Source organism: Bufo bufo, chromosome 7, assembly GCF_905171765.1.
Source record: "Bufo bufo chromosome 7, aBufBuf1.1, whole genome shotgun sequence".
Lineage (NCBI taxonomy): Eukaryota > Metazoa > Chordata > Amphibia > Anura > Bufonidae > Bufo > Bufo bufo.
Window position 1 is genome coordinate 48,970,908 of NC_053395.1, and position 72,089 is coordinate 49,042,996.

Sequence of the window (72,089 nt, forward strand, 5' to 3'; positions counted from 1 at the left end):
TGTCCTGTTGCAACACCCATCTTCTGTTGAGCTTCAGCTGGTAGACAGATGGCCTTAAGTTCTCCTGCAAAATGTCTTGATAAACTTGGGAATTTATTTTTCCTTCGATAATAGCAATCCGTCCAGGCCCTGACGCAGCAAAGCAGCCCCAAAGCATGATGCCCCCACCACCATACTTCACAGTTAGGATGAGGTTTTGATGTTGGTGTGCTGTGCCTCTTTTTCTCCTCACATAGCGTTGTGTGTTTCTTCCAAACAACTCAACTTTGGTTTCATCTGTCCACAGAATATTTTGCCAGTACTGCTATGGAACATCCAGGTGCTCTTGTGCAAACTATAAATGTGCAGCAATGTTTTTTTTGGACAGCAGTGGCTTCCTCTGTGGTATCCTCCCATGAAATCCATCCTTGTTTAGTGTTTTACGTATCATAGATTCGCTAACAGAGATGTTAGCATATGCCAGACACTTTTGTAAGTCTTTAGCTGACACTCTAGGATTCTTCTTCACCTCATTGAGCAGTCTGCACTGTGCTCTTGCAGTTATCTTTACAGGACGGCCACTCCTAGGGAGAGTAGCAGCAGTGCTGAACTTTCTCCATTTATAGACAATTTGTCTTATCTTGGACTGATGAACAGCAAGGCTTTTGGAGATATAACCAACACCTCCAATCTCATCTCATTGATTGGACTCCAGTTGGCTGACACCTCACTCCAATTAGCTCTTGGAGATGTCATTAGTCTAGGGGTTCACATACTTTTTCCACCTGCACTGTGAATGTTTTATATGGTGTGTTCAATAAAAACATGGTAACATTTAATTCTTTGTGTGTTATTAGTTTAAGCAGACTGTGATTGTCTATTGTTGTGACTTTGATGAAGATCAGATCACATTTTATGACCAATTTGTGCAGAAATCCATATCATTCCAAAGGGTTCACATACTTTTTGTTGCAACTGTATATACTGTACACATGTTTCAGCCATTCATCCATGTCATCACTGTGATATTCAGCAACAGAACTGCACTGATCAATCCTCTTGGATATTGAGTGGATGTGTCAATAAGGGTACTTTCACACTAGCGTTTTTCTTTTCCGGCACTGAGTTCCATCATAGTGGCTCAATACTGGAAAAGAACTGATCAGTTTTTTCCCATTCCCCATGCATTCTGAATGGAGAGAAATCCGTTCAGGATGCATCAGGATGTCTTCAGTTCAGTCACTGAACGGCGTTTTGGACAGAGTAAATACTGTAGCATGCTGCGGTATTATCTCTGTCCAAAATTCCGAATCAGTTGCCGGAATACCGGATTCGGCATTCATTTACATTGAAATGTTATAGTGCCGGATCCGGCATTAAAAATAACGCATTGCTGAAACCGTCCTTCCAGTCTGCGCATGCGCAGACCAGTAAAAATGTGAAAAAGATATATACAGTTGCAAGAAAAAGTATGTGAACCCTTTGGAATGATATGGATTTCTGCACAAATTGGTCATAAAATGTGATCTGATCTTCATCTAAGTCACAACAATAGACAATCACAGTCTGCTTAAACTAATAACAAACAAAGAATTAAATGTTACCATGTTTTTATTGAACACACCATGTAAACATTCAAAGTGCAGGTGGAAAAAGTATGTGAACCCCTAGACTAATGACATCTCCAAGAGCTAATTGGAGTGAGGTGTCAGCCAACTGGAGTCCAATCAATGAGATGAGATTGGCGGTGTTGGTTACAGCTGCCCTGCCCTATAAAAAACACACACCAGTTCTGGGTTTGCTTTTCACAAGAAGCATTGCCTGATGTAAATGATGCCTCGCACAAAAGAGTTCTCAGAAGACCTACGATTAAGAATTGTTGACTTGCATAAAGCTGGAAAGGGTTATAAAAGTATCTCCAAAAGCCTTGCTGTTCATCAGTCCACGGTAAGACAAATTGTCTATAAAAGGAGAAAGTTCAGCACTGCTGCTACTCTCCCTAGAAGTGACCATCCTGTAAAGATGACTGCAAGAGCACAGCGCAGACTGCTCAATGAGGTGAAGAAGAATCCTAGAGGTCAGCTAAAGACTTACAAAAGTCTCTGGCATATGCTAACATCCCTGAATGGATTTCATGGGCGTATACCACAGAGGAAGCCACTGCTGTCAAAAAAAACCATTGCTGCACGTTTACAGTTTGCACAAGAGCACCTGGGTGTTTCACAGCAGTACTGGCAAAATATTCTGTGGACAGATGAAACCAAAGTTGAGTTGTTTGGAAGAAACACACAACACTATGGGTGGAGAAAAAGAGGCACAGCACACCAACATCAAAACCTCATCCCAACTGTGAAGTATGGTGGTGGGGGCATCATGCTTTGGGGCTGCTTTGCTGCGTCAGGGCCTGGACGGATTGCTATCATCGAAGGAAAAATGAATTCCCAAGTTTATCAAGACATTTTGTAGGAGAACTTAAGGCCATCTGTCCACCAGCTGAAGCTCAACAGAATTCAACAACAGAATGGATTAAACAGAAGAAAATACGCCTTCTGGAGTGGCCCAGTCAGAGTCCTGACCTCAACCCGATTGAGATGCTGTGGCATGACCTCAGGAAAGCGATTTACACCAGACATCCCAAGAATATTGCTGTTGTATAAAGAGGAATGATCAAGAATTACTCCTGACCGTTGTGCACGTCTGATCTGCAACTACATGAAACGTTTGGTTGAGGGTTCACATACCTTTTCCACCTGCACTGTGAATGTTTACATGGTGTGTTCAGTAAAAACATGGTAACATTTAATTCTTTGTGTGTTATTAGTTTAAGCAGACTGTGATTGTCTATTGTTGTGACTTAGATGAAGATCAGATCACATTTTATGACCAATTTGTGCAGAAATCCATATCATTCCAAAGGGTTCACATACTTTTTCTTGCAACTGTATATATACTGTATATATATATATTAGATAATTTTTAGATAATTTTAGCAATACAGTATGGTATTTGGGTACTGCATAGCAGTTACTTGGGCACTGTAAGGTTGTCATACTTGGTTGTTGTACTAGTTATTGTTATGATTTTGCTACTGGTTGTTACTAGAGATGAGTGAATTTCATATTTTAAAATTCGTTCACACTTCGTTTGGTGGTAAAAAGGGAATTGCGTTATGGATTCCGTTACCACGGGCCATAACGCAATTCTATGACGGAATGCATAACGGAATGCCTTTAGAGGCATTCCGTTATTCATTCCATCATAATAAAAGCCTATAGGCTGCAAAACGGATCCATCCCATTTCCGGGAGTCCTCCCCTGCATAACGTAAATGGGATGGATCCGTTTTGCAGCCCATAGACTTTTATTATGATGGAATGAATAACGGAATGCCTCTAAAGGCATTCCGTTATGGATCCCCTTATAGAATTGTGTTATGGTCCGTGGTAACGGAATCCATAACGCAATTCACCTTTTACCAGTAAACGAAGCGTGACCAAATTTCATAACCGGAAATTCGCTCATCTCTAATAGCTATCTTTCTAGGCAAAAAGCTCAGAAAATTTGCTACTAGTAAATGATTATATATCAGAGATATACGACATATATAAACAGTAGAGATTCAAGAAGGGGCCATTCTGCCCTCATTGAATATTTCCAGCCTTCATACCTCTATCGACCATGAGAGGGGGTTGAGAGCAGTTCAAAGGGCTTCGGTTGGATCAGATATCAGTAGACAATTTATAATGGAGTTGTCGAAGTTGACATTGGGAGAAAAATAACGACTTCAGATTTGGCAGCACATTTTATTTGCAGTTAAAAAGGCGTGGCGATGGGCTCAAACGTCGTGCCTACATATGGAAAAAAAATTGTGGCCCAATTAGAGGAGCAGTTTGTCTATGTATATCCCCATTTCAGTCATGTACTGGAGGTAGGTACACGTCATTTTTCTAATTTGGAAAGACACAACAGATGCATTGTGCTCTCCCACCATTGCCAGACTAATATGTAAACACTGGCCAATTATGAAAAAAAAAATTCCGAGAAATCCTCAATTTGCCAAGTTCCACTCATGTCATATCGCAGGGCAAGAAATATTAGAGAAAGGTTAGTAAAAACTGAAGATAAAAAAACAAAAGGGGAAATACAACTTTTTCCCATAAAAGATGGATGAGCAGTTTTCCCTTTTTGGGTTGTATCAACTACAAATTAGGACGGGTTCACATTGGTGTTAGGGAATTTCATTATAGGTTCCGTTAGAACAGAGATATAATGGAATATAATGGAATTTTAAGACGGAAAGCAAAATGGAAGCTTTTAAGAGGCATTTGTTTTGCTCTGCCCTAATACAAGTCTACGGGGCCAAGTAATGGTTCTGTTTGTTTCCGTTATACATGACAATTTTTTTCCATCATATAACGGAACCAAACATAACCGTAATTTGGCTCCATTGACATATGTTATACATGATGGAAAAAATAGTCCTGCCCAGGGACTAATCCAGGGCCCCCTGCTTTACTATGAAAACGAACCACCCGGCAGTGAAAAGAACTGCCGGGCGGGTGCGCCCCCCCAGCCTCTGTGCCCGAGGAACGTGCCCCGCCACCTCCGCACCTTGCTACACCCCTGCAGTCATGGTGTGGTCATATTAACCAGTCATGGTATGGTGGTATCATCCAGTCATGGAATGGTATACTGTATTGGGATGTTATATATTCATGGTATGGTATTATCTATTCACGGTGTGGTGGTATTATCCAGTCATGGATATGGTGATATTATCCAGCCTTGGTATTATCCACTCACTGTATTGTGATGTTATGTAGTCATGGTGTGGTATCATCCAGTCATGATATTGTGAGATTATCTACTCATGGTGTGGTCATATTATCCAGTCACGGTATGGTGGTATTATCCAATCATGGTATGGTGTATTGTGATGTTATATAGTCATGGTATGGTATTATTTATTCACGGTGGGGTGGTATTATCCAGTCATGGTATGGCAGTATCATTCACTCATGGTATGGTGATATTATCCAGTCATGGTATGGTTTATGGTGCTATTATACAGTCACGGTACTGTGGTATTATCCAGTCATGGGTATGGCAATGTTATCCAGTCATTGTATAGTAGTATTGTCTAGTCATGAGTATAGTGATGTTATTCAGCCATGGTATATGGGTATCATCCAGACACAATATGGTGTAGGAGAAAGTGTATTCTCACCACAAGACACTATCCCATACAATGCAAAACCCTTATGCAATAAAACATCTTTTATTATCACAACTTTAAAAATAGAATAGATATAGTGCTCCAAAAGCAACAGATAATCCAATGATACCAATCAGAATAGCAGGTGTATAAAGATCACCTCCCAAATACAGAATATACAATAGAACACAGCGTCCACAGTTTAATCACAGCAATAGAGATGTTATCTTAATCCTGGTACGAAGATTAAGCCAAGGGTACTCATAGAGCATGGAGAAACTGGATGTTTAGCAATCTTTCCCTGGAACATCCCTCCAAGAAGTCCTTCCTGAAAGCAGAGCCGCCCCCCTTAGAAGGGCATCCACACTTGGCATCCACAATGACTCGTGCTGTTAATTGTGATAGAAGCAATTTGTCTCTTCATTTGCGTATTTTATGATAAGAAACAATAGATTTTTTTTTGTTCTCTTTTGTTAAAACTCATCCATTATCATTACAATTTTTCCTAAACTAGGAAATCATGAGGATAATTGTAAATGAGCATTTACTGGGGACATATTCAGGCTCGAAGGCTAGGTCAGAGTGAGCTATAAATATTGCCGTGGGTTTGAGTGAGATATTCTCCTGCACATTGGCCTCAGGGACAGTTATAGACTTTCCTTGTCTGTGCAGTAGTTACTGGAAAAAACAAACCTTGCCAGTCTGTGGGTTGGGCGAAGTATTTGGCCCTGAGGCCAGTATACACTGTGTTAGGCTAGTGAGTACTTTGACCATATCAACATTTGTATGCATATTTTCCAATTCCAGGCTGTATAAGCTTGAATGCTTATTAGTCAACTTTCACACTCAAGTTTTGGTTTGTGAGATCCGTTCAGGGCACTCACAAGCTGTCCAAAACAGATCAGTTTGCATTCTAATGCATTCTGAATGGAAAAGGATCCGCTCAGAATGCATCAGTTTGTACCAGATCAGTCTCCATTCCGCTTTGGAGATGGACACCAAAACGCAGCTTGCAGCGTTTTGGTGTCCGTCTGATGAAACTGAGCCAAACGGATCCGTCCTGACACACAATCTAAGTCAATGGGGACCGATCCGTTTTCACTGACACAATCTGGCACAAGAGAAAACTGATCCGTACTCCATTAACTTTCAATGGTGTTCAAGACGGTCTTGGTTACGTTAAAGATAATACATCCGCACAAAACGCGAGTGTGAAAGTAGCCTTAGTTTGAAGCATATCAGGTGATGTGTATCTGTGTAATGAGAGAGGGTGTGGCCTAAGGAAATCAAGATCCTTTATCAAGGTGGGCATAATTATTAGGTAGGTTGTTATTATTATTTTTGAAGACAGATTTTTGGACTGATGAGATGAGACTGACTCTTGACGGACCAGATGGATGGGCCTGTGGCTGGATCAGTAACGGGCACAGAGCTCCACTTTGACTGTTACGCCAACAAGGAGGAGCGCAGGTCCTCCTCAAACAGTTGATCAGTGGGTGTCCCAGATGTCAGACCACCCCCCGATCAGATGCTGATGACTAGACATGAGTGAAGTTTTAAAAAATTTGATTCGGTCACTTTGCCAAATTTTTTAAAAATATTTGCTTCGATCCGAATTAATTCATCATGAAGTGCATTAAATCAGGTCTATCCCAGCCTGCATTTCAACTTTAGGGAGAAACTATTCCAGTAGCTGAGCAGATTGTGAAATACTCAGACCAGCCCGTCTGGCACCAACAACCATGCCACGCTCAAAATTGCTTAAATCACCTTTCTTTCCCATTCTGACATTCAGTTTGGAGTTCAGGAGATTGTCTTGACCAGGACCACCCCCCTAAATGCATTGAAGCAACTGCCATGTGATTGGTTGACTAGATAATTGCATTAATGAGAAATAGAACAGGTGTTCCTAATAATTCTTTAGGTGAGTGTATCTCATTGTAACTGAAACAGATAAAATAAATCTGTGTAGCCCTAAAATAGCTCCAGTATTATTGCTAGTCAGTACATGCAATATACAGTCTATCAAAGGAGCAGTTGTGAAATCCAGAGGAAAATGAGCGCTGTCAGAAGACGACATGAAGGAGGACCTCCTGAAAAAGAGCAAGATAGAAGCCAATTACTGCACCTCCAGTCAATAGACACAGGATGCATAGTGGGTAAAAATTAGCACAAAACACAAAATATAAACTTACTCAGACCAAGTGACAACTGGAAAAAATCTGTAAAAGAAAAACATAAGAAGTTATATTAAAAAAATAAGACGGATGACTGACATCATCAGCTTACATCTTTTGCTGTCAAATTGGCTGAAAACTAAAAGGAAGACTGACTAACCCCACTATAACCCAATATAACCCTACTGAAAACCCAATATAACCCCCCTATAACCCCACTATAAGTCAATGGGGGGCTGCCGGGCGTCCTCTGCTCCATGCTACAAGAACGTTGAGGCTACCATTATGAGTGTGGTACAGTGCGATGGAGCCTTACCCATTATGAATAAAAACTTCCTACCTAAAGTTAGAACTCTCTCTTTCTTTCTCACACTGTCTCTCTAACTCTCACTCTCTCTCGCGCGCTCTCTCTCTCTCTCTCTCATACACACTCTCTCCCTCCCTTTCTTATCACACACAATTCTAATTATGAGAATCAGAAATTTTTTAAAAATGTGTGTCAATTTTCCAAATTTTAGATCTGGTCACTCATCTCAGCCAAATGTTTGAGTGCTAATTTCTACCAAGCAGAGCATTTCTTCTGGCGGTGAGGCTTGAGCACATGGGCAACTTTTCCCAGCACTACATTCATTGACAGAGAGACCATTAATATGTATGGGATGACTGTGACTATAGAGACAAGACGTGCCCAAGAGGGGTTGGAGGTCAACAGAAGGGAAAAGGGTGTAAACTCAAGCAGTCTTTTCCTCTGTTCTCCTCCTATTTGTATTCACAGTATAACCACAAAATCCTTACCCCATATCCCTATACCTCTGTCTCCCTGATAAAGTTCAATTTGTATGAGTTTACCATTACAAACTATAGGTCCGAACTCCAGAACAAAAACCCCATCGTCATGTAGAGCTCTTCGGGACTGTGGTCCAGAGCAGGACTGTAAAAGAAAATATAAAAGAGTTGGGATTGCAGTTGTTGTTAAATTGCAATTAACAAATATAAATACATATTTAACGGGTATTTCTGAGCTTCAGATATTGATGACCTATCCTCAGGATAGATCATCAATATCAGGCGAGGGGCTGACTCCCAGTATTCCCACTGATCGACTGTTCTCTGCAGCCACCAGAATTTGAATGCAGCCATCAGCACAGCTCCAATAAAAGTGTAGTGGTCATGCCTAGTTACTGCAGCTCAGCTCGCATTCAACTGAGCTGCAGAACCCAACACAATCACTACACTTTGAATGGAGGTGTGCTTTCGATTCTGGTTAAAGCAGTAGTGTAACAGAGCCCCTGTATTGATGATTCATCCTGAGGACAGAGATGCTGTTTGCATCTGCTCTTTGCCCAAGCTAATAGAGGGTGTGTAAAGGACGCCCACTCCATGATGCCCATATGAGGAAGTCTTAGTACCTTGTTCACAAAGAGAATTTGTCCTGACTCCAGAATCTGCTGGCAAAACCATTCCCTTACCTCTAGTGGTTGGGTTCATCTGATGAGTCTGACAGTGTCTCGCTGCCATGTGTTTGCTTTGATGGCATCTTATTTGGTAAAATGTGACTTACACCTAGAGATCGGACTCACCGGTCTGCACATTTGTTTCATGGAGTCACAGAGGTTGCTTTCACAATGTAAGTACACTAGGTTATGCTCTACAACAAATCGGAAAATCTGCAGAGAAAAACGTCCTTGTAAGGAGACTCCATTTTTCAGCACCTTGATGCTGGCATCTTCTTTATTAGGACATCTAGAAGAAATGGAAGATCCTGAGTTGCTGTATCTGGATGCTTTCTTCTGAAAACATAACCTACTTCTGATTGGCAATTCACTTGTGGATATATATATCTATACAGTACATGGATATGGTCAGAGGTAAATACAGAGAACCAGTTCTGGGCAAATATTTACATTATGTAAAGGGAAGAAACATCAAATGATGGTGGGTAGCAGTGATATCATGAAGTAAACTGGAATTTAGTGCCTATGCCGGGTTCTGGATGCATAGGTGACCATAGGAGTATAGATTACCAAATTACATGGCTAGGGCCACTATTGTTACATTAAGAATGACCTTCTTTTGGATATCTGATGGTCCTGGTCAGGATCAGGATAGGTGATGAGTCTAATCAGTTGATGTTCAACCGCTGGTCCCCCACTGATCGCAAAAACAGGGCTCATCCCATTTGAATGGAGTGGCCGGTGAGTATGCACTGACAACTCATTCAGAGTCTATGGGACTGCCGAAGGTGGCTAAGTTTAGGTCTTGGCTATCTCCTGTAGTCCCACCCATAGACTATGAATGGAGAAGCAGTATGCATGAACCGCTGGGACACAGGACCCATGATCATTTTAGATCTCAATACTTCAAACTCCATCAATCACCTGTTCTTTGGATAGGTGATAAAATTTATTTTTGGGACAACCCCCTTAACAGTAAAGTTTACTATTAAAGGGGTTTTGCAGGTGTTTATTACTGATAACCTATGCTCAGGATAGGTCATCAGCATCTAATCACTGGGTGTTCAACTGACCTGAGCGGCACTATACAGAAAAAATTGTAGAAGCCACAGTAATTATCTAGCAATGAAGCCCCTTCAGTTTAAGAAACCCGTGGGTCACAGCAATTGTGCCCCCCACTGATCAGGAAGTGATGGCATATCCTAGCAATATGACATCACTTCTGCTGAGACATCCCTTTAAATAAGATCTTGTTACCATGAAGCAATGTTTTTAAGCAGGAAAATGTATTTCCCTTCTCCCACACCAAATACCCATGGGTGAAGGGTGTAGACCTTTAGCTGTCATGTGGACTACTACAGTATAAGATGGAGTTATAGAGATTACTAGGGCTTATGTCTTCCATTGATCTATACATTCCTCACCTCTCCTTGATGATGTAATATTTGATAGGATCATCTATATGTGTTCCCGGGGTAGCATAGCAATTCTTCATCACTGTGACATAATGAGACGAATTAAGATCCTGTAGGGAAACCTCCACATACAGAGTTGATGACGTTGACAGAACCACCTCCTTGTCTTCATACATGGACACATAGCTTTGGTCCTTATACACTGACATGTGTGCTATGAACTCTCCTGCACCCTCAATGTGGAAGGACAAGGAACTGTAATGAAATAATATGCAACAACTGAAAAAGCGTATTGGGAAATCGCATAACATGGAACAGAAGAAATAGCAGTATTACGTTACAGTAAATATCTGATAGAATCTTTTAGTTTTCAGCTAAAATATAAGGGCAAACATGCCTACATTTAATTATTTCCCTGGAAGCCCCTGCTGCAAGAAGATTATAAAATATCATAAAAGACACATTACAATCATCACATAGTCTATCGATGCACTGGGAGATGCTATTTCTCCTTATGGAGAACACCTAGCAGGCAGGAGGATCTTCTCTGGAACAAATGTATGCAAATTAGCTCTGTTTCCAAAAGAGAAAAGAAAGTTGTGTGCCTCTGGTACCACCAGTTAGAAAGTAGCTAATGTTTGACCTTTTAAACAGGCCTTGATACATAACTTATAGCCAAGCCAGTACCTAATCTGCATACAGTTGTTTTAGGGTGATTGCACCTCATCAGTGCAGCGCAGAAATAACTAAGTAGGTTATAGGCCATGCAACGCTCATTTGGGAAAAGATATACTTATTACAGTAACTCTGTTTCCAAAAGAGAAAAGAAAGCTGTGCTTCTGGTGCCACCAATTGGAAGGTAGCTATGCTAAGACAATGGTCGGCCTTTTAAACAGGCCTTTAGACATAACCTAGAACTATAGCTAAGCCAGTACCTCATCTGCAGGCAGCTACTGGTGAGGGGAAATGACCTCTGAAACAGCTTTCTGTAGATGAGGTACTAACTTGTCTACAATAATCCTAAATTATGTTGTAAGGTCTCAACATTGGCTTATCGGACAGCCACTTTCCAAATAGAGGCACAGATTCCTTTTGGAAAGAGAACTAATTTGCATAGCTATTGATGCAAAAAAGCCACCTGAAATGTGATCTCTCTTTCCCCTATACTGATGGCCATCAACAATAAATTAGAGCATTGCACTGAAGGCCACAAGGCGCCCAAATATCATAGAAGGAGGTTCCCTGTATGGGACCTTCCTTCTGTCAGCCAGAACAAAGAGCCCCATTTTAAAGAGGGCCTGTGACCAGTCTTGGTCTGTTTTAGTAAGTACTTTTGTTTCCTATGTAATAAAAATTCGGGAGCATCTTTTCTTATTGTATATCTCTGTGATGTGCAGTTCTTCTCTTACTCCTGCTAGATGTTTATAGATAAAGGTGAAGATGGGCTTTACCCATTGGGGTGTGTCCCTGCTCAGTCTGCCACTGGCAGCACTGACTGTAAAATGTCAAACTGCAGGAACACATTCCCAACTAATAACATCCATTGGTGCCTTTGTCCATAAACTTCTAACAAGAATAATAAACGAAAGGCACAACATAAATATGAAAGTATCAGATATGTAATTTTACAGACATGCAGAAGTGGCGACAGGTCCTCCTTAAGACCTGGCAAAATCAGATGTTTGCCAGAGATGTTGAGACCTGGACCATGGTGATCCGAATGGTGGCTCCAAACTGAAAGGGTGATCTGTCTTTCTCTCCATTAATTTCACTAATATTGGAGCTAAAGTACTTCTAAAGCACCCATTATTTTCAGCCAGTGACTACTTGTATTGTTGTAGTACATGTAAGGGAACACCAGCATGTACTGGCAGCTAAAGGGAAAGTCTAGAGAAAAGAGGAAGCGACGTACTCATTGAGTAGGACCCGCTGGTGTCGGTGGTGGGGGGCAGAGAAAGAGGCTTAAAGGGGTTCTGCCAATCAGCTGTTTGAGAAGGCAGCGGCGCTCCAGCAGCGGCGCTCTAGCAGCGGCGCGGCCCTTTCACTGTTTACCGCTGGCCCAGTGACGTCACGACTAGTATCAACTGGCCTGGGCGCGGCTAAGCTCCATTCAAGTGAACACAGCTTAGCCCCGCCCAGGCAAGTTGATACTAGTCGTGACGTCACTGGGCCGGTGGTTAACAGTGAGAAGGCCGCGGTGCTGCTGGAGCGCCGCTGCCTTCTCAAACAGCTGATCGGCGGGGGTCCCAGGTGTCGGACCCCCGCTGATCAGATGCTGATGATCTATCCAGAGGATAGATCGTCAGTTTAAACAAAGTGCAGAACCCCTTTAACTCTATATGTTGTGCGATCAGAGGCACAACACTCAGAAGAGCATGGGTGCAGTCGGCAGCACGTCCCAATTGGGTCCAGGTTAAGACCGGTCTTCAAATGCAGTATCACAGGAAGGTAAGAAGAAAAAAAGGTTGTGTGCTACTCTTCTTTTGTTTATTCTTTATTAATGGGGATGATAAGGCGACGAGTTTCGGAGCTATTCCAGCTCCTTCATCAGATCACATCCGTATGGGTATAATACACACTGACATTTTTAAAAGGCTTTTGGAGCGCACTAAGGGGCAGGGAAGGTTGGGGCGCTTTCAAGCACTTGAATTGCTAAACACACTATGAATTAAAATAATTTAAGATTTATTTCCAACTCTGAGGAACAAAGGAACCACCAAAACCTTTGATTCTACAAGCATGATTGCTGTCCCATCTTTCCCAGCACCATCAGCCTCACAGACCAAAGGGCACCCATCTCCCACCAAGCCCCCTCCTCAGAACTCATCAACTTCAGTACCATCTTTTTCATTTATGACGGCTCCCCTCCTAGATCTCCTAAACCAAGTGCAAAAATCCATATTTTAGATAGCATCAATGCAGGATTCAAACTTTCTGATACTTTTTTAAACGGTGTTCAGAACTCAGACCTGTCCCCAGTGACGGCACAACCAACAGAACCCCAGGATGGGATCTGCGACAAAGCAGGTACCACACTTTCACAGGTACAAAGGAAACAGAACCAGGAACTCATCACCTAACACTTTCCAATGGTGACCTCACTGAAAAGGAAACTATGGGATGACATAAGAAAAGAAGGAGAGGATGTAGAGGAGGAGGAGGGAAGAACCCTGAAAAAGGCAAATTGGAACAAAGGCTGTCAAATGTGCAGTTGGGGTTCTAGGCCCGAACTCCACCAGCCAGGGTTCGGACAAGATTTTCGATGTCTCATCTTGAACCCTTCAATGCACACAAGATGACCATCCTTTCATTCCGTCCATTTAACAAATCCAATTCCTTTCAACTGTATATTGATCTTTAAAGGTTTATACACAACTGCCACTTCTCTATCAATGGGAACAAGGAGAACAATTACTCTATTGGATTTAAAGGTGAAGAACTCCATGGTGAACCTCTTCCTGTACCCTCGGGCAGGGCCGATGCAAGGATTTTTGCCAACACAAGCAAAGCTAAATTTTGGCGCTCCTCAATGTCACTCACATTTCTCCCCCTCCATGTCACATCACCCCTTCCTTTTTACATCACCCCCTTCGTGTCACATCACATCACCCCCTTTGTGTCTGTTACAGTTGTTACAGTTACACTCTGGCTGATACTTTGTTGCAACCATGTATTTCGGTTATTTAAGACATAAAAGCCGGGTCGTTTGGTACTTGCCCGATTTGAACAGTGATAACCCAGATTGCTATGCCATGGAGCCCATTCGGATAACGAAAGACTATGTGAAAGTAAAGACTTTGGCTCCATGGCGATTCTACTGTATTCGTGTAATCTGAGTGCCATTTACCTAATAATATACACTCAGACCGGAGCTATCTGGGGATGTGTTACATGTCTATGTTTACTGTAATGGTTGTGACATTGTATGTTGTAGTAGTGATTTCTGTCCTATTGTCTCCACGTGTGTTTTGGCAATCTCCCTTTGTCCTGAATAACTCCTCGGTTGTCTCCGGGGCAGAGAGGAGAAAACCAGAATGCATTGTGGGGATGTATTGTGTCTGTGTGTCCTAAACTGTTGTTTCTCTGTCCTGTGTCACAGTCTTCCATCTGGTCCCCTAGGGGAGTGTCCACCAGATGGGGACCTGCATAAATACGAGCGGGTAGCCCTCAGTAAAGAGAGATTCTGCTTCTTACCCTCAATTCGTGCTTTGACTCGTTTTGTAGAGCATCACTAATCACTAGCCGTTGTAAGAGCTCTCTGGATTTCATCTACACCTACAGGCGCATGTATGACTGCTAAAAGAAACCTAACAGCGCTCTCTAGAATTCGGGACAAGGACATCTAAGCGGTCCAACCCTCAGCCAGCCTGAGGCAACCGTAAAAGTGTCACATTTCTCCCCCCCCATGGCACATAATCCCCCCATGTCACATTTCTCCCCACCATGTCACATTCCCCCCCCATGTGACATCATCCCCTCCATGTCACATTTCTCCCCCTCCATGGCACATTTCCCCCCTCCCATGTAACCCCCCCATTAATGTTGTGTAAAAAACATTATGCTCACCCACGGCAGTCTGTCTGGCTGTGTGAGTCACCAACTGCCTGCTGCCGCCCGCCGCCGAGGTGCCAGTCACACCTCCCCGACCCCGTGTGCTGCTATGTGAGTGAGGGTCGGGGCCGCACGGCACACGCAGCACACAACACAGCTGTCAGAGCGCCCGCCCGCAGCTGGGCAGGCGGGTGGCCGGCCGCGCAAGTGATTTATAAAAATAAAAAAAATTAAGTTTCAGTTTCATTTTTCCGCCCCTTCCCCCCTTGGCTCGGCGTCTCTTCGCCCTAAGGCAGCCGCTTGGTCTGCCTTATTATAGCATCGGGCCTACCCTCGGGACTTAAGGCCCCATCTAGGTTCTAGCCCCTTGAAAGCCAGGGTCACCTCCTACAGTCCCTCAGAGATGGTAGCTGCTGATTTTAGTAGAATTGCCTCCAAAGAAGACACCAAAAGGAATCTCACTCCTCAGGAAAAAGAAGCTCTGAAGAAATTGCAAAGCTACAAAGACATTGTCTACTGCCCCACGGAGCCTTTATTATTCACTACTACAACGATTACCAGGATAAAGCCCAAAAAATTCTGCATAACACTAAATATTATGAACGTATCATTATGGATCCATTCCTGGAAGTTTCTAGAAAAGTGGGAATCCTCCTTGATAATGCCCAACAGAATCAAATAATAAATAAGGAAGAAAACAAAATTTTATACACTCCATTTCCAGCCATGCCATATTTTTACCATCTGCCTAAAATACATAAGGATCAACGAAACCCACCCGGCAGACAAATTGTGGCCACAACAACCAATTCAGCAACTAGCAATCTGTTGCACTACCTGGATATTTACCTGCAGAAGTATGTGGTACAAATACAAAGCTATCTGAAGGATTCCACCCAAATCATTAATGAAATCATGGATATCAAGAGCTACTGCTTGTGACCATGCATGTGTCAGCCTTATATTCAAATATTGAGCATTCCAATGGAATCGGGTTGTAGCGAGCGATTTTTAGATCTGGATAAAGAGATTCCACCCTCTCAAAAACGGTTCCTGTATGAAAGTCTGGAATTCATACTGAACAACAATTACTTCCAGTACAATAAACAGATTTAAATTCAAACTAATGAGACCGCTATGGGAAGTAAGTTAGCTCCTTCATACGCAAATCTCTTTATGGGCATCTTTGAGGAGATGACCATCCTGCGTGTAGAAGAAAGGGTACCCTCCCTCACTTATCAAGGAAGCTTACCACAGAACAAGAATACTCACACAGTCCCAATGTTTACAACAAGGAGTGGGAATAATACTACTACCAAGAAATCTCAGAGAAGAAGTTTTCTTACAACCTATTCGATATCACATATGAGATCAGGGGCATCCTCTCTAAACATTGGCCACTACTCCCCAAGGACCCGCATTTCAGCAGAATACTACCCACAAGGCCCTCCATTACTTTCAGACATGCACCCACAATAAAAAATATACACATCCTGGCCCCCAGCAGATTATATATAAGGGGAAGAATGACACCTCTCCGACCAACCCCATGGGGAGCTATTGTTGTGGATCAAATCGGTGCTTTTGCTGCTCCTCCATAGCTTACAGGACAACTGTTTTTCGCTCCACTATCGCTAAGGAGGAATTCCCAATTAAACATTTTACCTGCAAGACAAATTTTGCTATTTATTTGATTGAATGCCAGTGTGGGCTACAGTACGTGGGTCGTACCACCCAGCGACTGCACGACAGATTGAACCAACATCGCCACAATATAGGAAGAAATCTACCAAACATGGGGTGAGCAGACACTATACTATGAAACATGAAGGGGGGCCTTTATCAATAAAGATGACACTTATTGATCACATTTCATCTATAACTGACCATAGATTTGATGTTTTGAGAAGAAAGGAAGTATTCTGGACTTACAAACTCCAAACTATCAACTCTTTAGGCCTAAACGAAATCACTGAAACAATCTTACAAATACTTACAGGTTTACCAGTTCTATATGGCACACAGATACAGTCACCGTCCACCACTTTTTACCATTATTTATGGCGTATTTATTTATTCTTCAATTATTTATTACCTATATATATATATATTTTACTAACACAAACTCATTCTGGACATATATATATATATATATATTTCAGTTAAATGGCACCATCTAGTGTTTGGTTTCACGAATTTTATCTTATCTTTCAAATAGTTAAACATGAGTAATTCTATAATGAAAATAGGACCAGGCACGCAGATATGGAATCAGATGAGATATCTATTTAATGTCCTATTTTCATTATTATATTTCTTGCTTTTTGTGACTGGGTGGGTCACAAAGACCAAGAGCACCTTATCCTGATTACTCAGCTGTAGTGTAGTTATTTTGTTTGTGAGTAATTCTATGTTGTTTTGTTTTTCTGCTACTATGTTACAGTTACCACTAACCTGACTAATTATGGTTCAACCTTTGTTTTAATTAATCGTGTGTTTACCAATTCAAATGATTGGACATGCCCCCCTTGACACCCCCCTTCCTTCGTGTCCCTTGGCGCGCTCCAAAAGCCATTTGAAATTGTCAGTGTGTTTTATGCCCTTACAAATGAGATCTGATGTAGAAGCTAGTACAGCTCTGAAACGCGTCAACTTATCATCCCTATTAATAAAGAATAAACAAAAGAAGAGTAGCACATGGACAAAGGGAAAATCTAAAGACTTAAAGAGGACCTGTCACCTCTCTTGTCATTTATTGACTTTTATTAACTACTTGCATTCCCCATGTAATAACGATTTTGGATCATCTATTCTTATGATGCCATTCCTTTATTATTCCTTCTAGAAGTTATTAATGGATTACTAGCAGTTTTCAATGAAGGACCAGATGGGTGTTACCAGTTGGGGGCGTATCCCTGCACAGTCTGACACTATCCAATCAGTGCTACCAGTGTAAGACTGTGTAGGTACACCCTCAACTGGTAACAACCATATGGACCTTCATTGCACACTGCTAGTAATGCATTGATAGCTTCTAGCAGGAATAATAAAGGAATGGCATAACATAGAGTCATAAGAATAGATGATCCAGAATCGTTATTACATGAGGAATGCAAGCAGTTACTAAAACAGACATGTCAGGAGAGGTGACAGGTCTTCCTTAAAGGGGTTTCCAGGATTTAAAAATAAAAAAAGAATCTACTTCTACATAAACACCGTGACTATTGCTGAGGGGTTGTCACTGGTATTACATCGCATCCCCTTTCAAGTGAAAGGATCTAAGCTGCAATACCAGATACAACCCATGGACACGTGTGGCGCTGTTTCTAATAAATTTTTTTTTTTTTTTTTTTTTCGCTTATCATGAAGAAACCTTTTAAAGAGCAGGCAGGAACAATTTGATTTGTTGGGTTATTTCTTCCATACAGCCTCAAAGCTGGCACATTACCTTAGGACGGGTTTTACAGATGTCTTACTAACAAGATCCAGAGGATATGCACAAGAAAAATTGAGCTGAAGTTCAGAATTCCTCACAATTATTTTACTTGGTTCCAGCTCCATGTACATGGTATTCCAGTAGATGGCATGTGTCCCATTGTTCTGTAGGAGGCAAAGTTAGTTTTTTTTATTTATAAGAAAATGATCTATTTAATGTGGAAAGAAAACTTGAAACTGAAAGCTTAGTAGAAGTCACCAAATTGCAAGAACTTTCTGAATTGCTAGGGAGGAGTATAGACAGGACAACACCATTCCTCTAACTGCTAGATATTGGAGAGAAAAGACATCCCTGCTAGTCCTCACAGTGGGTCAGTGAATACAATGATTCAGATTTTCAAATCCCGTGCACAGATACAGAATTAAACAAAAGTCTGCTGTCACGAGGGTATCAAGAGCCACGTCTGACTCCGTTATACCCGGGGTCAGGAAGTCGCAGCGGGTGGCTGCGCGCTCTATATCTAAAGATCACGTTGTTTCTTAGTGATTGTGTTCTGTGTTTGCCTTGCTATCCTTTTTGTCTCACTCAGGGATCCGTAGCTTCTCCTCCTCAGCTGTTTCTTGTCTGCCACTCCCAACCTCCTTATATTCTCCCCTCACACTTCTCTAGTTGCCAGTTATAGAGCTTCCTGCCTGGACATCTATACTGACCCACTGGAGTTGTGAATCCTGGTTGTCGTTCCAGAGTGCTACCCTCCGGATCCCTGTTGGGCTTCTTGTTGTCTCCTGTTGTCGCCCACCTGGGATTATATGTTGAGTCTGTATTGTCTGTCTTCCCCTTGGTGTTTTCCTTTAGAGCTAGTGGTGCGGACTAGTGTTCCCACCGCCCTGTTCACTATCTAGGGCTCAGCTTAGGGAAAGCCAGGGCTTTAGGCACGTGATCGGCGTACGGGTGAGGAACCCGTCTAGGGACGTCAGGGCAGCCAGGTGCCAGCCGCCAGGTGAGTCAGGGGTCACCACCTTCCCTCTCACTTGGGCAGGGCCTTCCTCGTTCCCTCCCTCTGTGTCACGTATGTGATAGTCACGCCGAACGTGATATTATAACTGGCCCTTACTTTTTGAGAAAAAAATAAATAAATAAAAAAAAATTATTTGTTGTTTTTTTTTCTCTACTTAGATTCCAATATGGATCCTATTGCTGCCTTGGCAAAACAGCTTCAAGGCCTGTCTTTGGAGGTGGCAGGATTGAAGGCGTCTGTCCTCCAACAACAGCAGCAAATGCAGCAAACCGCAAGCCCAGCGGTTGCTATGGGTAACCAGGTTGTTACAGAACCCAAGGTTGTTCTTCCTGACAGATTCTCTGGGGGAAGGGACAAATTTGCGACGTTCCGTGAGGCCTGCAAATTATATTTTAAGTTGCGCCCTTACTCCTCAGGTAATGAAGAACAGCGGGTAGGGATTGTCATTTCCCTGCTTCAGGGGGACCCGCAATCCTGGGCGTTCTCGTTACCCCCTGGTTCCCAGGCTCTCCGGTCAGTGGAGGGATTTTTTGGGGCTTTGGGTCTCATATATGATGACCCTGACCGAGTCGCCCTGGCTGAGTCGAAGTTACGGAGACTCCTACAGGGAGATCGGTCAGCAGAGGAATATTGCTCAGAGTTCCGTAGGTGGGCTACGGATACTCAGTGGAACGACCCGGCTCTCAGGAGTCAGTTCTGCTCTGGGTTATCTGAAAGGGTTAAGGATGCACTGGCGCTGTATGAGACCCCCCTTTCCCTTGATGCTGTTATGTCCCTCTCTATCAGAATAGATAGACGTCTTAGGGAGAGATCGAAAATTCCGGAGCAATTGGTTACCTCTCCCAAGCAACAGTCAGCCTGCACTGACTTAGATGAGCCTATGCAGCTAGGCGGAACTTCTCGTCAGGTCCGTCCTCCCGAGATTCGCCGTAGGGGGGAAAGCTTGTTTTTTCTGTGGGGGGAGGGGTCATTTCATTAATGTCTGTCCCTCCTTTCTCAAAAACAAAAGACCGTCGGAAAACTACTAACCCCAGGCTGTGCGGAGGATGTCAGCCGGGGGGTATACGTTTCCTCCATACGAACATCTCAATTTGTGTTACCAGCGGTTATTGTTTTTGGTGTTAAGACGGAGTCTATTTCTTTTTTTCTAGACAGTGGAGCAGGGGTAAATTTAATAGATGGCCATTTTGCCCGCACTATGGGTTTGTCTCTCTGTACGCTGCAGAGACCTATTCCCGTATTCGCTATAGATTCTGCTCCTCTGTCTCAGAGAAACCTCACCCACATTGTTCATAATTTACACCTTCGGGTAGGGGACCACCATAATGAGTGTCTTTCATGATACGTTCTGGAGGGCCTTCCCTCTCCTGTGGTATTGGGTCTTCCCTGGTTGGTAGCGCACAATCCAGTGGTGGATTGGCAGGCCAGGGAGATATTGGAGTGGAGTGAGCATTGCAGAGAGAATTGCTTAAATAACAATTGCTTAATCGCCTCCATAACTTCCCTACCTACATTTATTTCGGACTTTGAGGACGTTTTTTCTGAAAAGGGTTGTCAGAAGCTACCACCTCATCGTCCTTATGATTGCCCGGTTAACCTGATTCCCGGTGCAAAATTACCCAAGTCCAGGTTTTATAATCTTTCGGGTCCCGAGAGACAGGCCATGAAAGATTATATCTCCGAGAGTCTGGCTAAGGGACACATCAGACCCTCTTCTTCACCCGTGGCTGCAGGGTTTTTCTTTGTTAAAAAGAAAGATGGGGGCCTGCGTCCTTGCCTAGATTTCCGTGAGCTAAACCGGATAACCATCCGAGACCCATACCCTCTTCCTCTCATTCCTGACCTTTTTAATCAGATTGCGGGTGCTAGGTGGTTCTCCAAACTTGATCTTAGGGGGGCCTACAATCTGATTCGTATCAAGGAAGGGGATGAGTGGAAGACAGCTTTTAACACCCCTGAGGGGCATTATGAAAATCTAGTTATGCCTTTCGGTCTGACCAATGCCCCTGCTGTCTTCCAACATTTCGTTAATGATATTTTTAGTCATCTCACCGGCAGGTTTGCAGTCATATACCTGGATGATATCTTAATTTATTCGGCGGATCTGAAAACACATGAGGTGCATGTCAGGCAAGTACTGCAGGTCCTACGGACGAATAAATTATATGCGAAAATTGAGAAATGTGTCTTCGCCGTTCAGGAAATACAGTTCCTGGGATATCTATTATCTGCTTCAGGTTTCCGTATGGATCCTGGGAAGGTCCAGGCAATTTTAGATTGGGATCTTCCTGAGAACCTTAAAGCCCTACAACGGTTTTTGGGTTTCGCAAATTTCTATAGAAAATTCATTAAAAATTATTCAGTGATCGTTAAACCCCTTACTGACATGACTAGGAAGGGGACTAATTTTTCCAAATGGTCTGACGCCGCTAAAGATGCATTTTCCTCTCTAAAAGAGAGGTTTACCTCGGCACCTGTTCTAATTCAACCTGATGTCTCCCAGCCTTTTATTGTTGAGGTAGATGCGTCAGAGGTGGGAGTGGGGGCTGTATTGTCTCAGGGTCCGTCTCCTGGCAAATGGCGTCCTTGCGCTTTCTTTTCCAAAAAATTATCTTCTGCAGAGAAGAACTATGATATTGGAAATAGGGAACTGTTGGCGATTAAACTGGCGCTTGAAGAGTGGCGTCACTTCTTAGAGGGAGCAATCCACCCCGTCACGGTGATTACGGATCACAAAAACCTTCTGTACCTAGAATCGGCTAAGCGTCTCACCCCTAGACAAGCTAGGTGGTCGCTATTCTTTACCAGATTTAACTTTGTAATCACCTATCGTCCTGGGGCAAAAAATACCAAGGCAGACGCATTATCTCGTAGTTTCCCTGGAGGGGGTAATGTTAGTGATCCGGTGCCTATTTTACAAAGAGGAGTGGTTGTCTCTGCTGTACACTCTGTTCTAGAGGGAAAGGTGTTAGAGGCCCAGGGGGACGCCCCGGCCTCTTGCCCCTCAGAGAAATTGTTTGTACCGTTAAACCTGCGTCTTGAATTATTAAAAGAACATCATAATTCGGCACTTGCTGGGCACCCGGGTAGTAAAGCAACCTTGGAGCTATTATCTCGTCGTTTTTGGTGGCCAAGGTTGCGTCAGGATGTAATGGATTTCGTGTCTACTTGCTCTACTTGTGCACGCGCGAAAGTCTCTCATACACGTCCAGCAGGGTCTTTATTGCCACTTTTCATCCCCAATAGGCCATGGACACATCTGTCAATGGATTTCATCACTGACTTACCGTTGTCTACGGGTAAAACAGTTATCTTGGTAGTAGTAGACAGGTTTAGCAAAATGGTACACTTTATTGCGCTACCCGCACTTCCTAATGCTAAAACTCTTGCCCAGGTGTTTATCAGTGAAATCGTGAAGCTTCACGGGGTCCCTTCCGATGTGGTTTCGGATCGGGGAACCCAGTTTATTTCTAAGTTTTGGAAAGCTTTTTGTTCCCGTTTGGGGGTACACTTGTCCTTTTCCTCAGCTTTCCATCCTCAGTCGAATGGACAGACTGAGCGTACCAACCAAAACCTAGAAACATATTTAAGGTGTTTTGTGTCTGAAAACCAAGAGTTGTGGTCATCATATTTACCATTAGCTGAGTTTGCCATAAATAATCATTATCAGGAGTCCACTGGCAAGTCACCATTCCTTGGTGCATACGGTTTTCATCCCCAATTTTGTACTTTCAAAGAGGGGGGGTCTTCTGGGGTTCCCGAAGAGGAAAGGTTTTCTTCATCTCTTTCATCGGTATGGCAGAAGGTGCAAGTTAACTTGAAAAAGATGAGTGGTAAATACAAATGCATGGCCGATAAGAAACGGTCGCCAGGTCCGGACCTAGGAGTGAATGACTATGTGTGGTTGTCTACTAGGAATATTAAGTTGAAGGTTTCCTCTTGGAAACTGGGCCCTAGGTTCATTGGTCCTTATAAAATAGTAGCCGTCATTAACCCTGTGGCTTTTCACCTGGAGCTACCTCAGACTTTTAAGATCCATAACGTCTTCCATAAATCGTTACTCAAGAAGTATGTTCCACCTCTAGACCCATCACCGCTGCCACCTCCTCCTGTTATTGTGGATGGTAATCTGGAGTTTCAAATAGCCAGAATTGTTGATTCTCGTCGGGTCCGCCGCTCTCTTCAGTATCTGGTGCATTGGAAGGGTTACGGTCCCGAGGAAAGAATGTGGGTTCCAGCGTCAGAGGTAAACGCCAACAGGTTAATTCAGACTTTCCATGCCTCTCATCCGGAGAGACCTGGTCCTGAGTGTCCGGAGGCCCCTCGTGAAAGGGGGGGTACTGTAACGAGGGTATCAAGAGCCACGTCTGACTCCGTTATACCCGGGGTCAGGAAGTCGCAGCGGGTGGCTGCGCGCTCTATATCTAAAGATCACGTTGTTTCTTAGTGATTGTGTTCTGTGTTTGCCTTGCTATCCTTTTTGTCTCACTCAGGGATCCGTAGCTTCTCCTCCTCAGCTGTTTCTTGTCTGCCACTCCCAACCTCCTTATATTCTCCCCTCACACTTCTCTAGTTGCCAGTTATAGAGCTTCCTGCCTGGACATCTATACTGACCCACTGGAGTTGTGAATCCTGGTTGTCGTTCCAGAGTGCTACCCTCCGGATCCCTGTTGGGCTTCTTGTTGTCGCCCACCTGGGATTATATGTTGAGTCTGTATTGTCTGTCCTCCCCTTGGTGTTTTCCTTTAGAGCTAGTGGTGCGGACTAGTGTTCCCACCGCCCTGTTCACTATCTAGGGCTCAGCTTAGGGAAAGCCAGGGCTTTAGGCACGTGATCGGCGTACGGGTGAGGAACCCGTCTAGGGACGTCAGGGCAGCCAGGTGCCAGCCGCCAGGTGAGTCAGGGGTCACCACCTTCCCTCTCACTTGGGCAGGGCCTTCCTCGTTCCCTCCCTCTGTGTCACGTATGTGATAGTCACGCCGACCGTGATATCTGCCTGCAGCCACTACTAGAGGGATCTTACTGTATACTGTTTAAATGTATAAGCAGCTGCTAAATAGAGATGAGCAAATTTCTTTAAATAAGCGAATTTCTTTAAATTGGCGAATTTCTTTAAATTAGCGAATTTCTTTAAATTCGTTTTATATCTGATTCGGCAAATAAAAAAAAATTGGATTAGTTGTCAAATCAATTCCACAGAAACAAAAAGAGCTCTAATTGTCCTGAATTGGTATATAAGGAGAAAGAAAGAAAGATTAGATATATTATTTTTCCCCATACCTCACACAGGTTAAAACGCCCTCATTCTGCATACTACACCCCACACCAGTGGTACATGGCATATTTTCCCCATAGATTACTAGAAAGTTGAACAGATAGATATTTTCGGTATGTACTTACATATTGGCGAGCTCCACACCTTTCACCTTCAAGAGGAGACATAATGGAAATCATGCTCGTCTTCTCTCGGTTTGTGACTCCGATGCAATGATCGTCTGAGAAGTGAATATTCTTAACATTTAAACTTTTCAGTTGACAGGATCTTAATGACGCTTCCATATTGTGTGTGTTACATTGTAATTGAAGATCCAAGTCTTCTAAACCTAGGAAAATGTGACACGGGATACATTTTACCAAAAGAAGAATAGGTTTTATTATCAAAGAAACTCTGTTACATGTTTTCGTCAGTAGGTGAGGTGCAGGGCCTTATTATTGGTTGAAGCGTAGGACCCTATTATTGGTTGAGGTGCAGGACCCTAAAATTGGTTGAGGTGCAGGACCCTATTATTGGTTGGGTTGCAGGACCCTACTATTAGTTGAGGTGCAGGACCCTACTATTAGCTGAGGTGCAGGACACTATTATTGGTTGAGGCGTAGGACCCTATTATTGGTTGAGGTGCAGGACCCTATAATTGGTTGAGGTGCAGGACCCTACTATTAGCTGAGGTGCAGGACACTATTATTGGTTGAGGCGTAGGACCCTATTATTGGTTGAGGTGCAGGACCCTATTATTGGTTGGGTTGAAGGACCCTACTATTAGTTGAGGTGCAGGATTCTACTATTAGCTGAGGTGCAGGACACTATTATTGGTTGAGGCATAGGACCCTATTATTGGTTGAGGTGCAGGACCCTATTATTGGTTGGGGTGCAGGACCCTATTATTGGTTGGGGTGCAGGACCCTATTATTGGTTGGGGTGCAGGACCCTATTATTGGTTGGGGTGCAGGACCCTATTATTGGTTGGGGTGCAGGACCCTACTATTGGCTGAGGTGCAGGACACTATTATTGGTTGAGGTGCTGGACCGTATTATTAGTTGAGGTGCAGGACCCTATTATTAGTTGAGGTACAGGACCCTATTATTGGTTGAGGTGCAGGACCCTATTATTGGTTCATGTGCAGGACCATATTATTGGTTGAGGTGTCGGACCCTATTATTGGTTTAGGTGCAGGACCTTATAATTAGTTGAGGTGCAGGATCCTATTAGTTGAGGTGCAGGACCCTATTATTGGTTAGGTGTAGGACCCTATTTTTGGTTGAGGTGCAGGACCCTATTATTGGTTGAGTTGCAGGACCCTATTATTGGTTGAGGTGCAGGACCCGATTTCAGCACTCTGGACAAGGGTAACCCTTTTCTATAATTCGAAGGTGGCCATACAGGTTAGGTCAAAGTATGGTTGAAAATTATTAAAACTAGACAGTAGCTCTGTGGCTATATACCATGATCACATTCTGTACAACAAAAATATACAATAACTGTAAATTTAAACAGGCTGATGTAAATAATAATGTAAATAATAATGATGTGGTACCAGTGAATGGAAACAATATTTATTTGGACACTCCTAGTCCTGTTGGCACAGGGGCATTAATATTTTACTTACGATGAACATCTCGCCCATCTTTGCAGTAGCAGCCATCAACTCCATTCACTTTTTTGCATTCTTCCTCTTCTGCACAGGAGCATGGGTTATTTCCAAAAGTTGGATCTAATGTCAGATGAATATAATATAATGACAAACAAATACAAACATTTATTAAGTGTTAGGAAACCATGTAATTATAATAGTGATTACAACTTTGGGTTATTTTAGAATAAGGCTATATGTACAGCAAAGTTGTGGTTGCGAAGCCAGCCCCACAATACTTGAAGTATAGGTGATACGTTTCTGATTGCTTGGGGTATTACCACTGGGACCCCCACAATTACAAGAATTGGTGACCCATTCCCCTAATTTGAATGGAGTGGTGGTGGTTGATCATCATCTTTGAGACTGATGGGGGTAGCTGAGAACAGGGCTTGGCTAGTAGTAAGCATGTACAACCACTCTTCCTTTCAAAAGTTCATGGGACCGTCTTGTCGTAATCAGTGGAATTACCAGTTTGTGAGAAGATTGCTTTATATTTTTGACAATTCCAAATTACACATTCATTGGCCCGGATTTACTAATTTGTCTGCACCTAGAACTGGCTAAAAATTGGCTCAAGTTGGTACAACTAGGGTTCTACAACATTTTATGAGTCACTCAAACAGCTTAGCTTAGTAGGAAAGAGTCATGCCCCACCTAAATTGGGCAAGTCTGGCATAAAATTGTGTCTCAAACTAAGCCAACCAATCATTGGTAGAGAGACAGACTAAAGTGTCTAGCCCTGAGCCCCTGTGATAAATTTGGTACAGGTCTAGACAACCTGTCTAGATTATGCCGTTTGTGGGTTTAGAAAATCTGCCCCATTATTTACAATCATCAAAGTGATATGTACTATGTCATTACCTGTACAATAAGCTGCTGGACATTTGGGCGTTCCATGTAATTTGTATACATGATATCCATCTAGACAGGCTTTGACCTGCACCATGCTCGACCAATAGCAGCAGTTACCATCCCACTGAGCACAGGCAGTATAGGTGACAATTCCTTCATTGGGTAATGGATGTGAGGCATTTAACCACATCGAGGCTTCAGTGCCACATTTATTTTCGGGCACGCAATTTTCTGGAACTCGAATTCCTCCACTCCCTGAGAATCTATACCATCCAGTTTTTGTTCTGTCACAGTTGTCACCATGTGATATGTGGGTGCTTCTCCAAGGCTCATCGAGGGTGGTATAGCTAGAACATGGATCAGAACATCTGTAGGATCCTCTTTCATTGAGACATTCTAGATCTTGGTCACATAGACTTGTTGCACATTCTTCCTTCTCACAATGGATCCCTTCTCCTGACTTACAAGAGCAAGAATCACCCTTGTTTTTTGAGCAATTAGCCAGAGATTGACAGCGGTAGAGTGCAGGGTCTAAACATTCATCAATATCAACACAGTGGTTATCCATAGATTTAGTGTATCCAGTTGGGCATTCACATATGTAGGAACCAAGTGTGTTGACACAGATATCAGAACAATTATTAGACCAAGGGTAGGCACATTCATTAATGTCAGAACATGCAAAGCCATCACCGATAAACCCTTCATTGCATGAACATTCTTTAATGCCAAAATATTCTTCACATATAGCATCAGGGTGACATTCATAACACTGTTCAGTATCTGGGCAAAAAATAAAAAATAATTTCAGTAAATGTCAACTATTACACAATACAAAATAGAATGTAAAAATATGTATAAGTAAAAGATTCTGGACTGAGGGTGTTTTCATTTTACAAGCATGTAAATTACGGTTAAAGGGGTTATCCGATGTTTAAAGAGGTATTCCGAGATTTCAGTACTGTTGACCTATCCACAGGATAAGTCATCAGTATCTAATTGGTGGAGGTCTGACACCTGGGACCCCCGCCAATCAGCTGTCTGAGAAGGCAGTGGCGCTCCTGTGAGCACCACAACCTTCTCGCTGCTTTCCTTAGGTCAGTGATGACACATTCATTGGTCAGGTGGCCAAGGCGGAACTCAGCCCCATTGAAAATAATAGGGCTGAGCGTCATATCAGGAGCGCTGGTGCCTTCTCAAACAGCTGATCGGCAGGGTTCCCAGATGTGAGATCCCCACCGATCAGATATTGATGACCTATCCAGAGGTTAGGTCATGAGCAGTAAAATCATAAAAAAGCATTTTAACTAATGACATCCTCTGGATAGGTCTTCACCATCTAATGTATGGGAGTCAAATACTCGGGACCCCCACTAATCAGCTGTTTGAGAAGGCCCCCAGCACTCCTGTGAGCGCCACGAAATTCTCCCTGCTTACCTTAGGCCAGTGACATCATGATGATTGGTCACATGGCCTATGCACCAGGGCCTTTTCAAAAAGCTGACTGGCAGAGGTCTCACCGATCAGATGCTGAGGATAGGTTATCAGTTACAAAGAGTTGGATAACCCCTTTAAAGATAATTTCTTGGAGTGGGGAGGATTATTTTAAAAAGAAGCAATACTCAGCCTCACTGATCCCCCACCAATGCTGTGTTGATGCTGCTCCAGTCCTCGCTGCTCTCCACTTCCTGGTGCCGATCCGACACACAGGAAATGCCTGGAGATATGGCCTTAAAGGGCTTCTGTCACCCCACAAAACTCTTTTTTTTTTTTTGGGATAGTTACATTCCTTATAGCGCGATATAGGAGAATATAATCTTATCACTTACTTTCATGCGGCCGTTTCTTTAGAAAATGAAGTTTTATAATATGTAAATCCGGTCTCTACCAGCAAGTAGGGCGTCTACTTGCTGGTAGCCGCAGCAGAAAACCGCCCCCTCGCCGTGTTGATTGACAGGGCCAGCCGTGATCTCCTCCTCCGGCCGGCCCTGTCAGTATTTCAAAAATCGCACGCCTCTGTTCATTCGGCGCAGGCGCTCTGAGATGAGGAGGCTCGTCTCCTCAGAACTCCCTCAGTGCGCCTGCGCCGATGACATCACCGAAAGAGAAGACGTCATCGGCGCAGGCGCACTGAGGGAGTTCTGAGGAGACGAGCCTCCTCATCTCAGAGCGCCTGCGCCGAATAAACAGAGGCGCGCGATTTTTGAAATACTGACAGGGCCGGCCGGAGGAGGAGATCACGGCTGGCCCTGTCAATCAACACGGCGAGGGGGCGGTTTTCTGCTGCGGCTACCAGCAAGTAGACGCCCTACTTGCTGGTAGAGACCGGATTTACATATTATAAAACTTCGTTTTCTAAAGAAACGGCCGCATGAAAGTAAGTGATAAGATTATATTCTCCTATATCGCACTATGAGGAATCTAACTATCCAAAAAAAAAAAAAAGAGTTTTGTGGGGTGACAGAAGCCCTTTAACAGTGACCCACCTTAGCCAGTGATTGGCTGAACGGGCATTTCCAGGCGCTCTCTGTGTGTCGAGCTGGGACCTGGATGTGAGAGGTAATGGGGAATCAGTGAGGGTGAGGGATTCTTCTTTTTTAGCATTTTTAACCCTTTATGACACTTTTTAAAGAAAATCCCCTCCCCTAGGTAAAGCCCTCAAGTAGCTGCTATGAAATAAAGCGTATTACAACATTCTATCCAAGACTAGAAAAAAATCTTATTTTTCCATTTTTTTTTTTTCTTCACTTGAATGAAGATGAACTGCAATGCTAGACATTGTCCAGTACAAGGCAGTGATTTTTTTCTGGAAACATACTGACATGCACCCTTTATTCTAACCTTGGACAATTCCTTTAAATTAAACACTCAAACCACGAGGTAGGGACACAAGGATTGTCAAGGAGTAGAAAAACATGGCTGCTTTCTTTTCAAAACAGCACCACCCCTGTCCATGGGTTGTGCATGGTATTGCAGTTCAGCCCCATACACTTTAATAAACTGTAATACCAGATACAACCCATGGATTGGTGACTGCCATGTTTTTGAAAAAATGGACAACCCCTTTAATTTCACGATAGGTAAAATAAATGGGAGTGGACTGAATAAAAGCATTTTACAGATTTTATTTAGCAGTAGGTCATTATTAGAATGCAGAGTAGTATTAGTAGTATTAGTAGAATTAAGTGTTATTCCTGTATGATAAAGTAATTGCATAGCGCTAGGATAAGTCATCACTTTATACTGATAGGGTCATGCAGCGCAGGGAACATAAAACACAAAAACATCATCATGAGGTCAGCATTCTCCCCATATCATGTTGTCGGATTCCTAGGTAACTCCCTCCCTTGCAAACTTGTATGATGACTTACATGATATGTTCCTTACTGAAAGACAAAAGCAAAATGAGAATGAGATAAACGTCAATACATTTAAAAGTCAAGTAAATCTGCAGTTTTAGTAAAAACTTGGAGCATACCTTTAAATCCTTCTACACGTATAGCATAATGCCCATGTCCATGGAGAAAAAGGGTCCAAGCTCCAATGACTGGATTCTCAACGACGTACATGGATCCCCAGGGCTCAGACATCTTTGGTTTAGGGTTTATTTTGGTACCTATGATAATTGTAGTTATAAAGATAAGAATATAATTTCTTTGCATGAATCATTAAAGGGGGTTGGTTGGACTTGAATATTGAGGCCTTATCCTTCAAAATTAGCAAAGTTCTCCAAAATTCGATTTGGCTGTTTCGCCAAATTTTACAATTACAAAGTACAAATTACATTGTCACAAAGTGATGTTTTTGTAATAAGCTGGTGCAATGGCCATTGCGCCGCCACCATCATTGAACCCCTCCGAGATCAATATTAAAGCATTTTAAGGGTTGCTCCTAAAAAAAATAATGTATGTACTTACCGTACCTCATCCATTTGAGCAAGAAGAGGCCAGCTCAGCCATCTTGCTTGAAGATCCAGCTCGAAATCTTGCACAGTGCGTGGTGACGTCATCAAGTTGCCTGGTGTAGTTACGTGATACGTCAATACACACGAGATTCTGTGCTGGATATTCAAGAAAAGAAGCCGTGGCAGCCTCTTCGAGCTCAAATGAATGAGGTAAGTATGATTTTTTAAAATTTTTACCGCCATTTCAGGGAAAATCGATTAGTTACCACGAAGCACAAGGAAATTCGGCTTCGCTGCAAACCAAATTTTTCCTGAAATTTGGATCAAAGTCCACTTCGTTAACTTTAATTCACTCAACACTAACTATCCTTCAAACAGAATATCAATATCAAGCAGGTGGTGGTCCAACTCTTGGCATCCGCATGAAGTGTGGGGCACCATGGACACTTCAGTCAACTGATCACTGGGGGATCCTGGAGTCGGACCTGGTAATGGTGACTTATATTACAACCACTTCCTGGTTTCTACGTCAGCAAAGTGTAGCTCATGAAGGAAGTCCCATGTGGTGAGCTGGCTTGTTGGGTATATAAGGTGTGTGATAGGCTGTCTGCACACATATCCCTTGTTACTGTCATGGGTAAAAGGGCAATTTATCAGAGTTGCAAAAAGGGAGGGTTATTGGCTTTCAGATCAAGGGTGGCGGTATTTCTGAAACTGCGCAGTGTGAACTGTTCTCGTGCTGCTGCGGGAAAGAAAGAAGAATGTGTCAACTGAGCAGTTTTTTTTTTTTTAGGACAACTTGTAGCTTTAATTGGCATCAATTTTAAACACTTTTAATTCCTTTATGTGATGTGAAATGGACAAAAAAAGAGCAATTATTTCAGCGTTTATTTTATCATACTGGGCATTCTGAACGCCACAATACCATTTATGTACAATATAGGTTTTTACCTTTCTTTATTACAATTTTTTTACAACTTCTTTCACTTAGGAGATTAGACGTTCAAGTGCCCTAGTTGGACTAAAATACTAATTGTTTTTATACTGTAATACACTTCAATACATCTATATGGGTTATGATTAGGGGTGGGCGATATAGGCGATATAGGCGATATGCGATATAAATTTGGGCCACGATATGGATTTTCGCCATATCGCCGGACCGCGATATGATCGCGCTCTCTGCCCGCACCATTTTCTCCTGAGCCGGCCGGCACAGTGGAGGGAGAAGGAGGGAGAGGGAGGGAGTCCCTCCCTCCCCACTGTGTGCGGCTGCCGCTGAACACCAATGAGGACAGAGTAGGAGGAGGAGGGGAGGGACTGTGGCCACTGCGCCACCAATGAATGTGCCGGCCATATCCCACAGGGTCCCCCCCCATCATTGGTGGCAGTGGGCAGTTCCGATCGGAATCCCAGCAGTGTTATGCTGGGGCTCCGATCGGTTACCATGGCAGCCAGGAGTCACGCTACTGAAGTCCTGGCTGCGATGGTATGTTAGTGAGCAGCATTATACTCACGTGCGCCGTGGCCGCCGGTCACTCCTTCTTCTGTCTGTGCGGCGGATTGCTAATGCTTATAGCATTAGCAATGCGCCGCACAGACCTATGAGAAGAAGGAGCGACCGGCGGCCACGGCGCACGTGAGTATAATGCTGCTCACTAACATACCATCGCAGCCAGGACTTCAGTAGCGTCCTGGCTGCCATGGTAACCGATCGGAGCCCCAGCATTACACTGCTGGGACTCCGATCGGAACTGCCAACTGCCACCAATGATGGGGGGGGGAGGAGGGGGACCCTGTGGCCACTGCCACCAATGATTAATACTGGGAAGGGGGGGTGGGTGGGTTTGAGTTACCATAGGGGGCGGATCAGAGGCTGGGGGAGCAGATCAGAGGCTGGGGGGGGCAGATCAGAGGCTGGGGGGGCAGATCAGAGGCTGGGGGGGCAGATCAGAGGCTGGGGGTCAGATCAGAGGCTGGGGGGGCAGATCAGAGGCTGGGGGGGGCAGATCAGAGGCTGGGGGGGCAGATCAGAGGCTGGGGGGGCAGATCAGAGGCTGGGGGGCAGATCAGAGGCTGGGGGGGCAGATCAAAGGCTGGGGGGCACATGAGACGCTGGCTGCCATGGTCAGCTCCCTGCTGTTGTGTGCACAAAGCACAGGGCAGCAGGGAGAATGTAAAGTCCTATTCACCCTAATAGAGCTCTATTAGGGTGAATATGACAAGGGTTCTAGCCCTTAAGGAGGCTAATAGTTATTAAATAAAAAGTAAAAAAAAAAAAAAAGTTTAAACCCCCCCCCCCCCAATATAGAAAACAATATATCGCAATATATAGCCAGTGCTCGGCTATTTTTGGCAGCCCCATAGAAATAAATGGAGGGCGGGTGCGCATGATTGGATAGTATCAGACTGTGAATGGACACACCCCCAACTAGTAAAACATAGTCGTACCTTTGTTCATAAACCTCTAGCAGTAATAATAGAGGAATGACTCTGGAATTGTTAGTGTATGCAGAATACAATTATTTACTCAAAGAGACATGTCAGGAGAGGCGACAGGTCCACTTTGACTACTTACAGCAACACTAAACTGTATAATATATTCTATCCTCCCTCTAGGGTGACTGCCAGACTGACACTTAAAATGAATGTGAATGTCTCAGATGACAAGATTAGCATCAGAAAAATTAAGCTATATGTAAAAATAGTTACAAAGTTGGACTTAGAAATTAAGTAGCACAGAATTTTGGATGTGAAAACACCATGCAGACAAAAGATTCCCTTTAAAGGGGTTGTCCTAACTAAAAATATTCTACAGTTTTCAAACTGACATCTGGACCCGAGTTCTTTTGTAATTGCATGTAATTAAAAATGTATTATAGCTACTGAGTTATCCGATAAAATGCATCTGTATAGCGCCACCTGCTGTTTGTTTTTTCCCCTATTTCTTTGTCCTGTTTACTGAGATGGCCACACATGCTCAGTTTCATCCTTCAACTACCTCTTGAGCTGTGATAGGAAGAGAGCTATGGAGAGAAAGACACTCCCCCTGAGAAATGATACTCCCCTTGATCTGCCGACTTAATATAAATGTAGCAGAATAATTTGAGAAATGCATGTGGAGTAGTGTTGGTCGAGCACCAAAGTGCTCGTGTGCTCAAGTAGAACACTTGCCGATGCTCCGGTGGTCTACAGAGCACCCGAGCACAATGGGAGTTAAAGGGAGAACCCGAGCATTAAACCAGGCACCCTCTGCTCTGAAGAGGGGAGGGTGTTTGGACTCTAGTTTGGCTTAGGAGTCCCTGCTCTGACTCCATATATAGCTATGTCCATATATGGAGTCAGTGCTTAGGGACACCCAGTGTATTTAAATCTAATTTAGCCTCTATTTCTGAAAAGTTTCTGGCAGGATTCAAACTCACAACCTTCTACATTACAGCCAAGAAGCTTAACCACTACACTATAGAGCTGCATGACCAGTTACTTTAGGGGGAAAAAAATAAATAAATATATATATATATATATATAAATATATATAACCTCTGCTGTATAGGAATACTTACTAGCAGTAAGTATTCCTATACAGCAAAAGTCTCTTTTTTTTTTTTTTGTGTTATTGGTAATTGTAATGCAGCTCTATAGTGTAGTGGTTAACATTCTGGGTTGAAATGTTGAAGGTTGTGAGTTTGAATCCTGTCAAAAACATTTCAGAAATAGAGGCTTAATTTAAACATATATATAAGTTTTTAGCCATAATATATTTACATATATGTAAATATATTATGGCTAAAACATCATTAGTAGTTTCCCACATATTATGCATTCATATATATCAGAAGTATGATTTTGTCTATATATATTTACAATTACTAAAAAAAAAAATACATTTAATTCAGCCTCTATTTCTGAAAAGTTTCTGATGGGATTCGAACTCACAAGCTTCTACAAAACAGCCCAGAATGTTAACCACTACACCAGTGATGCCAAATGCGGCCCGCGAAGCCGTGTCATGCGGCCCGCGCAGTGCTGCCTGTGCCTGCAATCTCCCCGCCCAGCGCCGCCTCCTAGCTAATTTATTCACTGCACTTGCCTCTGTGAAATTGAAGAGAAGCGCCACAATCTCGCACAGGCGCACTGGCAGAGGCATCGAAGTGCGCATGCACCATCTTCCTGGCCTCTACCAGTGCGCCTGTGCGAAATTACGACGCTTCTCTTCAATTTCACAGAGGCAAGTGCAGTGAATAAATTAGCTAGGAAGCGGCTCTGGGTGGGGGGGGATATCTGTCGATGACACTGAGGGGGGGGGATATCTGTGGATGACACTGAGGGGGGATATCTGTGGATGACACTGAGAGGGGGGGTCTGTGGATGACACTGAGGGGGGATCTGTGGATGACACTGAGGGGGGGATCTGTGGATGACACTGAGGGGGGGATCTGTGGATGACACTGAGGGGGGGATCTGTGGATGACACTGAGGGGGGGATCTGTGGATGACACTGAGGGGGGGATCTGTGGATGACACTGAGGGGGGACCTGTGGATGACACTGAGGGGGGATCTGTGGATGACACTGAGGGGGGTCTGTGGATGACACTGAGGGGGGGATCTGTGGATGACACTGAGTGGGGATCTGTGGATGACACTGAGGGGATCTAGGGAGGGGTGTGGGGATGTTGGGGTGGGAGCTCTGGAAGGGCTGGGAGGTCTGATAGGTATGTGGGGGTGGGAGTAGTGATGAGCGGCAGGGGTCATATTCGAATTCGTGATATTTCTCGAAAATTTTGTAGAATATTCGTCGAATATTCGCAAATTTGAAAATTCACGATTTTTTTTTACTCGAAAAATCGGAAAGGTAATGATTGTGTAATATGCGAATTTTCATAATTCGAATTTTCGGATTCTAATTTTTTATTGTGAATTTTTCAACTTACAACTATTAGACAAAGAAGATTATAGCACTATATTAGCTAAATTGCTCTATATTCGATTTTTTTCGAATATTCTCTATATTACTATAACTTAGTTTTTTTGAATATTCGTAATATTCTAAAACAAGAATATATAGCAATATAGCGAATATTCGAAAAAAAACGAATATAGAGCAATTTAGCTAATATAGTGCTATAATCTTTTTTTTTATAGTTGTAATTTTTTTCCAATCTGAACTTCAGATGAGAAAAAAATTACAACTATTAGACAAAGAAGATTATAGAGGAAAATAATAAATAGTTTATTAATTCATATAATAAAACGGGAAACTGAATATCACATCTGTGACTATTAGGCTTCCAGACTCAGGTGAGGTGGTGTAGGAGTGGGATTAGATCCACACCACAACCTAAGCGTCCGGACTAGATCCCTATCCAGCTAGCACGTAGGTGCTAATTATATGCTGGCAAGGGGAACAGGACACGGTTCATATAATTAAACCAGGCACAAGTTTAAGTTCAGGGTATTGTCATGCCAAAAAGATCCATACGCGGTGGAGATATAGATACACCATTGCTTCAAAAAGAGGCGATGTGGATCTTCAGATTGCAAACCATCCAGCCTAATGGGTTAAATGAAGCAATTTCGTACTCATGCTTCATTTGAGTCATAGGCATCCAATAATTTGGATGCTTCTTTTGCCCTTGCGTGCATATATATGTTGATTGGAATGGGCACCCTGTAAGCTATAATGCTTCTTGCATTTCTATGATTTTTCCTTTTGTATGGAAATGCTTGACAAATTGAGGGGGGCTATTTTAGGGTAACATTTTGTCCAACTGTCTTGGACTATGATTTTGCCCTTTTGCCCATGTCCCTATATGTGTCACTGTCTTTTGTTTATGCTTTTCTTGTGTACGGTTCTCATATGGATGCACATATATACCGTTATGTCACCAACTTTGGATCCTTTGTTATGCTGACATCAGAACGAGGCGTTTAGGTGGCATACAATAAGCTGCGATTTTCGATTCCCCCTTTTTATACAAGCACTTGTTGTGTTATTTTGGAGGCGTGTGCTATGACGAGAGCGCTGGGCGGATCAGGGGTGAACGTCAGATGACGCGCCTCTCTCTGATTGGCCGAGTGCTAACACACGCCCCCACTGTAGGGGGGGGTTGATCTGATATCTTTTCGGCGTTCAAGCGGCCGCGTACGGCCATCACAGCGCCGAATGCCTTGACACGCAAAAGTGTGAGGCTGTTCTGCTTTACAGGCAAACAATGTTAAATAGAGATTCTCGCTCCTGATGAATTTTTTTTCGAATATTCGCTATATTGCTATAACTTCGTTTTTTAGAATATTCGTAATATTCTAAAACAAGAATATATAGCAATATAGCGAATATTCGATAAAAAATGAATATAGAGCAAAATTCGCAAACACTACTACTCCTAAAGTCAAGTATATTGCAGCCTTCTTATTGGCCCACAAGCTAGAAGCAGTGAGGGATCATGTGTACTGATAAAAAAAAAAAAAAACGAACTATATTCGAAATATTCGCGAATTTTCGAAGTACCTATATTCGCGATAAAAATTCGAAATTCGAATATTCGTGATCAACACTAGGTGGGAGATCCGGGAGGGGGGGGGCCCATACATTTTTTTGCTATGGGGCCCAGTCATTTCTAGCTATGCCCCTGATTGGTAAGATTGGGCGGGCACTGGAGCGATAGAGCGCCCTGCTGTAGGAGAAGTCGGCGGGAGATGAAAGGAGGAGGGGCCAGCTCCTGGTCGTGTCGAGCACACGGCACAAGCATGGCGGTGGAGGATCTGACTGAAGCCTAAAGACCAGACATCAAGGTAGTCCTGCAGAAGAAGGTGACAGCGCAGTATGTGATGTATACATGTGTGTAATGTATGTAGTGCAGTGTGTGATCATCACATACTGCACTACATACATTACACACATGTATACATCACATGCCCCCTCCCAGTAATAATGCCAAGATATGTGCCCTCTTCACAGACATAATGCTCACACATGCCCCCTCACAGTAGTTATGCCCAGATATGTGCCCCCTCACAGTAATAATGCCAAGATATGTGCCCTGTTCACAGTAGTAATGCTCTCTCGTGCCCCCTCACAGTAGTTATGCCCTGATATGTGCCCTCCTCACAGTAGTTATACCCTGATATGTGCGCCCTCACAGTAGTTATGCCCAGATATGTGCCCCCTCACAGTAATAATGCCAAGATATGTGCCCTCTTCACAGATGTAATGCTCGCACATGCCCCCTCACAGTAGTTATGCCCAGATATGTGCCCTCTTCACAGTAGTTATGCCCTGATATGTGCCCTCCTCACAGTAGTTATGCCCTGATATGTGCCCTCCTCACAGTAGTTATGCCCTGATATGTGCCCTCCTCACAGTAGTTATGCCCTGATATGTGCCCCCTCACAGTAGTTATGCCCTGATATGTGCCCCTTCACAGTAGTTATGCCCAGATATGTGCCCTCTTCACAGTAGTAATGCTCACACGTGCCCCCTCACAGTGTTTGCATTTCTTTCTGGCAAAGCTATCTGGTTCCGGCCAGCGAAATTTATACCAAGTCTAGTGCGGCCCTCAGACGAAAAATGGTTGGGCACCACTGCACTACACTATAGAGCTGTATGGCCAGTTACAAAAAAAAATAAAAAAATATGAGACTTTTTTTAAGTAACTGACCATGCAGCTCTATAGTGTAGTGGTTAACATTCTGGGTTGTAATGCAGAAGGTTGTGAGTTCGAATCCCATCAGAAATAGAGGCTAAATTAAATTTAAATTGAAACTGACTCGAGCACACTTGATATTCGGCCGAGCATAGCGATGCTCGCCCAACACTAATGTGGAGATCTCTAGATTCATGTGAGGTACAGGGCTGGTTAGCTTTGTTAGAAAGATATTGTCATGTACTATAGGATGTCTGATTTCATTTTTTACATTCGTCATGGGATAACCCCTTTAGGTCTGCAGCACAATACAGAGTCAATACTCTCGCAGTATCAGTGAGACCAAAGAGGTTTTAGAAATGAGGCACACTCAAAGTTTTAGTACACACTTAGTATCCAGCATCAGTATCAGCATACATTCGTGCACTTACCATATGGGTCAGTCACTACTAATGATCGTATCTCCCCGTCTGTGGTCATTATCAATGCAGTATAGTTATCCGCCACTGAGAAGCTGACAGAATTGTCTTCTCCGTAATAGTCCCTAGAGAGTAGTCGGCTGGAGCTGTTAATGGGTCTTGATAGAGTGAAGTCCAGATAGTAGAAGACCTTTACATTGTAAAAAAAAAAAAAAAGAAAGACTAAATTAATAAAAACACATTATATTAAATGTTCCTATTAGAAAAATAGGATGAGAATATATGGTCTTTACTGACTATTCACCCATCCTAGACTTTTATGGTACATCAACAGAGTTGGACCTATTAATGGAGATACAAGAAAATTGGACCCTTCGATCTTCTGCTCATGTCCACTGCTGCAACAAATCTGTGGTCACATGCGAACAATACACCCACCAAGATACGTCATCCATGGTGACGTTGTGTCCAGCAGTTATGTGATTACACCCTACACTAGACATGCACTATACCATTAGACATACATATGCGTACTGTGCCACTACAGATGACCACCACCTGCACTTCACAGAGAGTCAATAGTTCAACAGTACTTACCTTGTTAAGTTTTGAGAGACTGACATCAAACACATGTCCAAAGCTCAAGGAGGCGATGTCCCTGTAAATGAGGTATTTGGGGTCTGTTCTGCCAGCACATAGGCCAGTGATCAGAAAAAATACCTGGAGACAATAATTAAGAATAGATTACTAATATAAATCTGTTCACTGTGAATAAATGGAGACTAATAATACTCTGTAATCTAGATTTCTGTATTTCTGCAAAACAAAATGTTCCCACTTTTACAATTTCTCCTCTATTTTTGAATTGAATGTGGCTCAAAAGGTATAAAAAGTTGAGGACCTCATGTACACTCTTAGGGAATATAGCGGTGATTAGTGTTGAGCGCGAATATTCTAATCACAAATTTTTATTGTGAATATCGGCACTTTGAGAATTCGCGAAGATCTAGAATATAGTGCTATATCTTCGTTATCGCGAATACTCTAGATTTTTTGTTATCACTAGATAAACCTATAATATTTTTTCACTTTTTGTATATAGCTTCTCTTTAATCTTGTTATGCTATGAATCATCTATACCTTTTTTACAGCTATTATTTTACCCATCATTAATAATTTAGTTTTACAGATGCTATATTATTATATTTTTAAAATAAATCATTACCTGTAAGATACAATTGACAACATACAATCACACAAAGGCTGTATGTCAAAAGCAGGGTATGTGCAAACCAACAACCTATCTATGAGACAGGTACAGTCAACATACCTTACAATGGCAACCTTGTGCACAATGAGACCAGCTCTCATCTGACTGAGAACCAGTAAGCCTCAAAGTTACTTGCGTTTTGTTGGATGGCTTGGGGAACCTGCGCACCTAGATCATTATCATTAGGGTGACAAAAATAGCAATTTTTTTTTTTGATGCCAGCTAACTCTTCTCTCACTGCTTAGGAGGGCTGCATAAAAAAATACAGTTTTCTAATTGCCCTAACATTTATATTCAATAACCTTTCTATATTGTTTTGTCATGTAAGCTCATTTGCATAAACATGGGCATATGGGAAAGACATGCAAATAGTGTTTCAGCTGAGAAACAAGGCAGATTCAGCTAATTTGCATGTCTTTCCCATAGAGAGCTGCAGGGATAAGGACATGCCCCCATAGAAAGGACATACCCCCTGAGCTGCCAGCTTGATGTAAATCTAGCACAGCAATTGGAGCAATAAATGGGGAGATCTCTGGATCCAGGTGAGGCACAGGGCTGGTTCTAGCTTTGTTAGAAAGAGATTGGCATATATTATGTGAGGAATCATTTTCATTTTTACATCACTTATGGGATAGCCTTTTTAATGGCTTATTTAGCACTGTAGACATGGAAGGTGTGCTTTCTTTAGATGGCAATATCCAGCAACAGAAAAACTACTGGAAGCTTGTTAGTAATGGTACTTCAACTAGTTAAGTGAGGTTGCCAATTGAGCATATTTGAATCATACATTTAATTGTGGAATTGTATGTTGTATGTCAAGGTGATAGCTTCCCACTGTGTCCACACAATCAGCAGAAGTTCCATTGAACAGTAATACTCAAGAGCAACTGCTTGAAATCTGAGAACACTTAGGGCCACTCACTCCACTTTCACATATGGCTAAAGTCAGTTTTAGCCAAGTCAGATTTATGATCGGCCCTTTAAGACTGTAATAAATGTGGTTTGACGGTAGCAGTTTATCCGTCAGTAAGCAGCTTTACAAAAGTCGCACATCTTTACGAAAAAGTCGCACGTTTTTATGAAAAAGTCGCATGTTCTATTAAAAAGTCTCATAAGATAAGCATGGTCCTCACTGGAGTGAAATTGCGACTTTTTTGCGACTTTTTAAATAGTCCCAATAGTAAATCTGTCTAGAGATTCATTTACATAAGAAAACACGCCCACTTTCAGAAAACTGGCGAGCATAGTGCAGAGCAGAAAAAAATAACAAATTTGTGCGCAGTTTTAGCGTTTGGGACTTTTTTGGGGACTTTTTCACTCCATTATTCTGACCTGAGCTAATGATAAATCTGGCCCTTAGATTCCAATTAAACTATAGAGTGTTGAGATCAGATCAATGCAAGATAGCATTGCTGGTTAAAGTGACAAGTGGTGTTGTCATGGAGGCAGACAAAGACCTGAAAAGGGTACCTAAAACTGTTAAAACAAAACATTTATTGCAGTCCTAGAGGGTTTAGTATATAGCAGAGTCATAACTTTTACAGGAATTGTTGTGATTGTGAATAGCCATTAATTATGGCACTGTTTTCAATACTTACTCCTCTAAAACATAATTTCACCCCCTTATACTTAGGATACGAAGTACAAGACTACAGGGAGTGCAGAATTATTAGGCAAATGAGTATTTTGACCACATCATCCTCTTTATGCATGTTGTCTTACTCCAAGCTGTATAGGCTCGAAAGCCTACTACCAATTAAGCATATTAGGTGATGTGCATCTCTGTAATGAGAAGGGGTGTGGTCTAATGACATCAACACCCTATATTAGGTGTGCATAATTATTAGGCAACTTCCTTTCCTTTGGCAAAATGGGTCAAAAGAAGGACTTGACAGGCTCAGAAAAGTCAAAAATAGTGAGATATCTTGCAGAGGGATGCAGCACTCTTAAAATTGCAAAGCTTCTGAAGCGTGATCATCGAACAATCAAGCGTTTCATTCAAAATAGTCAACAGGGTCGCAAGAAGCGTGTGGAAAAACCAAGGCGCAAAATAACTGCCCATGAACTGAGAAAAGTCAAGCGTGCAGCTGCCAAGATGCCACTTGCCAACAGTTTGGCCATATTTCAGAGCTGCAACATCACTGGAGTGCCCAAAAGCACAAGGTGTGCAATACTCAGAGACATGGCCAAGGTAAGAAAGGCTGAAAGACGACCACCACTGAACAAGACACACAAGCTGAAACGTCAAGACTGGGCCAAGAAATATCTCAAGACTGATTTTTCTAAGGTTTTATGGACTGATGAAATGAGAGTGAGTCTTGATGGGCCAGATGGATGGGCCCGTGGCTGGATTGGTAAAGGGCAGAGAGCTCCAGTCCGACTCAGACGCCAGCAAGGTGGAGGTGGAGTACTGGTTTGGGCTGGTATTATCAAAGATGAGCTTGTGGGGCCTTTTCGGGTTGAGGATGGAGTCAAGCTCAACTCCCAGTCCTACTGCCAGTTTCTGGAAGACACCTTCTTTTCAAGCAGTGGTACAGGAAGAAGTCTGCATCCTTCAAGAAAAACATGATTTTCATGCAGGACAATGCTCCATCACACGCGTCCAAGTACTCCACAGCGTGGCTGGCAAGAAAGGGTATAAAAGAAGAAAATCTAATGACATGGCCTCCTTGTTCACCTGATCTGAACCCCATTGAGAACCTGTGGTCCATCATCAAATGTGAGATTTACAAGGAGGGAAAACAGTACACCTCTCTGAACAGTGTCTGGGAGGCTGTGGTTGCTGCTGCACGCAATGTTGATGGTGAACAGATCAAAACACTGACAGAATCCATGGATGGCAGGCTTTTGAGTGTCCTTGCAAAGAAAGGTGGCTATATTGGTCACTGATTTGTTTTGTTTTTGAATGTCAGAAATGTATATTTGTGAATGTTGAGATGTTATATAGGTTTCACTGGTAAAAATAAATAATTGAAATGGGTATATATTTGTTTTTTGTTAAGTTGCCTAATAATTATGCACAGTAATAGTCACCTGCACACACAGATATCCCCCTAAAATAGCTAAAACTAAAAACAAACTAAAAACTACTTCCAAAAATATTCAGCTTTGATATTAATGAGTTTTTTGGGTTCATTGAGAACATGGTTGTTGTTCAATAATAAAATTAATCCTCAAAAATACAACTTGCCTAATAATTCTGCACTCCCTGTATAATCATCTCAAATATTATTTTTTCCAGGACATTTTAACTTACCTTCGATTGTGTTTTGTTGATGAGAGAATATACATCTCTTTTCAAGATTTCATCATTATAATCCTTTGCAGATGCATCAGTTAGGACTAAAATAAATGAATTATTTGGAGACTCCTCCAAAGCAACCTTAAGGCCTGTAATGACCATTTCGGGACAGTCCCCACCACCTCGTACTGTGAGATTATTGAAGAAAGTATCAAATATACTTATGGAGTTTGTTGTCAGCACTGGTCCAATTTCTGGAAGAGGAGAATATTACAGTTATTATATTTGTCCTCACAATACAAAACCAAGTCATCTTTACTTGAGTCCAATCACAACTCTGTGCACTGCACAGAAGCAGTTGGTGTATGTAACATTCTGTGCAAGAAGGCATCTGCTTGGTAACAACTATTATGGATAAATCTTGCAGGGTCTCTGTGGGACTTAAAGGGGCTGTCCTCTTTTTTTAATATTGATGATCCACCGATCAACTGTTTAAAAAGAAGGCTGCACTCTTAAAAAAGCAGTCAACCCCTTTAATCTAACATTGATTAAAAATAATGACTTTAACCAAAATGAGCATTCATCAAGCGACACTTATGGAAAAAAGTTGGTCGTTTTAAGGGGAACCTTGACCACGTAAAACTGCTGGTAATGCTAATGGGGCTGGAGAGAGCAAGACAAGCAAATTTGTGGAGAATCATGTGCAGTGTGAATATGAAGTTTTATTCTGCCAGGTTCTGCTCCTGCAAGCGCCCAGGGGGCACTGCTTCACTGCGAAGTGAACTGTGAAGTTCTTTCCGCTCTGAGCTGCTTCACAGCTCTCCCCTCTGAGAGTGGTAGTGGTCTACAGTAGTTGAATGTGATAGCTGTCACGCAGAGGAGAGGGATTTTTGAGCAGGTCAATACAGAAAGAAGAGAACACTTCGTAGTGAAGTACCACCTCCAGAGCACTTACATGAGAAGAACCAGGCAGAATAAAACTTCATATTCACACTATTCCTGATAGAAAAACATCAGCATAAGATATCTGTACTGCTTTTGCTGGTCCCCTATCTAGCACTTTTAGCAGTTTGCATGGTCAAAACTGCTGACAGACTACCTTTAAACTTTTCAGCCAATAGTCCTAATCCAGGAGCGATCTTTCTGCAAAAGAATATTCCCAGAAACATTGTTAGCCGTTTGCCCAGTGTCATTGAATATATATAGCCAGTTTGAACACATGTAATGGAGATCATGAGGAGACATGAAGTACAGGGAGGACGGACAGGACAGACTGAGGTAATAGAGACTGCATACAAGTGCTGCTGCTCATTACCCCCACACTCTTCTCTGTACTGCATGTCTCCTCATGATCTTCATTCCTACAGAGATTCATTTTATCAGCCGTATTCAGGATCATAATCCCTGACAAGAGGAGTAGAGGAGGATGAGGCAGCTCTTTACCTCAGTGTTGTGAAGTAACTTGTCCTTCTGTGTGATTAGGACAGGTTTTGGGTGTACTAATAGGACGGCGGCCATTTTATTTCTTCTAATGATTGCTCCCCAGGCAAAAGGAGGCATTATAAATAATGAAAGGTATTTGGGAGTATATTTATAATAAAGTAATTAGGAATGAGCGAATCGACTTCGGATGAAACATCCGAAGTCGATTTGCATAAAACTTTGTTCTAATACTGTACGGAGCAGGAGTTTCGTACAGTATTAGAATGTATTGGCTCCGATGAGCTGAAGTTATTGCTTCATAAATTAATTTGTACTGTAAAAAAACATTTTCTGAACTCGGGTTCGGTTTCAAGGTACCACTTGGAACCGAACCTGAGTTCGGTAAATGTTTTTTTACAGTACAAATTAATTTATTAAGTTATTTGCGTTATATGTTTCATCCGAAGTCGATTCGTTCATCCCTAAAAGTAATAATTAAGTATTTTCAATGATGTTATTTTCGTAGTTCCCGGAGAACCCCTTTAATGGTCATTCAGCTATCATCCTTCACCTATCTAATGTGTATTGATACCTATACTCATTTTGCTTATTTCTATCTCATCTTACAGTCAAGGAAGTCTTCTGACTCTTAGATGGTGCATCTCTATTGTCTTCCTAATCCGCATGTCCACAAATAGAACATAAAGAATTCTGCACCGCGGCCAACGGGGGCCTATTTCCAATCATATACATTTCATTTCTAGATATTCATAGTTTACAAAAATATTCTCATACTTGGATCATTGTACTCCACCATTGTATATTTCCGTACTCCACAAGGAAAACGAGCTGACACTTGATCTAGAAGCCAGCCATTGACCAGCTGCAGCTGCTGAAGGTCATCATACATTGAACCCGTTGTATCCACTAGGTATGTCAGAGAAGACGACTCTGCCAAATAAGAAAAACTGGTCTGGTCATCAACATATATATGTTATGAAAAATGATTACATGTAACAATATTACTCAGACAAGAATTACATTATTTTTAACAATTTCAAAGTGTGGGTACTTTCTAGAAACATGAATCACCATCACCAATACAATAATGTAGAAGGACTCATTCTTCTGATAACTTGTAGGACAGGACACTGGATCTGATGTGGGGACTGTTCTTTTATTTTATTAATACAGTAACAAAAATACAAATTAACATGGTGTTCTGCCATTATTGAGTCTAGTTTCCCAACTCAGACTGTAATTCTTAAAGGGTCTGTTCCATTAAGACATCTCTTGTCCATATGTCCTATTGGATCCCTGTTCAGTAATCATTCATATCTATAGCCAGTAGAGTTGAGCGGACACCTGGATGTTCGGGTTCGGCAGGTTCGGCCGAACTTGAAAAAAAAGTTTGGGTTCGGGACCCGAACTTGACCCCGAACCCGAACCCCATTGAAGTCAATGGGGACCCGAACTTTTGGGCACTAAAATGGCTCTAAAATAGTCCTGGAAAGGGCTAAAGGGGTGCAAAAGGCATCAAAATGTGCTTAAGAGCATGACAACTGTTCTGCAAACAAATGTGGATAGGGAAATGACTAAAAATAACATAAAATACAGAAAAATTTAAAATAACAATCTGGATCTAGGAGTAGGAGTAGGAGGTTGAGGAGGCGGTGGATGGGTGGATGTGGCGGTGTAGGTTGACGTGGCGGTGTAGGTGGAAGCGGCGGTGAAGGAGGAATAGGTAGCCAACACTGATTTGTGTTATTTTTTATTTTTAAATTGGGGTATCCCCCAAAATATTGGGACATTTAACAAAATAAAACTAAGAATAAGTGCACTTGAGTACAAGAATGGATGGTTGAGGCTGGTATAAATGTCTATTCTGCACAAGGTACGGACAAATCCTGTGGGATCCATGCCTGGTTCATTTTAATAAACGTAAGCTTGTCCACATTGGCTGCGGCCTGTGATAATGCTCTCTGCCGTGCTAAACACGTTCACACTAAACACTGGCTGCAGGGCAGGTCAGCACCTCCAAGGCTGACAAAGCATTTCTATATTTTGGCCATGCAAACCCTGCCTTCTCAGGTGCTGGTGGTGCCCCAGCTGCGTTGGCGACCTCTTCCTCCTCCTCTGCCTTCGCCTTGTGCTTCCACTGTGCCCCTGCTGTCAGGTGGGAATGCCATCATCAGCGTGCGCTTGTAGTCGCGCATCTACTGATCAGTAACAGATGTTTTCACAAAATTTAGTTCCCTGTCAGCAATGCAGAGCCAGGGTTCATTAACGGCAAAAGGGGGTTCATGTCACCCAGCAATAGATCAGAGGATTTTGAGAGATTTAGGCCCCAGTCACCCAGTCACAGCAGGGTTTCATTCACGCCAAAAGGTGGTTCATGTCACCCAGCAATAGATCAGAGGATTTTGAGAGATTTAGGCCCCTGTCAGCAATGCAGAGCAGGGGTTCATTCACGGCAAAAGGGGGTTCATGTCACCCAGCAATAGAACAGAGGATTTTGAGAGATTTAGGCCCCAGTCACCCAGGTACAGCAGGGGTTTATTCACGGCAAAAGGGGGTTCATGTCACTCAGCAATACAACAGAGGATTTTGAGAGATTTAGGCCCCTGTCACCCAGGCACAGCAGGGGTTCATTCACGGGAAAAGGGGGTTCATGTCACCCAGCAATACAACAGAGGATTTTGAGAGATTTAGGCCCCTGTCACCCAGGCACAGCAGGGGTTCATTCACGGCAAAAGGGGGATCATGTCACCCAGCAATACAACAGAGGATTTTGAGAGATTTAGGCCCCTGTCAGCAATGCAGAGCAGGGGTTCATTCACGGCAAAAGGGGGTTCATGTCACCCAGCAATACAACAGAGGATTTTGAGAGATTTAGGCCCCTGTCACCCAGGCACAGCAGGGGTTTGTATACGCCAAAAATGGTAAAATGTCACCCGACAATTGAAAATAAGAATTTTTCAATTTAGGGCACTAAAATTGGCACTTTTTTGAATTAAAATGGCTCTAAAATAGTCCTTGAAAAGGCTAGAGGGATGTAAAAGGCAGTAAAATGTGCTTAAGAGCATGGCAACTGCTCTGCAAACAAATGTGAATAGGGAAATAATTTAAAATGAAATAAAATAACTAAAATTTACAAATTATTAACCTGCAACTCAGAGAAGGATGTGGATATGGAGTCGGAGGTTGAGGAGGCGGTAAATGTGGTGTTGTAGGTGGAGGCAGCAATGGAGGAGGAGGAGGAGGTAGCCAACAATGTTTTTTTATTTTTTTTATTGGGGTAGGTAGCCCCCAAAATATTGGGACAAAAAAAAAAAAAGAATCATTGCACTTGACTTGAGTGCAAGAATATATGTTTGATGGTGGTATAAATGTCCATGGTGGTTTAAATGTGGGATCCAAGCCTGGTTCATTTTAATGAACGTGAGCTTGTCCATGTTGGCTGTGGACAGGCGGCTGCGTCTGTCTGTAATGACGCCTCCTGCCGTGCTAAATACACGTTCAGAGAGTACACTGGCTGCAGGGCAGGCCAGCACCTCCAAGGCATGCAGGGCAAGCTCTGGCCATGTGGACAATTTGGAGACCCAGAAGTTGAATGGGGCAGAACCATCATTCAGTACGTATGGTCGTGTGCACAGGTACTGTTCCACCATGTTGTTCAAATGCTGCCTCCTGCTAACACGCTCCATATCAGCAGTTGGGGCCGGTTGTTGCGGCGAGGTGACAAAGCTTTTCCACATGTCGGCCATGCTAACCCTGCCTTCTGAGGTGCTGGCGCTGACACAGCTGCGTTGGCGACCTCTTCCTCCTCCCCTGCCTTCGCCTTGTGCTTCCACTTGTCCCCCGGCGTCAGTCGGGAATGCTCTCAGGAGCGCGTCTACCAGCGTGTGCCTGTAGTCGCGCATCTTCCGATCACGCTCCAGTGAGGGAATTAAGGACGGCACATTGTCTTTGTAACGGGGATCCAGCAGGGTGGCCACCCAGTAGTCAGCACATGTTAAAATGTGGGCAACTCTGCAGTCGTTGCGCAGGCACTGCAGCATGTAGTCGCTCATGTGTGCCAGGCTGCCCAGAGGTAAGGACAAGCTGTCCTCTGTGGGAGGTGTATGGTCTGCGTCCTCCAGCCACGCACCAGTGATGGGCTCGAGCTGCGTTGGATGCCACCCCGCTGTGAACATGCTTCATCCCCATCCTCCTCCTCCTCCTCATCCTCCAGTAGTGGGCCCTGGCTGGACAAATTTGTACCTGGCCTCTGCTGTTGCAAAAATCCTCTTTCTGAGCCACTTCTAAAAGACTAGCCTGAAAGTATTAGAGATGACCCCTCTTCCTCCTCCTCGTCCTGGGCCACATCCTCTTCCATCATCGCCCTAAGTGTTTTCTCAAGGAGACATAGAAGTGGTATTGTAACGCTGATAACGGCGTCATCGCCACTTGACATGTTGGTGGAGTACTCGAAACAGCACAACAGGGCACACAGGTCTCGAATGGAGGCCCAGTCATTGGTGGTGAAGTGGTGCTGTTCCGCAGTGCGACTAACCTGTGCGTCCACTATGGCCTGCTGCTGCTCGCACAGTCTCTCCAGCATGTGCAAGGTGGAGTTCCACCTGGTGGGCACGTCGCATATGAGGCGGTGAGCAGGAAGGCCGAAGTTACGCTCTAGAGCAGACAGCCGAGCGTAGTTTAGAAATGCTGGCATTCAGGGCCAGGGATCGAGAGTGGCTAGGTGGGAATTTACGCTTTCTCTCTAAGGTTTTTGAGATGGAGAGTTGAACGCTTCCGTGTGACATGGTGGAGATGCTTGGTGACGGAGGTGGTGTTGTTGGTGGCACATCCTCTGTTGCCTCTGGTGCCAACATTCCTCCAGAGGCGGAGGAAGAGGCCGAGGCAGCAGCAGAAGAGGGAGCAGGAGGGGCCTGAGCACTTTCTTGGTTTTGAAGGTGCTCATCCCGTGTCTCGCATGTAGATGCCTGGTCATGCAGGTTGTGCTAAGGTTCAGAACATTAATGCCTCACTTCAGGCTCTGATGGCACAGCGTACAAACCACTCGGGTTTTGTCGTCAGCACATTGTGTGAAGAAGTGCCATGCCAGGGAACTCCTTGAAGCTGCATTTGGTGTGCTCGGTCCCTGTTGACGGTGGCCAGTAGCAGGCGAACTGTTTTGGCGACAGCTGCTCTGCTTTTGCACCCTGCTCCTGCTTTTGCTACGCTGTTGGCTCGGTCTCACTACTGCCTCTTCCTCCGAACTCTGAAAGTCAGTGGCACGACCTTCATTCCATGTGGGGTCTAGGACCTCATCGTCTTCTGCATCGTCTTCAACCCAATCCTCCTCCCTGACCTCCTTTTCGGTCTGCACAGTGCTGAAAGACGCAGCAGTTGGCACCTGTGTTTCGTCATCATCAGAGACGTGCTGAGGTGGTATTCCCATGTCCTAATCAGGAAACATAAGTGGTTGTGCGTCAGTGCATTCTATGTCTTCCACCCCTGGGGAAGGGCTAGGTGGATGCCCTTGGGAAACCCTGCCAGCAGAGTCTTCAAACAGCATAAGCGACTGCTGCATGACTTGAGGCTCAGACAGGTTCCCCGATATGCACGGGGGTGATGTGACAGACTGATGGGCATGGGTTTCAGGCGCCACCTGTGCGCTTTCTGCAGAAGACTGGGTGGGAGATAATGTGAACGTGCTGGATCCACTGTCGGCCACCCAATTGACTAGCGCCTGTATTTGCACAGGCCTTACCATCCTTAGAACGGCATTAGGCCCGACCAAATATCTCTGTAGATTCTGGCGGCTACTGGAACCTGAGGTAGTAGGTTCAGTAGGACGTGTAGCTGTGGCAGAACGGCCACGTCCTCTCCCTGCACCAGAGGCTCCACCAACACCACCACCACGACCATGACCGCGTCCCTTATTAGATGTTTGCTTCATAGTTAGCGTTCACAAAGCAAAGTAAAAAGTGGTTAAGTATGTTAAAAATAATTAACTGCCAATATAAACCCTGATGTACGGTATTGCACTCTATTTTTTTTTTTTAACTCTATATGACAGCGGTATTTGTGGCCTAAATGTGACACTCACTTATGCACGTCTTATCCCAGATGTGCAGTATATCAGAGGCTTTTTTCACCCCAGTAACCAAAAATACGTATTTCTGGCCTAAATGTGACAGTCACTTATGTACTTCTAATCCTAGATGTGCAGTATATCAGTGGCTTTTTTCACCCCAGTATGCCAAAGTCGTATTTATGGCCTAAATGTGACAGTCACTTATGCATGTCTTATCCCAGATGTGCAGCATATTAGAAGGTTTTTTCACCCTAACCAAAAAGCTGTATTTCTGTCCTAAATGTGACAGTCACTTATGCACGTGTAATCCCAGATGTGCAGTATATTAGAGGGTTTTTTCACCCTAACCAAAAAGCTGTATTTCTGTCCTAAATGTGACAGTGGCTTATGCACGTGTAATCCCAGATGTGCAGTATATTAGAGGGTTTCTTCACCCTAACCAAAAAGCTGTATTTCTGTCCTAAATGTGACTGTCACTTATGCACATGTAATCCCAGATGTGCAGTATATGAGATGCTTTTTTCACCCAAGTATGCCAAAGCCGTATTTCTGTCCTAAATGTGACAGTGACTTATGCACGTGTAATGCCAGATGTGCAGTATATTAGAGGGTTTTTTCACCCTAACCAAAAAGCTGTATTTCTGCCCTAAATGTGAAAGTGACTTATGCACGTGTAATCCCAGATGTGCAGTATATTAGAGGGTTTTTTCACCCTAACCAAAAAGCTGTATTTCTGTCCTAAATGTGACAGTGACTTATGCACGTGTAATCCCAGATGTGCAGTATATTAGAGGCTTTTTTCACCCTAACCAAAAAGCTGCATTTCTGTCCTAAATGTGACAGTCACTTATGCTTGTCTAATCCCAGATGTGCAGTATATTAGAGGGTTTTTTCACCCTAACCAAAAAGCTGTATTTCTACCCTAAATGTGAAAGTGACTTATGCACGTGTAATCCCAGATGTGCAGTATATTAGAGGGTTTTTTCACCCTAACCAAAAAGCTGTATTTCTGTCCTAAATGTGACAGTGACTTATGCACGTGTAATCCCAGATGTGCAGTATATTAGAGGGTTTTTTCACCCTAACCAAAAAGCTGTATTTCTGTCCTAATGTGACAGTCACTTATGCTTGTCTACTCCCAGATGTGCAGTATATTAGAGGGTTTTTTCACCCTAACCAAAAAGCTGTATTTCTGTCCTAAATGTGACAGTCACTTATGCACGTGTAATCCCAGATGTGCAGTATATGAGAGGCTTTTTTCACCCCAGTATGCCAAAGCCGTATTTATGGCCTAAATGTGACAGTCACTTATGCATGTGTAATCCCAGATGTGCAGTATATTAGAGGGTTTTTTCACCCTAACCAAAAAGCTGTATTTCTGTCCTAAATGTGACAGTGATTTATGCACGTGTAATCCCAGATGTGCAGTATATTAGAGGGTTTTTTCACCCTAACCAAAAAGCTGTATTTCTGTCCTAAATGTGACAGTCACTTATGCTTGTCTAATCCCAGATGTGCAGTATATTAGAGGGTTTTTTCACCCTAACCAAAAAGCTGTATTTCTGTCCTAAATGTGACAGTGACTTATGCATGTGTAATCCCAGATGTGCAGTATATTTGAGGGTTTTTTCACACCAGTATGCCAAAGCTGTATTTCTGTCCTAAATGTGACAGTGACTAATGCACGTGTAATCCCAGATGTGCAGTATATTAGAGGCTTTTTTCACCCTAACCAAAAAGCTGTATTTCTGTCCTAAATGTGACAGTCACTTATGCTTGTCTAATCCCAGATGTGCAGTATATTAGAGGGTTTTTTCACCCCAGTATGCCAAAGCTGTATTTCTGGACTTGCAGATAGCCTATGCTGGTGCACTATTGTTGCATAAAATGGCTGCCGATCATGTATTGATATTGACTAACTGAAGAAAAAAAGTTTGTTTTCAGCAGTAGTTGGTTCAGGGCAGGCTTAAAAAAAATTTGCACTGCACCCACAAAACACTTTTTCTGTAGATCGCTGAGTACATAAACCAGTTCTTGATAAGATTTCTCCCTGATCTCTCCCTCACAGCAGCTGCAGCCTCTCCCTACACTAATCCGAGCAGAGTGACGGGCGGCGCTACGTGACTCCAGCTTAAATAGAGGCTGGGACCTGGGTCACATGCTGCAGTTGGCCAATCACAGCCATGCCAATAGTAGGCATGGCTGTGATGGCCTTTTGGGGCAAGTAGTATGACGCTTGTTGATTGGCTGCTTTGCAGCCTTTCAAAAAGCTCCATAAAAATTGCCAAACACTAAACTCGAACCCGAACTTTTACGTAAATGTTCGGGTCTGGGTGCCGAAAACCCTAAAGTTCGGTACGAACCCGAACTTTACAGTTCGGTTCGCTCAACTCTAATAGCCAGATTTCAAAACCTTTGCAACTCAGCACCCTTGTGTATGGCAGTGATCTCCAACCTGTGGCCAACTACAGCCTCGATAGCGCCAGATATCAGGGCATGATGGGAGTTGTAGTTTTGTAGCTGCAGGGCCACAGATTAGGACATTTTGCTGTATTTAAAGGGAACCTGTCATCAACTTTATGCTGCCCATACTAACGGCAGCATAAAGTAGAGCCAGGTGAGTTGATTTCAGCGGTCTGTCATTTATAAGTTAAAAGTAAGTAGTTGCCAAGAACCAGCATCACAATCATTGCAGACTGGGCCTGGAAAAGAGTCACGGCCACCTGAGAAGAGTCATGGTTATTCATAAATTTCTGCTCTCCCTGCCCACCTGCTGATGATTGACAGGCTTCTACCTGTTTTCTCCCTTTCTCTTAGGAGAGAACTTCCAATCATCAGCAGATGGTGAGAGAGCAGGAGATTAGGAATAACCATGACTTTTCTCAGGTAGATTTGAATCTTTTCAAGGCCCAGGCTGTAATGGTTATAAAGCTGGTTCTCAGCAACCACTTACTTCTAGCTCATGAGTAACATACTGCTGAAATCAGCATTTCTCACTACTTTATGCAGCCCTCAGTCAAGTCAGCATACAGTTGATATCCAATGTAGGCTGAGGGTCACTGTATTTACAGAGACAAAAGGCGCACCATAGGGTAAGTACGTCCAAGTGTAGAAAGAATTACTCCAATATGGAAGTTCACCTTGTGTGGTTGTGCTGGAAAAAGGCACAACACTATTGTCAACTTGTTTTGATGCAGATCCTGGTTGTCGGGTATGCTGCCGAGGTGAATAGCCTTGAGGTTGAGGTGCCCAGACTCAAAAAAGGACAGGTACAGCTTCAGATTCGTTCCACCTTTTATGGCGCAAAAGACCATAAACAACCAGCATACAGAAGGGAACCTTCTTCTTTTATTCTCTTTGTTAAACAAATGAAATAAAATGTAGTACACAAAAAAATATTTCAAAAAATTAAATGAAAATACAATGCGTTTCGAGGATCAGCAGGTCCCCTTCATCAGGTCAGGATTTTATGCATGATGGTATGTGGACTGGGGATATAAATACACATAAAGCCTTCTGAAAAAGAGCGCCAAAAATAAGGGGGGGTGTCAAGGGAATGCTATGGTGCGGTTCAAAAAGGAGTAAATAATGGAGTTGAACTTGTCATAAGTAATTCTTATGTAGGTTAGGGACCCGATGGGGGTGATAAAACTGTAATTTAATACATAATGTGTGTCAATGGATGCGGAGGAAGGATCGCTGCAATTCGATCGTAAACCTCTATTACGACACTACATTCTAGCCCCGAGGCGTGCCCATGGAGATAGGGACGCTTGTCGGGGAAGAGAGTAAGGCTACGTCTACACGACGACATTTGTCGCGCGACAGATAGGGCACAACTACACTGCAACATTTTGTTGCACTAATGTCGCGCGACAATTTTTATAATGACAGTCTATGGTGTCGCACTGCAACATGCTGCGACTGCGACGCAACAGTCGCAGAAAAATCCATCTCGAATGGATTTTCTGCGACTGTTGCGTCGCAGTCGCAGCATGTTGCATGTTGCAGTGCGACACCATAGACTGACATTATAAAAATTGTTGCGCGACATTAGTGCAACAAAATGTCGCGCGACAAATATCGTCGTGTAGACGTAGCCTAATTGAATGGGGATGTATACAGCTCGGGGAGGCTGGTACGAACCCTGAGATGAGCGTGACTGCAGGTGTTCTGCCCCTCAGAGCCAATAGTGCATTCTAGACAACGGGAGTTTCCCATGGTGATGGGGAACGCTTCCAACTCTGGGCGGAGGGCAGATACATAGCGAGGTGGCTGGAGGGGATCGGGACCTTGTTATGATAGATAAGATAAAATAAAATGAATGTGGAAAATTAACTAAATAGATTATATAGAAGAGTTAATTTATCTGAGGTAGCAGTGATGATGTGACAAATAATGATTGATGGACAACGACAATTTAATAATTTATTATGTGGGCCCCTACGGAACAGGCTGAACAAACACCGGTCCAATGTGAAGAAAGAGTTTTCGACTACATAGTGTTTCCCGCCGTGCCGCCGATCATCACGAAGGCTCCTTCTTAGGTTTCAAGATCATACCCATTGAACAAATCCCGAGCTCCCACCGTAAAAAACCTCAGATTATAAAATGACGGGAGATGTTCTGGATTTTTAAACTTAATACCCTGAATCCAAAGGCCTAAACGAAGCCTTTGAGGTTAATCTATGAAACGGACAATGTGTATTTACATTTCTCTCATGCAGTGGTGTAAATTCTTAATTTCATTAATTTATATTTCATTTTCATATATATATTCATATATATATATATATATATATATATATATATGTATAGGGAGTGCAGAATTATTAGGCAAGTTGTATTTTTGAGGATTAATTTTATTATTGAACAACAACCATGTTCTCAATGAACCCAAAAAACTCATTAATATCAAAGCTGAATATTTTTGGAAGTAGTTTTTAGTTTGTTTTTAGTTTTAGCTATTTTAGGGGGATATCTGTGTGTGCAGGTGACTATTACTGTGCATAATTATTAGGCAACTTAACAAAAAACAAATATATACCCATTTCAATTATTTATTTTTACCAGTGAAACCAATATAACATCTCAACATTCACAAATATACATTTCTGACACTCAAAAACAAAACAAAAACAAATCAGTGACCAATATAGCCACCTTTCTTTGCAAGGACACTCAAAAGCCTGCCATCCATGGATTCTGTCAGTGTTTTGATCTGTTCACCATCAACATTGCATGCAGCAGCAACCACAGCCTCCCAGACACTGTTCAGAGAGGTGTACTGTTTTCCCTCCTTGTAAATCTCACATTTGATGATGGACCACAGGTTCTCAATGGGGTTCAGATCAGGTGAACAAGGAGGCCATGTCATTAGATTTTCTTCTTTTATACCCTTTCTTGCCAGCCACGCTGTGGAGTACTTGGACGCGTGTGATGGAGCATTGTCCTGCATGAAAATCATGTTTTTCTATAGGGTGCAGACTTCTTCCTGTACCACTGCTTGAAGAAGGTGTCTTCCAGAAACTGGCAGTAGGACTGGGAGTTGAGCTTGACTCCATCCTCAACCCGAAAAGGCCCCACAAGCTCATCTTTGATGATACCAGCCCAAACCACCTCCACCTTGCTGGCGTCTGAGTCGGACTGGAGCTCTCTGCCCTTTACCAATCCAGCCACGGGCCCATCCATCTGGCCCATCAAGACTCACTCTCATTTCATCAGTCCATAAAACCTTAGAAAAATCAGTCTTGAGATATTTCTTGGCCCAGTCTTGACGTTTCAGCTTGTGTGTCTTGTTCAGTGGTGGTCGTCTTTCAGCCTTTCTTACCTTGGCCATGTCTCTGAGTATTGCACACCTTGTGCTTTTGGGCACTCCAGTGATGTTGCAGCTCTGAAATATGGCCAAACTGTTGGCAAGTGGCATCTTGGCAGCTGCACGCTTGACTTTTCTCAGTTCATGGGCAGTTATTTTGCGCCTTGGTTTTTCCACACGCTTCTTGCGACCCTGTTGACTATTTTGAATGAAACGCTTGATTGTTCGATGATCACGCTTCAGAAGCTTTGCAATTTTAAGAGTGCTGCATCCCTCTGCAAGATATCTCACTATTTTTGACTTTTCTGAGCCTGTCAAGTCCTTCTTTTGACCCATTTTGCCAAAGGAAAGGAAGTTGCCTAATAATTATGCACACCTAATATAGGGTGTTGATGTCATTAGACCACACCCCTTCTCATTACAGAGATGCACATCACCTAATATGCTTAATTGGTAGTAGGCTTTCGAGCCTATACAGCTTGGAGTAAGACAACATGCATAAAGAGGATGATGTGGTCAAAATACTCATTTGCCTAATAATTCTGCACGCAGTGTATACTGTATATATAACCAAAAAACAGAAAAGCACCTCCAGAGACAAATCGCAGGTGCAAGCTACCCAGCAATAATACAGCAAACAAATAAAGTAGCAGCACACCACTAAATGCACTAAGACTGAGTGAACAGGTGAATGTGTGTACTGTATATACAGTACAGACCAAAAGTTTGGACACACCTTCTCATTCAAAGAGTTTTCTTTATTTTCATGACTATGGAAATTGTAGATTCACACACTGAAGGCATCAAAACTATTAATTAACACATGTGTTATTATATACATAACAAACAAGTGTGAAACAACTGAAAATATGTCATATTCTAGGTTCTTCAAAGTAGCCACCTTTTGCTTTGATTACTGCTTTGCACACTCTTGTCATTCTCTTGATGAGCTTCAAGAGGTAGTCCCCTGAAATGGTTTTCACTTCACAGGTGTGCCCTGTCAGGTTTAATAAGTGGGATTTCTTGCCTTATAAATGGGGTTGGGACCATCAGTTGCGTTGAGGAGAAGTCAGGTGGATACACAGCTGATAGTCCTACTGAATAGACTGTTAGAATTTGTTTTATGGCAAGAAAAAAGAAGCTAAGTAAAAAAAAAACGAGTGGCCATCATTACTTTAAGAAATGAAGGTCAGTCAGTCAGCCGAAAAATTGGGAAAACTTTGAAAGTAAGGGCTATTTGACCATGAAGGAGAGTGATGGGGTGCTGCGCCAGATGACCTGGCCTCCACAGTCACCGGAACTGAACCCAGTCGAGATGGTTTGGGGTGAGCTGGACTGCAGAGTGAAGGCAAAAGGGCCAACAAGTGCTAAGCATCTCTGGGAACTCCGTCAAGACTGTTGGAAGGCCATTTCAGGGGACTACCTCTTGAAGCTCATCAAGAGAATGCCAAGAGTGTGCAAAGCAGTAATCAAAGCAAAAGGTGGCTACTTTGAAGAACCTAGAATAGGACATATTTTCAGTTGTTTCACACTTGTTTGTTATGTATATAATTCCACATGTGTTAATTCATAGTTTTGATGCCTTCATAGTCATGAAAATAAAGAAAACTATTTGAATGAGAAGGTGTGTCCAAACTTTTGGTCTGTACTGTATATATATTTATTATTTTTATTTTTTTTATCTAGTTCACTCCTACACATTTTTATTGCACCACACTTTTTTATTATTTATTTGTTTATTATTTTTCATATTCATTTTTATATATATATGCATGTATATTCATTTATGTAATTATTTATTGTGTATTTTTTTCCCCTCTCATATTTTTTACATTAAAGGGGTTGTCTGGGTTCAGAGCTGAACCCGGACATATCCCCGTTTTCACCCAGGCAATCCCCCTGACTTGAGCATCGGAGCAGTTGATGCTCCGATGCTCTCCTTTGCCCTGCGCTAAATCGTGCAGGGCAAAGGCATTTTTAGGAGTTTCAGTGACGTACCGGGGCTCTCCATGGGGCTGCCAGGAAGCCCGGTGACGTCACCAGCACTGATGGGCGGACTTTAGCTCTGTCCTAGCCAGTAAAAAAGCAAGGGCTGACGCCGATGACGCCACCGAACACAATGATAAACAAAAGAGCCCGTGGCAGGGCAAGGAAGCGCATCGGAGCGTGAGATGCTCCGATGCTAGCCTCAGGGGGGCAGCCTGGGTGAAAATATTGGTATGTCCGGGTTCAGCTCTGAACCCGGACAACCCCTTTAAGCCACTAATTCATTATATATTTTTCATTCAGTTCCCAACCATTTGATTCATATCTTATTCAATCTAATTTATTCATTTATTATACCTTTTCTAAATCTACAAGATTATTATTCTCAACGAACTGCCTTTTAATCCAACCCCCGCATTATAATTCATATCATCATACAATCATGTTTTTATCCTATACATACATCAGACAAATTCCTTCGCTTGGTCCTTTATTCATTTGTCGTTGTCCATCAATTATCATTTGTCACATCATCACTGCTACCTCAGATAAATTAACTCTTCTATATAATCTATTCAGTTAATTTTCCACATTCATTTTATTTTATCTATCATAACAAGGTCCCGATCCCCTCCAGCCACCTCGCTATGTATCTGCCCTCCACCCCGAGTTGGAAGCGTTCCCCATCACCATGGGAACCTCCCGTTGTCTAGAATGTACTATTGGCTCTGAGGGGCAGAACACCTGCAGTCACGCCATCTCAGGGTTCGTCCCAGCCTCCCCGAGCTGCCTACATCCCCATTCAATTATGGTACTCTCTTCCCCGACAAGCGTCCCCATCTCCATGGGAACGCCTCGGGGCTAAAATGTAGTGTCGTATTGGAGGTTTACGATCGCATAGCAGCGATCCTCCCTCCGCATCTATTGACACACATTATGTATTAAATTACAGTTTTACCACCCCCGTCGGGTCCCTAACCTACATAAGAATTCATTATTACAAGTTCAACTCCATTATTTACACCTTTTTGAACCGCACCATAGCATTCCCTGGACACACACCCCTTATTTTTGGCGCTCCATTTCAGAAGGCTTATGTGTATATATATCCCCAGTCCACATACCATCATGCATACAATCCTGACCTGATGAAGGGGACCTGCTGATCCCCGAAACGCGTTGTATTTTTATTTAATTTTATTATTTTATATTTTTTTGTGTACTGCATTTTATTTCATTTGTTTAACAAAGAGAATAAAAGAAGAAGTTTCCCTTCTGTACGCTGGTTGTTTATGATCTTTTGCGCCATAAAAGGTGGAACGAATCTGACAGGTTCCCAAGTTATTTGAATGTAATACCGCATTTCCCCTGCAGTGGCCGCTGCAGGAGAAATGTGCAGCTGCTGTTGGCATCATCCATTGATAACTGATCAATGGGATTTTTATCTCCTGGAATCTGTAGTGATCACATGAATGGTAAATCCTTATAATTAAGCATTTATTAAGTTCATAGAGGATCTCCATGATATAATATATAATATATACATTGCATTTCCGTGTACCTGTATTGGAAGCACACCTGCTGTTTTTTGCTGGGAACGCACCTGCAGACATAACAGGAATGTTTAGAGCCACACACTATTAAATCTGATGCATCAAACTTATTTACATGTTAAACATAAATTAATTTCCCATAAATATATAATTTTGTATTTTATGGTAATGGTAAATGTAATACAGACAAGGGGGGGTTTATTAAACTACCTACGTCGGTTTTCTGGCATCAAAATGTTTCACCTCTCGATGCTAGACCTACTTCTGTACAACTAGTCAAAGAAGTTTACACATTTATGCCACAAAACTGACAAAAATTAAACCTAATATCGATACCAGCTCCTAGCTGGCACAAATTTCAGTTTTGGTGCACAGAACACCAGTCTATACATTCCCCCCAAAGGGTGGACACAAGAGATAGATAGATAGATAGATAGATAGATAGATAGATAGATAGATAGATATGAGAAAGAAAGAAAGAAAGAAAGAAAGAAAGAAAGAAAGAAAGAAAGAAAGAAAGAAAGAAAGAAAGAAAGAAAGAAAGAAAGAAAGAAAGAAAGAAAGAAAGAAAGAAAGAAAGAAAGGAGGGTTTTATTAGTCCACATCCATGCAATGTTTCAGTGCTATTTCAGGACCTTTTGCAAGCAAAGTGATATAGAACTTTGCTTCAAAAAGGTCCTGAGACAGGACTGAAACATTGCATGGATGTGGACTAATAAAACCCTCCTCTTTGCACATTGAATCTCTACAGGAGTGCTGCAGACATTTTTCTTATATTATCTGGATACTTAATCAGGAACAAGAACATGGGCACTCACTTTATCTGAACATTTTCTAGGAGTGCTGCCTTTCTCCATTATTAGATAGATAGATAGATAGATAGATAGATGATAGATAGATAGATAGATAGATAGATAGATAGATAGATAGATAGATAGATGATGGATAGATAGATAGATAGATAGATAGATAGATAGATGATAGATAGATGATAGATATGAGATAGACCGATAGATAGATAGATAGATAGATAGATAGATAGATAGATAGATAGATAGATAAAATAAGGGGGGAAAAGAAAAAAACTGCAGCACATCCAAGTGGTGAAAAATGTGTGGTCCTTTATTCACCCATGCAACGTTTCAGTCCGCTTGCTGGGACCGTTCTCAGGCCTGAAAACGGTCCCAGCAAGCGGACTGAAACGTTGCATGGGTGAATAAAGGACCACACATTTTTCACCACTTGGATGTGCTGCAGTTTTTTCTTATTTTATGTTTACTACTACGGTCAAGTTTATACTGCTGGCACTCCTTTCTTGGACTGGAATAAGGGTGTGCTGCCCTGGTTTTGCTTTTTTTTAGATAGATATATAGATAGATGGATAAATGGATAGATAGATAGATAGATAGATAGATAGATAGATAGATAGATAGATAGATAGATAGATAGATAGATAGATAGATAGATAGATTAATAGATAGATAGATAGATAGATAGATAGATAGATAGATAGATAGATAGATAGATAGATAGATAGATAGATAGATAGCAGGTCGTTTTTCCTACTTACCAGTGATATCTGTGGGGCTGCAAAACTTCACTTCAAAGCTCATGAATAGCAAAATGAAGGCGTGCGAATACAGTAACATTACCTCTAGAAGCTTGATCATTCCTCTGGCACCCTACAGTATAAATGAAGCCCCCATGATACACAATACTTGTCTCCACATTTTAGACTTCAACATTCATAAGCCTTTTTTGTGCATAAATGGAACATTATTATTATTATTGTAATTCAATTACATTAATGAATATACCGTAGAGTTGTAGCACCAAAAAAAAACCCCATGTAGGCTCTATTTTATCTTCTTTGTTTATTCGGTGTTTAAAATTCACCTTGCGTCTTATCATGCTCTTCTCCAATGTCTAACAGTGCCACGTAGTGCATAGTGGTACCTGTATCACAGAGTGCTCTAATAACGCAGTCATACAGTGACCGTAATGTACTAGAACCATTATACAATATCTACATACTGTATAGATGTAAATCTACCGTACCTTGGACAGAAAGCCTGCACTTCTGGTGAAGATCTCCAGTCCACTCTGCATCTATGACTGGGTCACTTTAGAACATTTTGTCCCATATCAATATATATTTTAGGAGCGCCTCATTGACAGCGTCAGGTGCAGCTCTGCGTCCTCTCATCATTATAATGGCTATTGTACATTCTACATCATTAAAGACAATATTTAGACAATACAGAGATGAGATGTAATGCAGTCTCCATTGTGCTCATGATGTAATGTATTTAGCTGGAGAATGAATGCTTCGATAAAACAAAGACATACCTTCTAATGGGTAAGTGCTCATTAACAGGTGGACTATAGATGAGCGGTAAGCAGATACGTGTAATATCATCTGTGTTATAAAGTACTATTCACTTTGTGTTTGTCAATGATGGCAAATACAGTAATTTTAGAGGATAAGGAAGAGGTCATTTGTATTTGCTCATAAACCGCAGTTACGCCCTAGACATACCAAAAATATTTAACTTATTAATTGATGATTAATAATTGGGGTTTCAATCATAATAATTAATAAAATTTAAAAAAACTATAAAAAAAAAATCTATCTATCTATTTTTCTACATCTATCTATCTACATATGACCCCCTAGAGATCAGGGGATAGGTCATCAATATCTGGGGGTCCGACACGCAGAACGCCCAGCAATCAGCTTTCCACTGCAGCCGGAATTACCACTTTGAATGGAGCCAGAAGAACAGTTTCGGTCAAGGTGTAGTGGCCGTGTCAGGTAGCTGCAGCTCAGCTCCCATTCACTTGATAGGTCATCAAAATTGGGATCTCAGAGAATCCCTTTAAAGGGGTTCTCCGGGCTTTTAATATTGATGACCTATCCTCAGGATAGGTCATCAAAATCAGATCGGCGGGGACCCGACACCCCCGCCGATCAGCTGTTTGAAGAGGAGGCGCGCACCGTGCCAGCTCTGCCTCCTCTTCACTGTTTACCTTCTCGCCGTCGCCTCTGCAGCGGTGAGCAGGTGTCATTACACCCAAGCCATCCCATTCATTTCAATGGGACGGATTGCTCCTATACAAGTGTACCGGAACAATCCGTCCCATTGAAATGAATGGGACGGTTAGGTGTAATTACAGAGGTGACGGCGAGAAGGTAAACAGTGAAGAGGAGGCAGCGCTGGCACGGCGCGCGCCTCCTCTTCAAACAGCTGATCGGCAGGGGTGCTGGGTGTCGTACCCCCACCGATCTGATTTTGATGACCTATCCTGAGGATAGGTCATCAATATTAAAAGCCCGGAGAACCCCTTTAAGGACACAAATTTATCACAAAAAATAAATAATATATCAGTGGGGGTCCAAGTACCTGAGATCCTCACCCATCACTAGAACAAGGAGAAGGAAGTTCTCCAATAGTGTACTCTCTCTCCTCGCTGCAGTAGAGGAGCTCAGTAGAAAGTCTATCTCCTTCAGTGAGGAGAGAGGGTGCTCTTTGGGATTGCTTCTTTCTCCTCTTTTGGGCTGGTGGGGGGCTCAGCACTAAGACCCCCCACCGATCAAGATCTTTGACATGTCACTATTAAATATCAACTACAGGAACACTTTAAATGCTCGATTATATCCCTAGTATGTTTTAGAGGGTTATTTCAGTAAAAAATGATCACACCTATCTCCAAGCAGTCCCATAGATTTCGAATGGAGCTGCAGTGCACGTGCTTGCCTGTGGCCCATTCAACAGGAGACACAAGATCGCACTTCTCATGATTGTGAAGAGCCCAGAAGTCAGTATTGGGTGACCCGTTTAAAGTAAGTGAGCGTCTCATACAAATAAGCCCTATTTAAATGCCCTCATAGTGCGCATGGACATCGCCTATTTGGTATGGCTCTTGCTTGATAGACCCATCCCATCCATGTACAGTATTATATGGTTGGCTATCCATTAGTAATACATTTGTACGGCAGGTTGCAACTTCCTTTCTGAATCAGGACCTACAGCTGATGGTCAGGTCCACGTCAATTCAAAACTGGAATGTCTTGATGAGAAAACTCATATTAAAGGGGTTTTGCTATTAAGGGCTTATCCTCAGGCTAGATCATAAAGATCTGATTGAATATCTGATTGGGAAAGGGGGGCGTCTCCCGCCACTCCTGTAGATCAGCTGTTTAAAGAGGCCTAGGCACTTCGCTGAGCTCTGCAGCCTCTTAGGCCACCAGTCACATTACCTAAGTGCAGCTCAGTTCCATTCAAGTGAAGTTTCATGCCTCATGGCAGGGGCGTAGCTATAGGGGGTGCAGAGGTAGCGGTCGCTACCGGGCCCAGGAGCCTGAGTGGGCCCAAAGACCCTTGTGCCACATAAGATCAGTATTATAGAAAGTGCATTCTGGTCAAGTTACAACTCTTGCTGGAGGTAAGGGGTTAGGTCAAGAATTTGGGGGGGGGTTCAATTTTTGCCTCGGACAGCATGAAGGCTATGTGCTTTATTGTCCCTGGCCAGAAAGCACTGAGGGAAAGGGGGGGCCCAAGCTGAACTCTTGCACCAAGGCCCATGAGCCTTTAGCTACACCCCTGCCTCATGGCTAAGAGTAAGGGCCATGCTAGGCCTGAAACATGTCAGGGATGCGCAGGGTCTTTTTAGGATATGCACATTTTGGTTTTTAACTTGTTTCTACAATAAAGAAGATTTGGATTTATCTAGAGTTTGCTGGAGTTCATCTCATCACAGCCTTCAACCTTGTCTCCAGTCCAGTGATTTCTAAGCAACACAGCTACTGACCTGACGAGAACTATGGCGTCTAAGTGTTGAGCTGAGGATTCTTATACTTTATTACATAAATTGCATAGGTGACATATTGTATATTGAAGCCCCTGAATAAACAATGTGTATAATGAATTCTTTGTGTTGGTGAAGGCCAGAATTTCTGGTTTTCGATCATGCATCACGTATAACAATAAAGAGCATGCATCTATTTAGTGAAAGTGTAAGCCAAGCAGAAGGAAAGGGGTATGAGTTGTGATGAAGTTATTAACATGGCCAAATGGAAGCAGGGAAACAGTCAACTTTATTGAAGCAAGAGCTTCTCATAGAGAGAGGAGCAATACTTTAATGTTCCTCACAGTTCACAGATGGTAGGGGTGGCTCACCCTCCAGAAATTTTCTCTCACCTCGCTCTATCCCTCGCTCAATTTAGGTGCTCTCTTGTTCTGGGTCTTTTGTTTTTGTGCACAGCTCTGTCTACTTCTACACGTATCTCGAGGAGACTTTTTCCTCCACCTACCTCTCAGATTCCCCATGCGATTCTTTTCAAATCCTCGCAGTCTTTAAAGGGATTATGTTTCTTTTGACTATCCTCATAATTTGTAAGTGCAGTGGCCCTACAGAGGAGATTAAAGGGTTGTCCAAGTGTTTAACCCCTTAGTGACCTGACCAGCCTGTATGGGCCTTAAAGAGGTTGTGCAAGAATGTTTTTTTTTTTGGCATGTGATGTGTGTCTAAGAGATTTATCAAAATGGATGTAAAGGAAATACTAGCTTAGTTGCACATAGCAATCAATAATATTCCACCTTTATTTTCCAGACCACCTTTAGAAAATGTAAAGTGTAATCTGATTGTTTGCTATGGGCAACTAAGCCAGTTCTACTTTACACCAGTTTTGATAAATCTCCCCTGTGTCTAGACCAGGGGTGCACAACCTTTTTTGGTCTGAGGGCCGCATTGTCACATCGTTCTATTTCAAGGGGCCGCAATGTACACAGGTCGATGTAAAGTGACTGGGGAGGAAACATCGCTATCACAGTCATTCCTCCTTAATTTAGTTACATTCACTATCAGTAGCGCATCCCTGATCACACAGAGAGATGTGCGGCACGATTATACCGCCAGTTATCATGAGTGAGTGTCCCTATGAAGACGTGTTTCCAGTAATTGACCTGAATGTCTCACTGCTGGCCCTGGAAAAATACTAACGGTGGCCCCGTTTTGTAGTCGGGTACAAATTGATGGAAGTCCAGGCCAGCAATACCATATTGTGGCACATTATACCGCCCCACAGTTCATCACACAATACTGCCCCCATAAGCACAAAATACATCCCCAAAAACTCTCACTGGCTGGCCGTGAGGAGGGCCCAGGCGGCCCCCTGGGAGATTTCCCTGTGAGATCTATGGCTAATGCACCCTGGCTCAAAGGGATTTCCCAGTAAAAAATGAATTTTTAACAAGTTCTTGCAGCATGGCCCATGAAACCGAAGAGTTATACTTACCTGCTACCGTCGCTGATTACACCTGTCAGTGCATGGCCATGGTCACATGTACCTCTGCAGCCAATCACTGGCTTCAGCGGTGATCTGACCACAAGCAGCGTGTCACTGCTGCAGCCAGTCATTGACTGGAGCGGTGTTTGTGACCATGGTCATGCACGGACAGGTATAAAAGTGCAGGAACCGGAAAATGGAGGCAGCAGGGGCAGGGTGGCATGGAGCAGGGAGATAGCGGGGGCAGGGCGGCATGGAGCAGGTAAGTATTCATCTTCTGGTTCAGGGGCCACGCCTCAGGAACTTGTTCATAAATCAGTGATCTCCCTCACTGCAGAGGCCGTGCTCCCTGGTTATTACTGCCTCCTGACAGTTACAGGCGCCCTACAATAACCAGTAAGCACTTTCTCTTACTAGTGGGGAAAGCGCTTATTGGTTAACACTTTGGTAACCAGGTCTGAAAAGACACTTTTTTTGTGTTTTTGTGCACCAGGTGGTTCGAACTTTTTTATGTGTTGGGACTACCAAAATAAATTTTGCAACAATTTTTCACTTGACAGGTAGGGCCTTATAATTTTTTCGTTTTATTTGGGAAAAACTACACAAAACATTTTTAAAAGTTATTTTTTTTTCAAACTATAGCTCCTTATTCTTTAAATATGTAAACTGACACCAAAATAAATTATTTTAATTAGTTCTTGTGTATTTTGTGTCAGTCGTTTTGTTATATTTATATGTATAGTTAGTTTCACATGAATGGGGCGATAATGGCAACGGTTTTGGTTGGTGTGGGTGTTTTTTTTCTTTTATGTATTTTATTATTCTTTTATCTTTTTTAACTTAATTTTTTATATATTTCTGCTACAAATAATATCCTCCAAGAGGTCATAAAAAGACCTTTGGGGGACACTGACACTTTTTGTGAATTTTTTACTCTTTCCTTTTTATTTATTACTTTTATTTGTATTTTAATAATATTTTATTGTATTCTTTTTTTTATAATTGGTTTATTACTTATTATTCAAATATATTTTTGCCACATAATATCTCCCCCAAGAGGTCATAAAAAGTCTGTTGGGGGACAATAAACACTCTACTATTTTGCACTTTTTTTTATTTTTTATTTATTTATTTTTTTATTATTTTTTAATTTTTTTCTATTTTTTTTTCAATATATTTTTGCCACATAATGACAAGGGATCAGAAAAGACTGTTGGGGGACAATGAACACTCTACTATTTTGCACTTTTTCAATTTTTTTATTTCATTTGTATTTTATTATTTTTTTATTTTTTCCTATTTTTTTTTTTCAATATATTTTTGCCATATAATGACAAACGATCATAAAAGACTGTTAGGGGGCAGTGAACACTCTTTTACTTTGCACTTTTTCCTTTTATTTTTTTCCATTTTATTTTTTTTATAATTTTCTATTTTTTTGCCACATCATATTTTATTTAATTTTTTCTTTTATTTGTGATTTAATTTATTTTTTCAAATAATTTTCTAACTTATTTAATATATTTATTCCACATAATTTGTCCCCAAGAGTTCACTGAAAGACCTTTGGGGACACAGACTTTTTTTTTGCACTATTTCCACTGTAACTGGGGCATCCAAAGGAGCCTCAGTTACAGGGGAAACCAGCCTGCGGTGGGGGCATTGTACACAGGCAGAGCTGATCAGGTCTCCTAACGCTGCAGCTCTGCGCTCCTCTGCCCCCAAGCCGGGTCCACCCAACATAGCGCTCACCTGTGTGAGGAGAAGGTAGAAGCGCTAATAACGGCTTCTGCCTTCTCCTCGGCTACCCCTCTGTCACTACAGTGCAGGGGCAGGAGCTGTAATGATCCATCGCGCGGTGCTGCGGGCAGAAACACAGCTGATTTTACAGGTTGTGCACCTCTGGTCTGGACCCTAGCTGTTTAGTAATGTTTGCTTCATTAATTGTTGGTCCGGTTGGTTCTGCCTGCCTTGCTCCTGTAGCTTTGCCTGGAGTGTTCCTGTTCCTGCCATTTGTGTATGGGTTCCTGCTGCTATTGTCATGTGTGTGGTATGTCTGCATGTGCCATTATCCAGTATGTTTGTGTTCCTGCAGCTTCTGTCATGTGTGTACTGGCCTCCGCACTTATCACTGCAGGACTGGTTTCTGTGGATTGTTTGGGTTCCAGAAGTATCTTCTAGTCTGCACATGTTCCTATTCATTGTCTCCGTACGTCTGGGTTCCTGAGGATTTCTGTAGTGCCTGTTCAGTCTGTTTGTGTTGTTCTGGACCGTTAGTTTCATCCAATAGGTCAGCTGCCTTCTATTCTGGAATCCTCCTTTTGGGTGTTTTTCCAGTTATTAGGCACAGTGATTTAACACTACCTACAATCCGTAACAAGAAATGTTGTCTACCTCGTTGCTGGAGACTAAATGATTTACTGCTAAACCTCTCCCCCCCCAGTAAGGATAAAGAAACAGAGGAGTTTTTTGAGATAATTGACAATAACGAGGTCTCTCTGCAGACGCTTTGGGAAGCTTAGAAATCACATATAAGAGATGAATTCATATCCCTCTCCATTCATACTAATAAAGAAAAGGCAAAAGGAATAGCAGAACTACAGCAAAAGATCTCGAAACTGGAGTGTCTGCATAAGAGATCTCTACTTAAGACGCACTTAGATGACTTAACAGCTCTACGTATAGAACTGAAAAATGCACTTAATCTGTGTTCAGCAAAAGCCTATATATATGCGAAGTATAAACATTATGCCCATGGAGATAAACCAAATAGATTTATGCTAGCCCAGATTAAGAACAGGAAAAATAAATTATACATTTCTAATTTTAAAGACTCCTCCGGCAACTCCCTGTATATGTCTTGGCCAGGCCGCAAAAACATCGCTAAATGCCTTATTTGGCCAAAAATTATATACTTACTACAGGCATTGCCTATACATATTCACAATTCCTTTCACACAATGGTCAACAAGACCCTCTCTAAATATGTCTGGAACTCTAAAAAAACACGTATTAAATACTCAACGCTTGAACTTCCACGACACCTCGGAGGTATTGATCTCCCTACCCCACAAATATTTACCCAAGTAGTCCACCTCAATAGGATAATTGACTGGATCAGGAGACCTCCTCAAAAATTATGGATCCCTATAGAGGAAGACATTCTACAATTCCCACTTAGACAGATAGTCTTTTCTGAAAAAAAGAACCAACCCCTCCCTAAAGTTAGCAATATCCTGACCTCAGAAAGAGGAGAATCTGGAATCTTGATGATTTGTGCTCAAAATGCTCCCCCTTCCCATCTCCACTGATGCAAATCAGAGATATATCCGAAACCACGGATGCCACATACAGCAATACCCTACCGAAAGAGATCCAACTTTTAACAAGACCGAAGTTGACTCTTTATTGCTTCAAGATACATTTCTGTCAAGGTCCCACCCATGACAGATGTCAGAAGATCAAAGAGACTGGCTACACATGAAGGGATCTAACAGTCTTTTTGGTTACTTTTGCTTCAGTGTTGTTGTTGTTGTTTATGACCACACCCCTTGTTTCAGGTGTAGCTTAGTGGTCATTACTCCTCCCCTATATAGTCTGACCTCACCCTTCTGGCTATGCGGTTGATAGCTTCATTTGGTTTTGGAAGAATTGGTGTGTTGTCCTCTCTGGAGTTCCTGCTCGTCCATCTCTCTACAGAAGTTAAGTGTCATGTTTCTTTGTGGTTGTTTTCCCTCCCTGTGTTTGTTGTTACTAGGCCTCAGGGAGACGCTAGTTCCTTCACCTGAGAAGGAACGGGTCATCTCAAGCCTTGCCAATACCCATAGGGCTCTTTAGGGTCTCCAGGTCCTCTAGGTTCCGGTGTATGGGTATTCCTACCTTCAAGATGTGCCCATACAGATAGGAGTCAGGGCAAGGAGTAGGGTTATATAGGAGGTGACCCTTTCCCTAACGTTAAGGCCTAGTGGCTTTTCCCTTCCCCCCTGTTGTTGGTGTGGTGTTCCCTCCCATACCTCATCCATGACAATTCCCTTCGTATGAAGCACTGACCAGACAGCTACAGTATCACTCATTATCTCTATTACTCTATAACAAACTTAAGCTCTTTTTAAAAAAAATCATACGTGTAGGAAACCTTAATAGATCACTGACCAAATTTGAATCTCTCCTCGTTCAACAGAAACCGCCTAAGAAGGTGATATCAATCCTTAATAGGGAACTACAGGGAGTGCAGAATTATTAGGCAAGTTGTATTTTTGAGGATTAATTTTATTATTGAACAACAACCATGTTCTCAATGAACCCAAAAAACTCATTAATATCAAAGCTGAATATTTTTGGAAGTAGTTTTTAGTTTGTTTTTAGTTTGTTTTTAGTTTTAGCTATTTTAGGGGGATATCTGTGTGTGCAGGTGACTATTACTGTGCATAATTATTAGGCAACTTAACAAAAAACAAATATATACCCATTTCAATTATTTATTTTTACCAGTGAAACCAATATAACATCTCAACATTCACAAATATACATTTCTGACATTCAAAAACAAAACAAAAACAAATCAGTGACCAATATAGCCACCTTTCTTTGCAAGGACACTCAAAAGCCTGCCATCCATGGATTTTGTCAGTGTTTTGATCTGTTCACCATCAACATTGCGTGCAGCAGCAACCACAGCCTCCCAGACACTGTTCAGAGAGGTGTACTGTTTTCCCTCCTTGTAAATCTCACATTTGATGATGGACCACAGGTTCTCAATGGGGTTCAGATCAGGTGAACAAGGAGGCCATGTCATTAGATTTTCTTCTTTTATACCCTTTCTTGCCAGCCACGCTGTGGAGTACTTGGACGCGTGTGATAGAGCATTGTCCTGCATGAAAATCATGTTTTTCTTGAAGGATGCAGACTTCTTCCTGTACCACTGCTTGAAGAAGGTGTCTTCCAGAAACTGGCAGTAGGACTGGGAGTTGAGCTTGACTCCATCCTCAACCCGAAAAGGCCCCACAAGCTCATCTTTGATGATACCAGCCCAAACCAGTACTCCACCTCCACCTTGCTGGCGTCTGAGTCGGACTGGAGCTCTCTGCCCTTTACCAATCCAGCCACGGGCCCATCCATCTAGCCCATCAAGACTCACTCTCATTTCATCAGTCCATAAAACCTTAGAAAAATCAGTCTTGAGATATTTCTTGGCCCAGTCTTGACGTTTCAGCTTGTGTGTCTTGTTCAGTGGTGGTCGTCTTTCAGCCTTTCTTACCTTGGCCATGTCTCTGAGTATTGCACACCTTGTGCTTTTGGGCACTCCAGTGATGTTGCAGCTCTGAAATATGGCCAAACTGGTGGCAAGTGGCATCTTGGCAGCTGCACGCTTGACTTTTCTCTGTTCATGGGCAGTTATTTTGCGCCTTGGTTTTTCCACACGCTTCTTGCGACCCTGTTGACTATTTTGAATGAAA

At 42.7% G+C, this 72,089-nt stretch overlaps 1 protein-coding gene across 1 annotated transcript; it reads right to left on the reverse strand.

Annotated features, from left to right (window-relative positions):
* Positions 1–3,003: 3,003 nt before the first annotated feature.
* On the reverse strand, positions 3,004–45,854 carry LOC121008745 (uromodulin-like). The gene is made up of 15 exons (XM_040441440.1): positions 45,704–45,854; positions 43,502–43,740; positions 39,573–39,695; positions 38,988–39,165; positions 30,487–30,624; positions 30,380–30,394; positions 27,018–27,791; positions 26,130–26,234; positions 24,645–24,847; positions 18,239–18,390; positions 10,249–10,494; positions 8,951–9,113; positions 8,181–8,301; positions 7,389–7,415; positions 3,004–3,077 (listed from the first exon to the last, which is right to left on the reverse strand). The coding sequence occupies exons 1-15, from the start codon at positions 45,816–45,818 to the stop codon at positions 3,004–3,006; spliced, it is 2,673 nt and encodes an 890-aa protein (XP_040297374.1). The 5' UTR covers positions 45,819–45,854.
* Positions 45,855–72,089: the final 26,235 nt, after the last annotated feature.

Excerpts from the sequence above, each read along its gene's own strand:
- LOC121008745 (XM_040441440.1), bottom strand. The coding sequence starts at position 45,818 with ATGTATGATGACCTTCAGCAGCTGCAGCTGGTCAATGGCTGGCTTCTA. Across the intron at positions 24,848-26,129 it reads AGATGGGCGAGATGTTCATC|GTTTAGAAGACTTGGATCTT; the intron begins GTAAGTAAAATA and ends ACATTTTCCTAG. Across the intron at positions 8,302-8,950 it reads TGAAACAAATGTGCAGACCG|TCCTGCTCTGGACCACAGTC; the intron begins GTGAGTCCGATC and ends TTTCTTTTACAG.